At 39.8% G+C, this 72,089-nt stretch overlaps 2 protein-coding genes across 4 annotated transcripts in view; both read right to left on the bottom strand.

The window, feature by feature from the left end:
• Positions 1–16,945, bottom strand: part of kalrna (kalirin RhoGEF kinase a) — a 128,861-nt gene extending 111,916 nt beyond the window's left edge. The window contains exon 1 of one of the 3 annotated variants that reach the window (XM_046403172.1): positions 16,654–16,945. In XM_046403172.1, coding sequence (XP_046259128.1) covers positions 16,654–16,720 — 67 coding nt within the window. In that variant the 5' untranslated portion in view covers positions 16,721–16,945. The remainder of the gene's footprint in view (positions 1–16,653) is intronic. The other 2 variants (XM_046403171.1, XM_046403173.1) reach the window with 2 other exon arrangements.
• Positions 16,946–26,801: 9,856 nt separating this feature from the next.
• On the bottom strand, positions 26,802–66,006 carry LOC124067445 (aryl hydrocarbon receptor-like). Its single transcript, XM_046404779.1, has 11 exons — positions 65,357–66,006; positions 61,504–61,691; positions 43,779–43,888; positions 40,275–40,364; positions 38,376–38,508; positions 37,224–37,357; positions 35,853–36,055; positions 35,540–35,649; positions 34,003–34,144; positions 32,028–33,633; positions 26,802–29,881 (listed from the first exon to the last, which is right to left on the bottom strand). Exons 1-11 carry the CDS (start codon positions 65,395–65,397, stop codon positions 29,732–29,734), a joined length of 2,907 nt encoding a protein of 968 aa, XP_046260735.1. The 5' UTR covers positions 65,398–66,006; the 3' UTR covers positions 26,802–29,731.
• Between the last annotated feature and the right edge of the window lie 6,083 nt (positions 66,007–72,089).

The following is a 72,089-nucleotide window of genomic DNA, read 5'->3' as shown; positions in this document are numbered from 1 at the left end:
TTTTCTATCCAAAGCTTGTCTCAGTAATAGCATTTCAATTCTCTAACAAATTTTGGATGAGCACGCAGGAAACCGTGAGACTCAGTTCTCAGTTCATGGCTGTGAAGCCCGAAAGATCAGATGATAACTGTACTTTGAACTGAGGAATGTTAAGGATTAACGTTTCAACTCCTCTATTAATACACTTCAGTAAGCCTGGTTCTGTTCGTTCAATTAAAGTATGACACAAATGTCCCTGTGTGTGTGTGTGTGTGTGTGTGTGTGCGCGCGCGTGTGTGTGCGTGTGTGTGCGCGTGTGTGCGCGTGTGTGCGCCTACACAGCCTCCTCTGAGGATGAATGAGCTTTAATTAGTATTTGGTTCAAAGAAAGGAAGATAAAAATGAATGCCAGGAGAAAGTAGAAACACAACAAAACAATGGAGGAAGGATAAAGATGTAGAAAAGCAATAAAATAAATGATCACACATAAAACACTTTTAAAAAGTAACACAAGAAAGTGAAGAATAAAAAGAAGAATATTGTGAATTGGTCCCAGCTGCTCCATTCATTCTGTCTGCATGGAAACTATGAAGAGAACTTTGAAAATGAATGAAATTCAGGACTCAAGTTCACTCTAACACACAACTGCAGTGTGTCTCTCCTGCAAAGAGCTACTTGTGGTTGCACTGAAGTGTTTTCCAACCATCTATGACATATACACACACACACACACACATGCACACACAAACTCAGTGACTCAGGCCAAACCACAGCATACTAAATCTTCATTTGCCTGAGGGGTTCAACTTTTTAAGCTTACGTGAAGTTAAACGAAGGACGAGCAGCCAGTAAACTAGCTAGTTGAAAAGCCTCACAGCGAAACAGACATTTAACACAAACAATCAAGAAGCGTGTACACCAACATGTCAATAAATCAATCAACAGGTCTACAGGTCATTTACAGCACGTCATCCCTTAATTTCAAGGTATAAAGTTTCAGATTTTCTGACATAATATTGACCTAGCTATTAGGAATAACTTTCTAATATCAACAGTGCAGATATCAGTGCATGGATATGACTCTTGGATGGGAGTTCTGTGTTCAGAGACTTGCAATCATCCATACTGGTCAAAACCAAATGAGTCACTCCAGACAGCGACATAACAAAAACAATCGAAAGATGAAAATAACCTTCAACAACACTGCACAAAATCTACATTTTTCCTATTCCTCTAGTCACTTCTTTAACTGGAAATGCAACAGTGAAACCTGAATATTGAAAGAGAACGTTTGGCCAGTCTAAAACAATAAGTGAAAGCTTTGGCTGCAAGACATAACCAGAGATGGGATTTTGGTTAGCATAGTTATATGAGGGAATTCAAAAGATGCCTTGACCAGGTACAGGGGCAGGATGGGTAGTCAACTCAGGGCCCACACACATCAAGGTCATGATATCTTCCTGCTTCCATCACGTGACCATAAACCGGAGTGCCATGTACAGTCAGGTGGTCATATAGCTTCGAAAACCCCCTGTCCTCGCACCTTCTTGACGTCAGAATCTGAAGTAGGTATGAAGTAGGTGTAAATCCCACTTACACCTACCTCATGTGACTTGGCTGTGTGGAGGTGGGAAAGGAAGTATTGTTTGAAGTGGTTCTTTTAGATGTTTTGCACAACTATTTCTGTCATGTTTAACCAAAGTACAACCAAAGGAAACACTATGAATGAATTCTGGGAGAGAAAACAAGTGTAGGATTATTCCCATATCTGAATGATTTTACTGTCTCTTTGATTGCTGCATTTTCACTACACCCTCGACTGTGGTTGTTTGGAACATCTAGAAACATTTTTCCCTTCTGACGAGGTCAGACAACACATGGTACAAACTAGTTATTTCCAAACACAAACTGACCCTTTCTTCCTGCAAGAGGAGTCCCATGGCCCTCCTCATGGTTTTCTTTTTTTGTTTTTTTAAACCTGGCATCATATTTTCATTTCAGTTCAATTTTTACCTTGACGTAGATCTCTGTCAGTTTTAGTGCCAGTGGAAAAGCTACAAAGATTTTAATAACCTAATTGTTTCTGCTGCCTCCTCGTCCCTCGGCTCAAGGGAGCAAGAAAAGTTCTCTGAATCTGTCAGCACAGGAACTGATGCTGTGCTTAATAAAACTAGCATTACTGATAAACTGGAAACAGACATAGCAGGATTTTCCCTAATTCCCCTGGAATTGTTAGACATTGGAATGTCTCTGGAATTGTTAGTTATTTGCTGCCTAATTGAGAGTTGGTTGAGAAACTGATTTCATCTCTGGGTGCCTGTATATCATGTGCACCTCTCCCAGTGACCACTGTCAGTGGTTTAGACGACACTTTAGAAGCCATGATTTTGCAGCAAGAGTGATTGTTCAAGATGGGCCATGAATTGAGCTAGACTCCATCTGTCACTAACATGGCTGCGGTACAGCTTATAGTTTTGTAAAATGAACGGAAATACCTGACTGTAGAGTAAAAGGTAAAGCTTTAGCTTCATGAGAGGTTTTCAGACAGCACTATATAGTAAATACAACATTTAATGAAAAGTATAGCAATCGATGCAGTGTCATATGTAGCCTACATACCTATACAAGTAAGCACAAGCACACATGTTAACACCAACAACACACAGGGGGATAAACATATCAAAAGTAAAAATGTTTTAGTGGCACCTCTTCCATAGCCAAAGGTCAGTGTTGGTATTGTGTTACAGCAGATAACCAGCAAACTACACAGAACTAGTCAGACAAGAAATCCCTCATTACTTTAATCCACTGTGATTGCAATTTACCAACAACACGATTTTCTCAGACCTCATCTGTTCTCACTCTGTCACTCTCAGACACATACACACAACTAAACACACTGTAGTTTCCTTCTTTACCGAAGAGCAGCCTATAAAGAGTTTTACTGCTGTGTAGTACAGGAGAACAGGCTAATTAGTGACTGCGGTGAACTAATACACAGCCCTGGTGTTAGCACATGGAGAGAACAGTAAATCAGAACAGAACTAAAACGACAAACCAAAAGCCCACGGACATGGACAGGTTAGAGCTGCAAATATGTAACAACAGGCTGTGCCATAGGCCTCATTATTAAAGTGACTTGAACTCCACTCCACTGAATAATACATGTTGCCTGGCATCATTCTCCGCTACCCCGATGATCTCGTCTTCCAAAAAGTTTGATTTTCTCTCCAAAGGTATTTCAAGTAGGGCGGCACGGTGGTGCAGTGGTTAGCACTGTCGCCTCATAGCAGGTTCGAATCCCGGTCTGGGCCCTTCTATGTGGAGTTTGCATGTTCTTCCTGTGCCTGCGTGGGTTTTCTCCAGGTACTCCGGCTTCCTCCCACAATACCAAAAACATGCACATTAGGTTAATTGGCTACTCTAAATTGCCCCTAGGTGTGAGTGTGAGAGTGTGTGGTTGTCTGTCTTTGTGTGTTGGCCCTGCGATTGACTGGCGACCAGTCCAGGGTGAACCCCGCCTCTCGCCCGTAGTCAGCTGGGATAGGCTGCAGCTCCCCCGCGACCCTGACGGATAAGCAGTATAGAAAATGGATGGATGGATGGATGGTATTTCAAGTACGACTCTTAGAACATTTCAAATAAATGAGGCCCAACGTATTGCTGGTGACCACAGTGATGTTTTCATGTAATTTAGAAATGAACACTAAATATAGACATCATGTGTCATGTGAAAGAAGCAATGTCATATAGTGTATACACTGGACCATAATGATGATAAATGTCAGTAGTGCTATTAAATGGAGTCAAGTTCACGTGAAAGTAACGCAGCTTTTTTTCAGCGTTCTTTGTTCCTTCCTCGACATTGCGGCACAACATATAAATATTTGGTCAAAGTCAATCACATACATACACATTTACACCTGGGATCACTTTTGGATATGGTCTCACGATCAGAGTCACAGGGGAAAGGCAGGGCAGAGAGAGGGGATGGCATGCAGCAGAGGGCCTGGCCTGAGTCTAACTCGGGCTGCTGCAGGAAGAACTCAGCCTTAATACTAAGGAGTGCTAGCTCCAACAATAACTTTACAGACTGAAAGAAAAAAAAATGATGGTACTAATTGTACAAGTACTACTGATTAAATACCCTTCACATTTTAACCTGAGGTGATGTCTTCAGACTGCCTATTTTGTCTGACAAACCTTACACAAGTCAATTAAACAAACCTAAACAAGGATGATTCAATGATTCAAACCATAGATCTGTTATTTGTCATTTTATTTCCATCAACTCATTAAATGAAATAAAAATTGTTTTAACAGTAAAACATAGTGAGCATAAACTCAGCCCCTGTGATATTGTTCTGCTTTAAAGAGAGCAAGACAGAGGAGTCAATAAGAGACGAAGAGAGCTCAATAACATGCTGTACAGCTCTGACTGACTCTCTCTCAGGATTCTTATCTGCTCTCTGACAGCTCAGCCAGCCACAGGGGAGCCATCTTTCTGTTTCACACACACACACACACACACACACACACACACACACACACACACACACACACACACACACCTAAATGAAGGGTGTTGAGTAATTACTCAGGGTCAAGCATACTGGTGATCTCAAAGGAAGCCCTATTAAGTTAATGTATGTGTGTTTGCAAGTGTGTGTGTGTGTGTGTGTGTGTGTGTGTGTGTGTGTTGACAGCCCTACTCAGGCTGTAACTAACCTGGGTAACAGGGAGAAATCTATTCTGACTGAACCATCTAGCCTCTCGAGGGACTCAAGGTGAAACACACGGTCTCTCAATCGTTATTACTGTTGCTTCTTTTCTGTGAAGGTAACTTCCACTAAAACGTTAGGCTTGTTCCAGGCCAGTCAGAGTGGACACCTAAGAGTCACAAGTAAAGCATGCAGGGCTAAAACTCCATAAATAGCAGCCAGAAGGAGATCCCCGCTTTAGGTAGCCTTCTGGTGAACAGGTAAGGCTTCATTTATTTCAATTAAACCAGCAAGATTGCATCAAATGTTGATTACAAAAACTAATGGCTAATAGAATAATAACACTATTAATATAAACCACACTTTCACTATGCAATTATGTCTGCCTCCAGACAAGAAATCTCCCAGGAAAATGCCTGCAAGCCTGACTGGCAATCTAGTCAGGCTGGCAGTCTGGCACCATTTGCTCTCATGTCTCCGAGATGGACTGACCGAATAACTCATGGTTTTGTACTGTGTTTTTGGTAGTTGCTACTCTGAGGCCAAACAGAAGACAATTTGCTTGTCTTTGCAAATGCGACACCAACAATAATACCACTTGGAAACCACACCATACTTCTTCAGGGGGTTTGGAGACATAATTCAAACAGCAAAAATTATTTGGCTACAAACGGCAGATAAAGATGCTTTAGGCTTCTGAGGTCTTTTAAAGCCTGATGTTTGGATGCGTCGCTACCTCTCGTCTTTCGCAGTCGCTACAGGACAAACAGGACAAACAGGACAAAGAGGATGGACTCAGACAGTCTTCTTCTCAGGAACGTCTTGTTGCACCTGTTCAGACAGGACAACTTTTATGATTCTTTTGGTTTTATGGAGTTTAGTCAACTCAGCACATTTGTGGCTTTGCTCTGCCCAAAGCCCATCTGAAAAAATCACCTCAGTGGATGGAACAAAGCTTTTACAGTAACTGATTTTAAAATATCCACCGAGACACACTAGAACAAATGAAATTTGATGCTGAGTGAACTGGAACTGGAACTGGGACTGGAACTGTTCAAGTCAGCAGTGCAGATAGTTAATGTCTACAGCCTTGCAGGGTTATTGCTGGTTTACAATCACAACTTTTCCTTCCCCGTGTCAGTTTTTTGTTTTTTTGTTTTGGAGCTGAGAGTTAGGAGGTGACTTATGTTCTGTAAACACATTTGAAATCATATTACAATCAAACACTTTATTTCCTTTTTGCTTCACAGTCTGACTGTGGCTTTTAACAGCTCTGCACTGCTCTGTCAATCAGGATAAAAGCTTCCTGTCTTTGTGTCTCTCTCTCACACACGCACACACAAACACCTGCCCACAGCAGTTAATAACATCAAGGTCTATTAGCTAGCACCACTAATCAGCTAGTAACATGCACACGAACATACATGTCTGTAAAATGTCTTTGTGATGGATTATAGTCAAAACGGATGCTCATTACACTAACACACACACACAGACACACGCACACCATATGGCTGCAGCTGTCCAAAGACTAGAAAGCTTTTAAGGAGGGAGGAGACAAAAAGAGTAGGAGGACAAGGAGGAGGAGAGGAAATCCTTTCTTTGTATTTATCTATTTAACACTCTCTTTCTCTCTCTCTCTCTCTCTCTCTCTCTCTCTCTCTCTGTCCCTGTTGCTCTTTCTCATTTGTCCCCTGGTGGGTAATAAGGGCTAATCCACTTAAGATGCTTCTCTCTCCCTCTCTCTGTTCTGTTGAGTCTGTCCCCCCAACATATAAACACACACACACACACATATATACACCCTCAATTCTTCACACCCATCTGCTACTGGGCGTGTGAGTGGGAGACAAAGAGATGGAGGGAGGGAATCCCTGCCTCTCTGCTCAGCAGCAGCATCTTATTGTTACACACACACACACACACACATGCACGTGCATGCACACACGCACACTCTTGAATAATAGATGTATAGCTCCTCCCCCCAAGTCTCCTTATCATGACTCAGGGCTGAGGCCTCATTTAAAGGAACAGAACACTTGACCGCTCATTGGCCATAATTCTTCCTGTAAAACTCAAGCAGCTGAAATCTGAAACATACTGTTTGAACTGATGTATCAGTGCCAGTAACACTCACTTGTATTTTCAAAAGACCCCAACCTGCATACCCACAAATCTAAAGTAGCATGATGGGGTGTGTGTGTGTGTGTGTGTGCCAGTTCTCACCCATATCCATTAACTGCCTCTGTTTAGTCCAGACATCTATTCACTGGTCGTGGATGCTGGAACATTTGGCATATTTATATTTATATATTGAAATGCAGAGGGCTAGCAGAGTTCCTGTAACTGACCCATTTTGATTCCATGTCGAACTAACAAGAAGTTGGCTGTAGAGTTCGTTATTTTTGTTTGTTTGTTTGTTTTTGTTTACACTTTACTAGAATGATAATTGGAGACCTTCCTCCAGTACTGACACAATGATGAAGTGTGGAGGTCTGGCATATGAGACAAATTTGCATGTTTCTGTTTCAAGAGACACACAGCGAGGCAGAGAGTTTTCATCTGTTTGTCTAGTGTCACACTACTATAGCAGAATGGGTGGAACCTCCACTTTAGAATTTCCGATTTCTGAAGAGGCAGAAGTACCAACATCTTATCTGTTTAAAGTTCTGCATTTAAATTGTATCTTATCTTAAAATGTATCTTATCTCTTAGTATAATAATATATAATTATTATTATTATCATTATTATTATCCTAATCTATTTATTGAGCATTTCTAAATATGCAAAGTAACATGTAATATAAATGTAGTGGAGTAAAAAGTGCAATGTTTGTCTATGAATTGGAGAGAGAGTTCAGTAAAGTAGCAGAAAATGGAAGTGGACATGGAAAGAACAAGTGCCTCAAAATTGTACTTGTACAATACGTGAGTGCATGTACAAAAATAACCAACTGAAGGTTCGAGCAATAAAGGAAGAATAAACAATAGGTCTTCAGATTGAACTGCACGATAGCAGTGACAGCTGGGTGCTCGGGTCCCACCTCACCTCCATACATCCTAGACCCTAAATTGATAAAACACGGGAGATTCTGGTCTATCGCTGTCTAAATTGGTTTGTTTGTGTCAGCGTGTGACTTCAATGAATGCAAATGAATCCTTTAAAAACCAGCTGGGACACTGCGGGGATCTGGTAGAGCTCTCAGTGGGGCCTGTCATGGACCAGCCAGCCACACCAGGTGGCTGTATCTGCAATATTTTCATGAAGCTCAAACGAGAGACCCAAGAAAGCCTATAGGGATTCTTTGGCTGTTCTAGCTGCATTAACTGTTAACTGACAGATCATACAAGTGTTGGTGGTGGTGGGGATTAACTCCATACCAAAGCTGCTTTACAGAAAAATGACATTAATAACGTGATAGTCCCAAATGGCACTGGTATGTCCCCACTGTGAGAAGCAAGCATGACATGGCCCTTTGACCACATGGAAAATTAGACGTGTGCTGATCTGCCAAAAGAAAAAAAAAAGTTCTGTGTTTCCTGGAAACATTTCATCATATTAAAAACAAGTCGCAAGGTTACTAAAGTAATGTAGCATGTATGTGGAAACCTTAGATGACTAAACAGGGTATTCACAGAGATAAGAGGCACTTTCCTGTAAAAGCACTTTTACTTTCAACAGGCTTTTGCTGTTTTCTAATGATAAATTCCAGATTTTTGCTCATTTTTTATAGATGGGAGTTGGAACATAAGCTCAAGAATGCCATTAGAATGCAGCTTCAATGCTGTTCGTTCCTTTCTGGTGGGCACCAGAAGTGCACTGTTAAAGGGAAACCCTACTGATTTTAGTCTGTTCACAAGGACTCAGTCAGCATTGGTTGAGGCTGAACACTACGAGTTTGAAAATGAAATATTTGGGAGTGTTGGAAAAGTTTGGGAAAATGAATTGCTACCTGTATAACACATCTAGATCTCTGAGTGGCCTCTCGAGTTGCATTGTGGGTAATGCAGACTTCCTCTTTGCTTACAGCAGACGACAGCTTGTTGCAGACTTCGTTACCGGGACATAGAACACCTATGAAGCACAGGGACGTGTCCATCCACATACTCAAGAGTTCCCAATTCACAATGAGTCAGCTGATTGGCCCAGAAGCTGCACAGCTAATGAAGCTAATTAGCTAAGCAACAAATAAAGCCATCTGTCCATCATGAAAATCTATAAATCACAGTTATTTTCTCCACAAAATGTGATACAGTTTCGCCATAGTCAGTTATGTAAGAAAGTTTCTAAACAGTAATTAGTGAGGTATGGCCTCATTAAATTCAGTGCACTCTGTTGCAAAACTCTATCGTATCCATCCTCACATTTGAAAATAAATAGTGCACAGCTATTTTGTCATAGCTGACAAGCTGCTCCAGATGTAAATGCCTTATGCATTCACCGACAACAGCGCACTTATGTACAGTAATGTATTGTCCCTGTAAAAATAAATAAATGAATTAAAGAACATAAATACATACTTGTGGTTGGACTAAGAGACAAGCATTGTTTGCATTAATATAAATTGTATTCCTTTAGTTAGCATTTCTTAGATCCCTACTACAGCAGTGATTGCTGCAAATAGTCAGAATGGCTACAGTCATGTGGTTACGACATATGACATATAACTGCATTTTTTGTGATTCGATTCCAGATGTGGACCTTTGAGAGAATGAGACTAACAAGTAAGATGAATAGATACATTTTCCATTACATGTTTTTAATTCGAAAGCTTTGCCAGTTCTCTTGTGTGCCTTATCCATTTTCACTCTCGTCAAACTCTTATCTTGTAATCACATCTCGAATTCTATTGTGTTATAACTAATACTACTTTCACAGTCTCAAAACCAAAGACTGTTGCCTGCATAACTGTGCCGTGACATTCACACTGAGAGCAGATGTCCAGTGGACTGGCTACACTGAACTGTAGTGAAGTCTGCTAATGTAGCGTAATGAATCGTCATGAATGTATTCATCACAGCACACGATCACATGTATCTGTGTAAGTGCTGGCAATACAAGTGGATTAGTATTAGTCCAAGTGGTGTTACTAACACTGTGATCTCTTTAAGCTGTAATCAAACAGTGTTTAACATTAGTTTTAATGCCTCTGCATAAACTGAACATCCGTTATTGTAATTACTGTTCATCATTTCATTTATTCCCATCACTCGCTTTGAGTCTGAGCGCTTATATTGGCAGAAGTGTTCCATGTGTGTGTGTGTGTGTGTGTGTGTGTATGTGGATATCTGTGTGCACAAAGCACCCAAACGCACACAGGAACACACATACATTTACCACTCCATCCAAAGGTCAACAGTCATTCTTAGAAGACACACACACACACACACACAGATAGTTGTGTTTCCATCTCTTTTGGGGACATTACACAGACTTACATTAATTTCCTGGAGGGATAACCTGCCTAATCCTAACCCTTACCTTAACCTAACCCTAACCTTAAAGCAAGTCTTCAGCAACGCAGGTCCTCACAATGTGACTGTGTAAACAGATTTTTGTCCCCATAAGTACAGGAATACACGTCCACACACAAACATACACACACACACACACACACGCACCCACACACATAATATCCATTATGTCAAGTATAAACTCTTGTGAAACCTTGTAAAGTGAAACCTGTTATTCTTTATTCTTTTTTTCTTTTCAGGGTGAAATAAGGTATTACCGTACCTTAAGGACATTAAACTAAATAGGTCTTAAGAAGGATTCATCAATCTGATCCAGCAGATTGGGAATCATCCAGATGTAAAGATTCACTTTAAATACAGTTTACAGTTGTCATTGTCATTATAAAATTATTTTTTTCCCCTATCATATTATGTTCATTCAGTCATGGAAAGCCAATGACTGCCAATGTGAGAGACAGCACTGATATCAGACTGGGACTCAGAATAGGATATGAACAGGGATGTCTACCATAAGTTTACACACTTCCACGATAAGTAGTAGTACACATGAAGTAGTAGTACCAAACTTAAATATCTCCATGCCTGCTAACATTATTCATGGCTTTCAGTAAATTAGCTCAGAACATGAACTCTTATGACCTGCTCATGCACACAGTGAGCGCTTGCTTCATTCCTCACTGCCGGAAAATGAACAACACAACCTGGGACTCAATCTTGCAACAGTATGAAGAAAAGGAAAAGCATAAAAGATTAATTAATTTAGCTTTTTTAATAGACAACTTGGGTCTTTTTAATTAGATTGTGTAGAGAAGCAGGACTTGGACTCTGTCCTCAGCCTTCAGCCATGATGCCACTCGGTGTGAATTTCATGTTAATCTCCCAGCATGCCCGCGTGAGGAGATGCTGTGCTTCACCTGTTTTGAACACGACAAAGACCACAATGACATCACTGACTTCTGCTTGTTATGTCTGTTATTCTAATGAAATGAGAAAATACTGATTAACGGTTATTCTGGTAGCATAGCAACAGCAGCTATTGACAGACAGCTGGCGTCAGTAGTCTGATAAACACTGTGACACTGCTCTCTGATTGCATGTGTGTAGGTATGAATGCCTGTGTCACTTCCTGTTCCCGTCTGATAATTTAGGATCCTATTTATAAACCGCTGATTAGCATAACATTGAGCAGCCGGGCTGCCTGCACTTTCCTGTGAGTGTGTGTGTATTTGCCTGCGTGTTTCAAGATTCCATTCTGGCACATGTTGCATACTTGTATATGCTTTGAGTCTTTATCTATTCTTTTTGAGATTCATTTAATGGTTTTCCCTATACAAAACTGAAGTAGATAAATATCAGTTTTTAAAAACACACCAGTTGCCTCAGACATACGCAGGGGAAACGAAATCTAAAACTGATTTGACTGCAGCTTTTCAAGCTTATATATAAATGTGGAAATTCTGCTAGCAGTCTGTTAATGATGGGACACACTGACATTAATGACCAATTATAATGTAGTGCTGATCCACGACAGATGAAGCAAAAATTAATGAGTGTTTCATCGTAGTTACAGTTTGGTTTGCTTTACATTATTCTCAACACAGTTAATTTGTAATACTGGAACTGTCAATGGTGATATGACATGTGGGAGCAAAGGTGCTAATAATAATAATTTAAAAAAAACAACAAATGGCATGCTGTGAGCAAGAATGAATTAATACTCCAGTTGATGAGGGTTCAGTGCAGAGCCAGCTTCTCTGCTGAAGCTGACATCACATCTTCAAAAACTGCAGAATAAACTAGCAGGTTAACATATTACTGACTAACAATTATATTTGGTATGTTGTTGTTTTTTATGTAACAGGTGGAAACACAAAATTTGCTGTGGAAAGCAAGTCAAGACATGCAGCTGCACATGATGGAAACAAAATGTTTGCTTTCGCATATTTATCATGCCCTCATTGGTAAACAAAATGAATTTTCATTTAAATGTACCAGAAAGAAAAATCGCAAATGTTTTTAAGAAACAGTTAAGTCGGTACGAAATTCCACTGTGGACATTAATAGGTTTTTAAATGTTTTTCTGAGGAACATTTGTTCCACAAAATCAACATACCACAAATACTGAACACACTCATGCATTCATTCAAGAGAACCTGTCATCCGGTGCTCAGTCTTTTGTATTTATTTATTCAATGTGTGACAAAACTGAACTTGTCAAACTGAAAGAAACAAAAAAAAAAAAACTGTACGCACTGGTGGAAATATGTGTAGTGTATCTAGGCAGGTTTCAGATTTACTTTGTCAGTACAGCTGAAAAAGAAAGCTAGAGAATTATTCTGACCTCATGTCACATTACACTATATGCATTATGTTACATTTTGTCACAAAGGAAGTAAAGAGTAAAACAGCAGAAGTGTAAATATCTCAAATTAGATGAAATACTTGCAGAAGCATCATGCAAGCGATTATAATAAAGTTGTACTGCACAAGCAAGAAAATGGAAGGGAATTTAGTGTGAGACTCATGCGTGTCTTGTGTCACTGCTAAGAAAGCCAAGAAAAAAAAAACAGTGAAGATATTTACTCCCCTTGTGGGAATAAATCAGAAGTGTGGAATATTTTGGATTTCAGAAAAAAGTTGGCACGTTATGAGATCAGGAAACCTGACAAACCTGGCTGAGCATCTGACTAGGCTGTCCACTAGCTTGTTCCTCTTGTTACAGCTGCTGGGTTTCAACAATGTTAGGCTGAAAAACGTGTGGTTACAATTGTTTATGGGTTGTTTTTTTTCCTTTTCTTTTTTAATGGCCAAAAGCAGAAAAAAAAAGTTCTGGCAGCTTCTTCTGTAACTGACTGTGTTAAATGAGCATATGATCGTATCTCATATCAACCCCAGACCCTTTAGCTGAATCAATCAAAATCATAATGTGGCAGAATTTCAGCAAATACATATCTTTGTTGACAGAACTGGTATGATAATCGGTATGGTGTAAATCATATCATGATGACACTGGTCATGATTAATCATAGGAATACTGGCCAATAAAGAAATGGAGAAACGCTCTGGAGCATCTCCAATTAAAACTGTTTGGTGCAGTACTACAATGAACCTTGCTGTCAACACAAAAACACAAGAGCCTTCTGAATATCATATCATGTAGTGACTGTCATTATTAGGATTATTATGGCTGATTCATGTACAAGTTTAAACTGGTTTAATTGTATGCTAACCAACTGAACTGGCATTTGTCAGGTGTAGGTGAAGAGAGCTAGCAGCACGTGGATAGTTAGCAGGAAGCTCGGATTACGAGTTCAGTGCCAGTGTGATCCTTCCCTATAATTTGTCGTGATGTACCAGAGTTGAGAGTCGTACGCACAGAGCTTTGATACAACTCTGACTGATGTCCAAGAGAGGGAACTTTGGTCAGTAACAAGCTGGTCTAGGTTATGCTGTCTAATGTTATGTTACAAGCTACAGCAATTTAGTACAAAGACTTGTTCTGATCCACTATGTTTGCCCTCCTAGAGTTACAGCGATATGCTATTAATACAAATCTACCCATCTGGTATCTATTTCAAATTAAAAGCCGTCTAGTGCAGTGAACTGAGGGCGGGTGTTGGAGCAATTTTGGGGGTGGGGGGGGGGGTGACAAGTTTGTGAGACAGCTCCCAGCAAACGTACAGCAGATGCTGAGTCTTTGCCAACTCAAAGCACAACTTCCAAGGCAAGGGCAAAAAAGTATGACGAGGCACACATCACCCTCGGCTTCACCGGTACAACGGTGGGCAGCAAGGGGAGACCTGTGTGTTGTGTATCTGAAAATATCAGCTTCTGACAGTCTGAAACGCCACTTGGAGACAACATACACGGAGCACAATGACAAGCCAGCTGAGTTCTTCAGAAAGAAACTCATAAACTGTCGTGCACAACACAGTCGCTTTATCCAAGCTGCATCTGTACCTTCAAATGCTCAACTCACTTCATATAAAGTTGCCTACAGAGCAGCTCGGTGTAAAAAGCTCCACACTGTAGTCCAGGAATTAATATTTTCCTCTGCTATCAATATGGTTTCATCTATGACTGATGAAGCAACAGTCAGCAAGTCAAAGGCAATTCCTTTAAATAGCTGCTTCATTGATGAATGAATTACACTGTTTAAAGCAAAATCCAGAAAATTCCCATATGCACCTGAAATGTAGCTACTGACATATTTTCACCAGCTGCACCAGTCTCATTTGATTTATTATTTTCATGTTAAACATTTAGAGGGAGAAAAGTTAAGCTAAAATGCTGTTGTGAAAAATAAAAGCATGATGTGTCACAGCTGTCCTGATTATGGTGCAGCTACACTCTTATTTAATGGCTCAATGGGAGCACCTGCTGAGCTGAGTGCAATGCCAAGTGGCAAAATTCAGTATACGGTCTGTTCTGGTGTTTGAACCCAAGTCAAAGTGTTTACACGAGCCCGGCCCTAAGTTCTAACATATTCAGAAAGCATGGACCACTGATGTGCTCAAAGACAAAACACCACACCTTGGGCCACAGTGTTAGGCTCGACTGTTTCTTCCATCAATTCTCTCTGGGATTCACACTTGACTTCTCACCTACAGCTGTTGCATCTTTGACCAGATTTGAATGAATCAGACTTTTTTTTTCCTGCACATTGTCTCATTGTTTGTACTGATGAGTCAACCAGCAGATTTCCATGTCCATCTCCTGGAAATGCTCCAAGTGACACTCATCTAATATTATGGGAAAAATGAAGAGAACAAAAATCTCACACAGAGCCCTGTTCCTCTATCCAATACACACACCGTGTCTCACACAGTGCGTGTGTGTTTCATTTAATAAACTACCTTGGCAGGATTGTTCGTGATAAAGTTACTAAACTGAATTACACTGACAGAGAGGGAGAGTCAGGGTGTGTCTCCCCTCCAGCACCATTGCATATGCCGTGTGTGTGTGTGTGTGTGTGTGTGTGTGTGTGTGCATGTAGCCTACCTACCTCCTGATAAAATGTATTTCCTTATTGGGGTCATTTTTTCAGTGTTCCTCTCTCTTTTTCTGTCACACTCACTCTTGAATTCAAATGACTCTGTGATAACACTATATCACCACATTTACACTTAAGTCCATTATCAAATTATCCTCATCTGCAGTGTGAGCACCCAACACACACAGACGCAATACAGCCTCCACGGCACACAACGCAACAGAATCTCTTGAGAAACACACCCCGCATACTGCTGATACCATTAGTCATTTAATCCATTAGAAAATTGTTCAAATAAACAAAATAACATTTATAGTATAATTTAGGGCCACAGATTTCAGTTTTCTCAATTGATTATTGCTGCGATTAATCAATTAATCGTTTGGTTTTCAAAATAGCAGAAACTTGTCCATCACCAGTTCCCAAGGTGATGTGTTTTGTTTGAGCAGCTGTCCAGAAGCCAAATGTATTAAATCTATGATATTATATTTGACAAACAAGCAGCGAATTCTCACATTTCAGAGAATATTTGCTGTTTTTGATTGATTATTGGCTTTAACAATTCGATCAGTTGTCAGGGCTGCTGCAGATGAGTTGTCTATGGTTCTTCTGATTTGTTAATCTGATAATTGTCCTATCAACAGCTGTGAAAATACCACCGTCTGCTTCCAGGTTCTATAAAAAGAAGCTCTTTTCTGTATTTCATGTACTGAAAGAGTGATTTTTAAACTACAGCTCAGACAGAAATCAGTCTGAAGCCAGGATTGGCCAGCAGCTTAATCAGTGATGACCAGTGAAAAGACTTGCCAGTTGCAGTCTTGTGTTTGGCCATTATTCTCTGGCAGAGGTGTCAGACACACACTCCTGACATCAGCACACACACACATCACACAGTCTCAATCATTCCATTCTGCACACAACCATTTTATATCAATTTAGTCTTAATGAGCGATCATCTGCTGTTTTTTTTTTCTAAATGCATTAGTGTAACACACACGCACGCGCACACACACACATTGTCTGCCGTATTAAAGCTCTGGCAATTCTGCACAAATCAGTCACGTATCGAACAGAGTGCCTGATGTTCCCGTGAGCTGACGTGATGTGACTCCTCCATGATTCCTCTTTCTTTTGTAGAGACCATCAGCATCAGACACATGAGCTCACAGTATGGCACACACACACACACACAAGCGCGCGCGCACGCACACAAACACAATAGCACATTAAAGCCATGTACAACGTGAAAAAGCGGCACTGAGAGGAACATTTGTCATTATTTCACACTGAACGTGAACGCCTCTCTGCTGGATCTCCATCTGGCCGTGCCTCTGTGATCGCACACAGCACATTTCCAGTGATTTTCTGCTGATGTTCACTTGTTTCGTGTGCTTGTTTAGACGCGTCTTGGTGACATTCGGCGCTGTTGCGATGCCTTTGTGACAGATTTGGCTGATTTGCAGTCGCTCTGCCCGCTCTTCTTACCTGTTTTGTAGAAGGCATCAGTGTCGGGGTCGCTGGGCGCCTCCTCGGCCGCTTCTGCAGGGTTCATACTGGAATCCGGTTCAATACAATCCACCGACAAAGAAAGACAGAAATAAAGCCCTCCGCTCCGGAAAATCCTCTCGTCTTTAGTCCTCACATGTTCTCCGTTTACCTCTCTGTCCCTCCATCTCCCTTCTCTAGGTTTCTTTCTTTCTGTCGCCCTCTCGGTTTGTTTGGTGTTTCAGAGCTGGCTTCGTTTCTCTCTATTGTTCCCCGTCCAACCTCCCTCTCTGCTGCTGTCCGCCAGGGTCTCTCTACCTCCCTCCCTCTCCCCCGTACCTCCCCTCCCTCCCTCTGTCTCTCTCTCTCTCTCTCCCTCTCTGTCTCTCTCAGTTGAATTCATTGACCTTTATTAATCAGACATATTATATGTGTTTTTAAAGCTTTTATAAATTATTGTCAAACAGAAGCAACAAAACATCATCATCGTTATTATTATTATTATTAGTCTGTGAGAGGGTTAATCTCTTAAAAGCATGAATATTGCATTGAGCATTGATTTGAAAATATCTTCTAATCTAAAAAAAGAAAAACAAATGATCTGTTTAACTTGTGTACCATTGAAAAAGCTCTCCAAACAATGCTTGGAACCTGGAAAATGCTCAACCTCCATATTGTAATTGTATTACTGTTACTCAGTCCATAAGACACCAAGTATTCAGTTCATCTGTCCCTCTTAGGACATTAGGACAGGATACCTCCTCTGTTGCTTCTCCATTAAAAGTTGAACAGATCGTTCGGCCCTCAGAAATAAGCAGTCCTGGGGCTATATAAGTATGAATCATCCTCCACATGAAGCAGTTCTCTGCTGATCATAGCTGATGTTCCGCAGAATAAAAAGCAGAAATGCGGGATACATGTTTAAAATTGAAAATAAATCAGTTTATATTCCATGGTATTTGAAGACTCAATCAGTGAAGATGCGAGCACACAGGGCCAACCTGACAGCAAATGGTCACTATATTTTTCTAGTTCCATCCATCCATCCATTTTCTATACAGCTTATCCGTCAGGGTCGCGGGGGAGCTGGAGCCTATCCCAGCTGACTACGGGCGAGAGGCGGGCTACACCCTGGACTGGTCACCAGTCAATCACAGGGCCAACACACAAAGACAGACAACCACACACTCTCACACTCACACCTAGGGGCAATTTAGAGTAGCCAATTGACCTAATGTGCATGTTTTTGGTATTGTGGGAGGAAGCGGGAGAACCCGGGGAAAACCCACGCAGGCACAGGGACAACATGCAAACTCCACCTACCTCCACCCTCTTGCTATGAGGTGACAGTGCTAACCACTGCACCACCGTGCTGATTTTTCTAGTTCAAGAGGTAAATTTGAAAATGTTGAGTGAGCATCTGACAAAAACATTAGAGATAATTTCTCAGGTGTTTTTGTATAAATATCAGCCAAACATCAAGATACTTCATGAATGGTTGTAATATTGCAAAAATGATTTTGTTAGCATGGAGGTGGTACTTCACCAAGAGGCTTTGGAAATGGTTCATCCAACTGTGTTACAAAAGCAGAAACAAAAGCATCTTATTAAACTATCACCATGTTGATACAAGGATTTGGACAATGTATGGCTGTCAGTAATGCAGCTAACACATGCTGAAATTTATGTGTGCTTCTCTAATGTCCAGTAGCCTTTTAGGAAATGAAGTGGAAGCTGTTCATGCCCATTCATTAAAAGCAAAACACTAGTATAGTGTGTCAGTTGAAATCCAGATGTCTTAATCCACATTTTTCTTTGTAGTTTGAATGAAGGCGCGCAGATCTGAGATCAGCCTCTAGCAAGAGCAATGCTGGACCAGTTCAGTTCGATTCAGTTCTCTAATTCAGTTTATAAATTACGTGATGAAGGGTAGTGTTCATTTCACACAATATGCTTACACTGTTTATGGTCCGTGAATTAAATACGCGAAAACAGCTGTCTTACAGGGACAAACTTGTCACCAAAGTCTTCAGTTTTATTGAGCTTGTCAGCATTTTTTAGAAAATTGCTTTGGTTTTACAGAACATTTGCTATTTGATTCAATTCACCACTCTCATTATCCCTTCTTCAGCAGCAGCAGACAGCTGTTTTCAGAAAAAGCTTAAATAAGTAGATTTTATGCTACCTACACAGCACCAATCAAGAGACAAAAAAGAGAAAAGTGAATCCAAAACCAGAGCTAAAAGCAGAATGAATATGGCTAACATTCCTGAGGTGGCTACAAAGAAATTTCAAAGAATGCTATTTTCTTTTCCATCTTTGTTGGAAACAGGCAAAAGTTTGCTAACATTTTTTCCAAATAAATGTTTAAGCCTATATTATGTAAGTCTGTCAGTTTGTTGTACAAATAGAGAATATGGTCATTTTTACAGCAAAACATTGTGTATTTTTTAGGCGCAATGGGAACAACTGTCAGCCTAAAAGGTGTTCTGGTGCCCAGTTCAGTGCCACTGGCTGCCAGCATTCCCTGCTGGGTGCCCCCTTCCATCCCAGGCCTGAACACATAGCCTTTTCTTAAGTGTTGCACTTTTAAAGCAGTTTCTTCACTTTATTTCTTTTTTTTTTCTTTCATTTATTTCTATTTTTAGTTGATTCAAGGGTTTAACATCACAGCTAATAAACAAACTATTCTGCTCTTTTCACTTACTTGATCAATATATGAATTATGGGAAGTTTCCGACATAAAGCCATTGCAGTTTTTCTCCTCCTATTTCAGCTTTCCATTTAAGGACCAGCCATAAGAGGCAGCCTCTCTGTTGGTCATGTTTAACATGCATCTTATATTCCCTTTGACCCTTCTCTCCTCACTGAGCACATCATCTCATCAGCATGGTACCCATGTAGAAGCTGCTCCACTGACTTACTGTGTGCTACTGCCACCTAGTGGACAATATTGCACATAATAACTTAATCATTGTATAATGTTGCTGTCTCATTATATTTTCACAGCCTCAGAGGTCCCCATTAAAGCCCTGCTCAAGTCAGTTTTAGGGGAATGATTTCTGACTTCTTATATGTTTTCTCACTATGATTCTGACATATATACTGACACATAAAAAAACATAATCAGGACAGAAAAATGTAGACTTGCAGTTAAAGAAAACAACTGAATTACAACCAAGTGAGAATTTATATAGGCTATAAGCAGCAAATTTTATAAAGACTGTAATGTGTGATGTATATGCACATGTGTGCCTGCGTGTGTGTGAAAAGTGCATGTTATTTCCTGAAGTCTCTACTATTTGAGCTGTTTTGGTCTGAAAAACAGAAGCTTCAGAAACCTGAAGTAACTAAAGTCTACATACTTAAAGTGTATCAGAACAGCTTCAAATATATTCCAGTCTGTACTGAGAGTGGGACTTGGAATCTCAACAACCACTCATTATATCAATGTAGTTGTTTTATTGTTCCCTGTGGGAATTTAAATATTTACATACTGTCAATAGAATTGGATTTTCGGTTTTTATTTGTAGTAGTGTGTCTGCCTTCAAGTGTTCTTTTTACACTGTAGCATCTGAGGAAAAAGGTCTTGCATATCTCAGGATTTTGCGAGTGTTGTTCAAGGAGGACCAACCACAGCAGAGGCAGAGCTGCTGCTCAGCTGCTCTCAAGGCTCTGGACGAGAGAATCAGGGCCAGAGCTGGGATTTCTGCTCTTGTATGGAGCCTTTTATAAGTGGGTAAGGCTCTGAGTGTACTTGTTTTGTTTTGTTTTTTATAAATTTCAGTATTTTAAAATTGTATTTATCTTCACTTGCATTTCTCAACTTGTCTACAGCTGGGAAAGGGAAAAGATTAATGGACAGTAACTAAAGTCTCCATTGATGAGTTCAGTGAGAGGCTGAACTGAACACCAACACAGACACAGACACACATGCCCTTGGTGCCTGCTGTTTCTAACTTGTTTAGAGCTTATGTACATTAAAGTTTTTTTGCAAGGTGGAAATTCACTTTGCTTTCTGTGTGAACCAAAACTCAATTTGATTTGTATTAAAAGAGAGAAATATTCACACTTTGTATTAAAAGTGTGAACAAACACCCACTTAGATTTGGTTTCATCTTGGATTCAACTGTATTTATACAGTACCTACATACACAAGCTGCCTAATATAGTGTAACATATATTGAGGGATGTAGCTAATACAGTATTAACTATGTTGTAATACAGTAACACAATATTAACCACTTCGCCATGTAGCTGATGGGTATAAAGTTACGATACATCACCATTAGCTAATGACAGCTCCAACGTAAATGTGCTGCGTACTGCTAGGAACAAAAGAACAAACAAAAGGCCTAACTATCTCTGATCGAAAAAAAAGGCTTAAATAAATTAAATACAGCAGGTGGCACCAACCAATAACCCTAGTGTGTATAAACAAAGCCTACTACGTGCTGCACAAATGTATGGGGTACCCCAAACTCACCTAGTTAGCCAAAATCTCCCACCATATACCTTTACTTCAAGACACACCACTCACAGGTTGACAAAACACAGACCAATGTCCAGAGAGAGAGAACGCAGACAGGTGTGCTGGCTTATATATGTCAAGGTCCCTGTATGATGATTGGCTAGATTTAAGCTCCAATGAACCAATCAGCAGGACAGCCTGGCCGCACAGGTGGATCCACTCTCACAGCTGACACCTGTGGAACACAATAGAGAACAAGAGACACACACAAACCTACCTGCATGTAACAATAACCATAATGGATTTAAGCATATTATAGAGGCACTTAAAACAGCAGAGAAGTGGGATTCAATAGCATGTCACAAGAAGACTAATGTTTCCCCCACAATTTATTCATGAGCACACATTAGCCAGTAACATGCCTGCATATTTAAACTGATTATATTGCCTTTAATCAGTCTTGCGATTGTCTTTTGTATTAACAGTGTCTTCCCTTGAAAGTGCATAATCTTTTCAAAGTCTATTATAACAGGGCTTAAATTTAACTTGAACTAATTTTAGCTTTAGCTTTCTAGCTACTGTTTACCCAGCCAATAAATTAGCTAAAAGATGCATTCAAGTACCTGCTGTACTTGCAGTGACCGATGAAGGTGGTTACGTGACTGATTGTTGAGCTGCAGACCATGCATGTCACTGTTCTCTTCTTATTACTGTCAACACCTACATAATCCTTGAATCCAAGTTTTGTTATTTTTGGACTAGGCTCCCTCTGTGATAGCTGCATTTTGCATTTACTGCTACTAGTCTGTCCTTTTAGGTTGCCAGGTTTGCACAAACGTCACCCAATAAAGCTCTCTCTTGCTTGATTTGATGGGCAGCCTGGGACAGTTGGGTCACTGAAGAGCGCTGTGCAACTCTGTGCCTTGCACTGAAAAGATAAGAATATTTTAACTTTAATACGTGTCTAAAAACCTCTAGAAGGAAAACAAAAACAAAAACACAACATGCAGCACAAGAGAGAATCACACGGTGAACTGTACCATACAACAACAAAGGTTTTGTAGGCAATATGTTTCTCACAATGTATCTAGGAGGGATTTGCTACTTAGCCCTATTTTTATATACCAGTATTTGTTTGACATTGTTATTCCGACATTCGCTTTCTCCCAGTTGACATTATTCTGTTCATGTTAATGGTCTTCTTATCAATTTTAAATCAATTTATTTTATAAATATGTCAAAAAGTATGGATATTCTTTATTGAAAAAAAACCCATTGTGTTTAATAAACGCCGGTTCAAAACTTACAATTTGACTTCGGCTTAACTGAAACAATTTCTGTATGTTAACAATGCTGTTAACCTGTAATGTAAAATGTAAAATAAATTAATTTAAAGGATCCCACGCGTTATTATTGTTTGCCATTTTCCCAAAGTTATATGATGTAAATGTCCAAGAATGAGTCAAGACCAGCTCGATCTATTTCAGAGCTGAACTGCATTTTGACTTATGAAGACCACAAAACCATAAATACTGTCACATCACTGGAGAGTGACCCCTTTTGGATACCAGTGGCTTTAAATCACAAATACAGTATTTTACATATTGGGTTTTAATTACAGGTTTACAGCATTCTCAACACAGAGAAATTATAATTTGCTTTTCCACAACTTACAGTGCAAGAAAAATAAAATGACTCACTCAGGTCCCAAAGTGATGCCTTCATTGCATTTGGACCAGAATTTAAGCCCACACAAGCACACTGTGATTGATATCATTTTCCACTGCATGGTACTGTTTGGCTCACTTTGACTTTGCTTGCTTCTGGCTTTTTTTTTTAATAAAGTTAACTGATTTAAATCACACCATTATGATGAACACAGCATTGCTGATTGACTGAAATAGAACTTGTCTAAAAAGGTCACAGTAAGCTTTGACCCAGGGATCTTTAAGCATACAGCATTTGCATTTGGACCATAATTCAAGAAATTCAAGATAATACCACACTGTCATATAACTGGGGAGAGAAATCTCCCTGCTGCATATCAAAATCACAAGTAGAGTTTTGTGCATTCATTTATTTTGCAAAAAGATTTTCATTACATTTCATTGACAGTAAAACAAGTGAAAAGTTAAGTTGTTCTTCTCTAGTTACATTTTAAGTTTTGAACAATTGTCTAGAGGTCTAGAGGAAGACTATTCGCCTTGTTAGTCTTCTTTTAGGACTGGATAACTTAATTCAATTAAATTCAGTTTATTTGAATTGATAACTTAAACATCCATACCTCACCATTTACATCCTCCTGCAGACCTTTCCTTGGGTGTAACACCCAAAGTGAACAACAGAGGGAGTTTCACTCTGCTAGTCTCCTATTGCCCACCAGGAAACAAACAGTTACAAAATGATTACAATATGTAATATAATAAGTGTCTTTCTGTGTGTAAACATACAAAACTGCTCATCTAAAATACTGCATCAGATAGGAATTCTGTTAGTAGATCATGTTAATAGATGGAAAAAGCATGAGTGTTACCAATAAATTGACTGTTGCCTGACCCCTGAGAGTGGTGTGGATCTCTCTCTCTCTCTCTCTCTCTCTCTCTCTCTCTCTCTCTCTCTCTCTCTCTCTCTCTCTTAAACATAAAACTCAAAAATACTACTAAGTACTGTACTGTAAAATAGAGAGTTCTCTGTGAGGCTCTTTGGCAGCTTCTTTTCTCTATTTTTATGTTTATGAAAACCACAGTGTAGCTATGACCAACTCAGAGGAGGTAAGCAGATGTACTGACGTGATGATTCACTTGTCCCAGGCAGCAGCCCCTTCTCCCTCCACTTCAGAGCAACTCTAATTGGCGAATTATTATCCAAATAACTTGGCCTGACAAAGCTCACATCTCCACACTGAACATTTTAACTAGAAGAATATCCCTGAGGCACACTTGGTTCCATTGTTCTTTCTTTTGCTTTGTTAGACTAAAATGAGATGAGATGTAGCTTTGCATAAAACAAGCTTTAGTGCCTCTTAGCCCCACCTCCTCTCCAACCACCACCCAACTTCACCCAGGAAATATGCTGCTGTGCCCTCAGGCGACTCAAAGTGGCATTCGCACTGCCTCTTTCTGACATTTGTCTCTGAGTGTTTGCATTACTGTTATTACTCACCATTACTGGCTTTATCTTGAAAAATAATGATGAGATCAAGTTTCCCAGGGCTGCATGTCAAATATGAATCTAGGGTAGATGATAATAATAGGATTATATGTGCACACTGAGTCTTTTTCTGCCCCCATCCTCATCTGCCCTCTTTCCCTGACATCAGCAAAGAGTGATATTACCATTTATTGTGTGGCTTGATTTTTCAATACTAGTGATGTCATTGGGCCTCAGCATGATCTGCAATTTGCCATGATTATTTCCTCTGTGGCTGAGGATTAGAATAGAACTGCACTCAAAGAAAACAAAACATCAATTCTAGCATCTCTGATGTGACGCTCTGATTTAAGACAGATGATTACAGCAGCAACAGCTGCATTAAGCTTTTCTGCCACAGTTTGAGATTGCAGATTGTAGTAGTCTGACTGCTCAAGAGAAATGACTTCCACATGTGGGTCCTTGCTGCAAATTTCTGGAAGTTAGATATTAAAGTTAGATATGAAAACCCATCATCTGCTGAATATATAGGGTGTACATTCATGTTGAACATGTAATGGAATTTACAGAATCAAACTATGTCAATTAAATTCAATACTTAACAATGCTTTGAATTTTCACCTCCTTTTCACCTCTCTAAGATAAGATGAGATTTTATTGAGGGGAAAATTTGGTTGTTACAGCAGTCAGCAGGACAAGACAGTGTGAAAAGTATGGAAAAGGTATTTAAAAAAAAGTTATATAAAAATAATAATAATAAAAAAATAAAAATAAAGAAATTTAGAAGGTTTGATGCAGGTTTGAAGAAACTGTAACTATTCCTTCTTGCTGGATGTAGTGCTATAAAATTCACTAATGAGGACCACACGGTTAAGCTGAAGCGTCACTTTTCCATCAGCAACGTCTTCACATTTCACAACACCACTGCAGTGCATTCAGGCAATCTTGGTTTAATTTTTATGGTTTCATACAGTAGATCCCATATTGCTCATCTTGCAATGCCAATGATATGAAGAATGGTGTCTGCCTGTGACAAAGTGTGTTACTGGAGTGTAACTGTGTAAAGACCTTATTGTGACTGTTTGTCTTTTCTTGCCTCGTCATATTGCTTCTGCTCCCTTCTGGCTGCCTGCTGATCACAAAGAATTACAGTGAAGTATGTAGGCAGTGTCTGCAATGTCAGGCTGACTTCATCAACAATAGGTACAAGGATGCAAGAGTCTCTGCTTGTTTGAAAGGAAAGCAAGCTGATAATGTAACAGCTTTATCTTAAAAGACAGCTGTAGAGTGGGGTGTTCAGCTGAGATGAACCCTAGTGATTCCTGGAGTGCCTTGTGAGCTGTAAACAGTGTTCTGTTCAGAGCAGTACTTCTGCAACATAGATTTGGAGATCTGATGCCATCAATCAGTGGTGTGGAAAGTATTTAGATCCTTTACTGAGGTGCTTATACTAGTATTAATACCACTCTGTAAAAGTAAGTAAAGTAAAAAGTCTGGTAAAGTCCTGTAAAAATCTAACATTGAAAACATTACCAAAGTGTAATCAGGAAAATGTACATAAGATAAAAATGCAATGAGATTGTTATAGATTATTTATATTAAATGATATATTAGATCTAGATTATTCTGACTCATCCATTAAAAGCTGAATTTTATTGTTGTAGTTGGTCGAGCTTCTAAGTAGCTTTGGTTGCTAGTTTATAATCGAAGCTTTTTGACTATTTAACAATGGCTGTTTTGTCCAAACAACAGTAGAAAAATTATTTAGCTCAAGTATACTTTTTAAATAAAATCAATCAAAACCAGCAAATCTCCCATCTGAGAATCTGCAACTATGAAGACTTTGTGCATGAAAAATGACTTAAATGATTATCAAAATATTTGCCACCCTGACTAACTGTTTTAGTTCTATCTGTATATTTTCCTGTTTTTTGTACAAAAATAATAAGTAAGAAATACAAAAAAAACCCCAAAAAACTTTAGAAGTAGAAATGCAAGGTGATCGCCTGAGCATGCCATGTAATTCTGGGTGGCTCAGACTCATGGATAGTTCATTAATTCCGGATAATGGACACTTCAAAGGGGCCGTGATTTGGAGATAATGACATAACTGGAAAGCTAGATAGTCTTCTTAATAAACATGCTGTTATATTTACTGTTTGTCAGCCGAACACAACATTATTTACTTTGAATCTTGCTAGCGTATCAAGAAAGTTATAGCTTTTGAAAAACCAATTTGGATTGCAAAATACATTAATATAGAAATGAATGGTCTTCCTTTGGCTTTCCTTTGGTAAGTGACCATAGTATAAGTAGATAACGACACCTTAAAAGCCATCGTATGGACACACCGCAGTGAATCAGAATGGAGCATTGACCTACTCCAGGGTATAAAATAAGATAAATGACTGCATTTTCTGTCAGTCTATGATGGAAAAATCAATATTCAGCATCTGTCTTGTACTGTAAGATCTAAGGCAGATTTGTTTTTTTAATAATTATGCAGACTTCTCAGAGCTAATGTGGTAATGATTTATTGACATTAAAATGCTACACATAGCACCTTTACATGTCAGGGGTCAACAGTAAGGAGTCACTGACAAACGCTGGAAACCCCTGCTGTCCAAGTGAGTACAAAACTGCTCAGAGAGAGAGAGAGAGAGAGAATCACATGAGTGGTCAGATTTATATGCTTGCAAGATGTTTGTGTTTTTCACTGTGATTGAAGAAATCCTTTATTTTAAAGGAAGAAAAATAATACATTTGAAACAAGCAGTCAGAGGACACAGGTCAAATCTGCAACATCTACACCTCGTCCTGTTAGCATGTTAAAGTTACTGTGGCTAAACAGAAGACAAAATTAAACTCTCCAACATTATAGCCTATTTCTCAGTAGTATGGCACCATTTTCAGGCTGTCATAGAGTCCAGTGTTTTGTGATGCGAATACTATTTACAGTTTTTTTAAAAAATGAATCAACAAAGGAGTCTGATAAGCTTATGTTTTAAAAATAGTGCTTAAAATGAGTGACTTGACGTAAAACTATGTACACACCTGTATTTGTCAAAGCCTGTTTGCCTTTATATACACATATTTTTTTCACATTGTTAATAAGTCACATCAATCGTTTTTAAATATAGCAAACATGTCTGCTGTAGTAAAAAGAAAGGGAAAGAAACAAGTCAGTTCAAAAGACATGTAACCACATGTGTATCACATTTCAACATAAAACATATAACAATAATATTAATACCAATAGTTATGACATTATTTGAACAATTAAATTGAAATCTCTTTTCAGCATCTCTTTTTGATGAAATAATTCTACTCTGCATCATTTTCCAGTCATTTTTCTATGTACAAGAAACATTCAGAACTGCATCCTTCCAGTAGAGATCTCGTTATGTTGCTCACATTTGGTTTTTCACTGTTTGCCATTCTGTAACTGCTCCAAGATCATGTAGACCTAAAATTACTGACCTGATACATGATCAAGTTTCCTACCATTTACAAGGAAAGATCTCACATTTTGGAGAAATATTTCTGTTTTCTAACTTTGTGTATCCAGCATGTGTTTAATCGTCAATCGTCACTTATTCCAACTTCGAGTGACACAGCAAATTTCCCAAGATGTCAGACTTTTCCTTTAAAAACTTGGCTGTGACCGTACTGTAATGGAGCTGAATGCTGATTCACTGCAGAATGATTTCACTGATTCCCTTGGGAGAGCGAGTGCAACCACTGCTCAGAGGATGACAAAGCATCACATTTTCGTTCGTTTCTACAAGAGAATGCCTTACACATTGAAACAATCAAGAATGCTTACTTGCTGTAGGACATGAATAAATACAGGAAATTAAAACTGACCTATTGACTCGTCTAATCAAGTCAGTTAAACTTTCAACAAAATAAAAGAAAGAACACGCATCCAGAGGTCCAAATTTTTCAAAACAACAACAACAACAACAAAAAAAAAAACAATTCAAGTGGAAGAAGATAAAAATGACTTCAAACAACTGTACACAAGTGTTTGTGCTTGAGAGGACATTAACCCATTGCCTGAAATGTACCTCAAAATATGAATAAAAATGCAAACTGGTCCATTTTGCATCAGCAGCCTCAAAGATAAACAAAAAGACAGGGCCTGTTGGTTTTAACAACCCAGAATCCCTGACTGCAGATCTGCATTAAGTGGGTGCTTGAAATAAAGTGCAGGATATTTCTAGCCATAAATTTCATATTCTATACTTTTTTCCAAACATATATGGATTAATCTCATTGTTGACAAGTCAAACCGTTCAACAAAGAAATAAGTGAAATATTACATTCTTGTAGCATGACGCAAAACTATAAGTGGCGCTGATGTCTTGTCAACTGCAAGTAACAAAAAACCTGTCATCACACGGGTTGCTCTGTTTGTGTGTGTTTTATGGTGCATTCAGATACAAAGTGAATCAGATGCCCTTAAAACCAAATTATAAATAAAGAACTGCATTCGATGCTTGGTCAGATGCCGATATTTCCATTCCTCTCCTTCCTGCTCCTGTGTCTGTACATTCATGAAGCGGAAACGAAACGTACAACAATCCTTGGCTCATCTGCATCTATTTGCCAGTTTTCACTTTTACAATTTAGGGTTGCAAACAACAACCATTTTCAGTAAATGGTTACTTTCTTGATTGATTGTTTCTTAAATAAAATGTCAGACAGTGATGAAATACGCTGGTTACAGTTTCCCATGGCCAAGTGAGATGTCATCAGATGTCTTATTTTGTCCATGTTTTACTTCCATATAAGTGAAAGAAAAGCAGCAAATTCTGATATTTAAGAAGCTGGAACACACTAATGTTTTTCTTTAAAAAATTATCCAAATTATTAAACAATTTTCTGTTGATCAAGTAATCCATTATGGCTCATACTGAGCCTTGACTGGTGAAGCTTTCATCTGTTATTCAACAGTAACAGCCAATATCACCCAGTATATCCAAAAGGTTTTAGGACATCTTCTCTTCCTTGTGTTATCTAGCACACACAATATAACAAAATCCTACATGAAATGTGTTAAGATTTTAAATAATTGGTCTTTTCCTAACCTATATGTATAGAACATCCATTGTTTTGTTGCTTCAGAATCTAATGTCGTATTGTATCTGAATGCAGATTTGTAAAAGTCAGCTTTAAAAATTCAAATTTACCTCCCTGTATTACTTAAACCCAACTGAGCGCTCTTCACTGCATTATTGTAAACAAAGGACTCATATGATAATGTGACCTGAAATACAACACAATGATCCCCCCCCCCCCACCGAAACCAATAAAGAAATATTACAAATTTGAAAAAAAAACAAAACAAAACACATAGGCCTACGTTTGTTCAGCTTTGTGGTGTTATCTTGATGTATAAGGCTGGTCAGTCATTGTGTGTGTCCTGCTGAATGACTTTTATTGGTCATTTGGTCAGAGGTAGAAGCTGGTGGCTGGTGGGTCAGGGAGGCTGGACAAAGTCTCAGGGCCGGGCATCTGGACAGTAGGGGGCGCAGCTCCATTCCTACTGGGAAGGGCACAGGCACCAGGGTAAGCACTGTTCAGGATGCAGCCATTCTCCATCTGCACAAGACAAGAGGACGTCATGACTACAGCTGCAGGAAATATGATGAAATTCAGTAAGATATAAAATCAGTGGAAGCAGTGATCTTCCCTCAGAAAATACAAGCCCTGTTTGATGTGTAGATTTTAACTTCTTAGCATCCAGTTTGGTGTGAATTAAATATTCAGACCCAGAACTCCATGTTTTATGGCTTTATCATTACAAAATATTGGAATGTGCACAATTAAAAATCAAAAAGTATAGGAGCTTAGTGTATTACAAGTTCCTGAGGGATTTGACCCCGGAGTGACCTATCTCACACCCACCATTGATTGTTCCATCATACGAGGTTTATTCTCTGTGCAACAAAAAATGTGTGTCCATTCATCCTCCAAACATTGAGATTCAACACCTGTGTCTTAGCAGTCAAAACCCGTTTGCCCTTCCGGGGTCACATACCACCTGACGGCCTTTATATCGTTTATGAACTGAATGACCACAGCGCCCCCTACGGTACCTACAACAAATACAAATTCACCCTGCTTCCCCATAACATTGCATTTGGCTCCTACAAAAAGTTTTTCAGTATTAGTTCCTCCTGACTCACATGGAGGTCAGTGTGATCTAAGAAATTTTCAAAAGAGACAGAGCTAAATATTTTGATACATGTTGTGTATAATGGTCATGCCCACCCTCTGTTTGCTTTTTCATGTTTTTGTGACATACAATCATCGTCTGATCGTCATCTTAACTATGTAGGAGCAGATAAAATTATTCTAGTCTGACAAGCAATCAGAAACCTCAAAGCCATCATATAAAATGATATGAATCAGAGAAGCTAATGTGACTCTATATGTATCAACACATATTTTTTTACTGGACAAAAATTAAAAATTTGATCATTAGAACTGTAACTGGTAAATCTGTTAAACTTACAGACTCAGCACTAAATCTGAGTATATTATGCTACACTTTCCATCTCCATTCCATTTCCATATAAACATATATAAACTGTTTAATAAACTGGCATTTGTTTGGTACATTTTAATCAGCCTCAGAAGCCTCTTAAAACTGTGAGAAATCTCTCTCACCATTGTTTGCTTATGAAAGATGTCTGAGCCCTAGGTTAAGACCAAGTCTGTAGCCATGGAAACAGTATTGTGGGAGGACTATACCGGGACCAATGGAAACCCATCTCTTGGCCATTCGAAAACACTTAAAGATTCATGAATGTATGGAATGAACTTTTAATTTTCTTGCTAGCTAGCTAGTTCCATAAAATTTGACAAAAACTATCACAATCAACTGTGAAATAGCCTACATAACCCTCATCACATTTCAGTTCCATTGCACCAATATGTTTGACAGTAATGAACTAGAGAGACGGTCTTTGACATTGACTGTACCTGCTCACAGCAGTCAAGCAACAAAACTTATGGAGTGATCTAATTTTTTCTCATACCTTTGTACAGTTTAAATACAGTATGTTACACATTTTATGAGATAAAAATGTTCTGTAAATTTCACAAGTTACCTGCTGTGTATAGGAATCAGTCACCATATGATACTCATACAATACCTTGCACATGATAACACTGAATAATACGCAATACAGTGCAAGACATAGGCAGCATACATCACCAAATCTGTCAAAATTGTTGGCAAGAAATTGTCAAATACCTATTCAGTTCAAGCACCATAGCCATGTTATACAAACTCGAACTTTTATACCATAAACTGGCAAAATACACCTGTGATAAGACACAAAGGAGTTGGTAGTAAAGTATTTACCTGCTAAATCGATGATTCAACTCTCCCTCATACAAAATTAATTAAGTCTCATGGTATTGGTCTAAGTGTATTGCTAATGCATTACAGGAAAGTGTATTACAGTAAACAGTGTGACAGAGTGTACGCGGTATTACCCAAATTTTAAGGATCCTTAAAATGTCTGCTCAATAGAAATTGAGATATTTCTCTGCAGGGGGCACAGTTATAAAGCTTACACTAAGTCAAGTCAATAAAACTGACCTCAAATTGGATAAGGAGGGCTGCAACAAATGAGGTTATCGAATCATGTCGAATTAGTGTGAGATATACTCGAAAGCTGCAAACTGTTTTAGCTAATAATGTTTTGACACCACAACAGTATATCAGCAACCTCACCTTATTAGGACTGGGGTCATGAGGGATCTCAGAGGTCACCATGCCATAGTCCAACTGCCGACAGGGCTTGCCCACTCCCAGGATCTGCTCTAGGGAGGTGTTAGGTGGAGGGCACTGTGACAAGCTGGAGATGACCTGAGCCAAAGGAACTGGGATCTGTTCCTGCTGCTGTTTATGGTTCATCCCCTGGAATGATGAAACTGTGGATTCTGCCCCATGCTGTTGTCCACTCCTTCCAAACACACTTCCAGTAATAGTGTAATCTGCATTGTCAATATCAGGCATGCTATAATCCATGCAAGAATCTAGTGAGGTGTCTGTCAGAGGTTTTTGGCTATTCTCAAGACAGGAGTTGCTGTCGAGACTCTCGCTGAAGCCATAGTCCTGCCACTGAGATTTTCCTGGTGAATGCTCACTGCTGGAGAAGCCACACACTCCATTGAGGTTGGCTGCCTTTTGTTTGGCATGGCACTGCTGTGACAGATGGTTCTCCATCCTGGGTTGCTGCTGCTGCTGAAGGTAGTGTTGCTGATGATGAAGTTTGCCATCTAGTTCTGAGGCCTTGCCATTGAAAATAGTCTGTTGTGTGTTAAAGTGTTCCAGATGTATCCCTGCACTGGCTAGAATGTCTTGGGCTGTCCATTGTCCATTGGTGACAGTTTGACTTTGACCTAGCAGGTCTCCATTAACTATCGTGCTAGCCAAATGGTCACTTTGTTGGCTCCATTCACGAGCCACTTTACTGGTTCGCATGTTGAGGTGCTGTTGCATCTGCTGGGAGAGCTGGACAATGGGAGCCTGCTCCACCAGGGGACGCTTGTGGTGAGGAAAATGCATCTGCACATTAGTGTCAGAGGTGGGATTACTTTCAGCAAGTGACACTGTTGTGGCTGCTGCTGAGGAAGTACTGGGAGGCACCTGTCCTCCATGCTCTGTGGAATCAGCCTTTCCCTCTATGGAATCATAGATATAAGAAAGGATCTCATCATTGGTCAACAGATCTTCCAAGGTGGGAACACGTTCAGGGTCCATCTCAACTCTGATCATCCGCTCATCCAGCAGCAGCAGTTCTAGATCCTCAGCGCTCAGGCCTAGCCCTTCAAGGGCTCCAAACAGCTCGCCGTTTGAACAACCACCCTCTTCTGAATCCGTAACTCCTTGGCCTTCCAGTGAGAGGGAGTCCAGAGTAGCTAGCAGTGGGTCAAAGCTGGTGCTTGTCTGTGCCTGTGTGATTCCCAGACCCAGCAGACCGTTTCTTGGCTCATCCCAGCTTCGGTGCAAGCTGGAGGGTTCAGAGTCGGAGAAGCCCATATGATCTCCAAAGAAGCTGCTATGGAAGGACATTTTGGGCTCCGGGGCAGGCTGGCAAACATACACTGACTCGTCCTGACTCATAAGGGCCCCTAAAAGAGAGCCAGGGTCCAGGCCATCCCTCACCAGCCTGTCAGTTCGGCTTTTCTTTGACTTACTGCCATTTTTCTCGTGGCTTTCATCTCTGAAACCTGCTATGGGATGGTTGGACTGGTAGAGAAGGGCCTCTCCCGTAGCATAGGTAAAGGGTAGATGCATTGAGCGCTTACGCAAGTGTTCTCCTCCCTCCTCATCCCTATAAAGACAGAAAACATAATTATTGTCAGGTGACCCCCCCGTGGCAATTCTCTTAGGATCAAAGTTGCCTGCTCGATTGCTGGCAGAGTTGCAGGTTTGGTTCTTACCCACCTTTTCTGTGACTGAAGGTGTCTTATAACCTGTTCTAACTTGTCCTACATGTAAAAATATGAGTCTGTGTGCCACCATAACTAAAAACTATGCCTGCTTCTCACTTTGGATGAACATATCACATCACATCACTCATATTGAAGCACATGGAAAAATGCGCCCATATATATATTTGCGCCCATATAATCTTTGCATTTTGTCTAAATCTGGCATACTTTGTCGGTTTACAACACAAAATAAATGGAAAGAAACATACAAAAGGGGCCTCTGGGTGGCAATGATGTAGTCTGGTTTGCCGTTCTTGTACACCAGCCTAGCATTGGCTTGGACCCATTTCCAGCGATTCTCCTTGGTGAGCAGCCTGAATACAGTCAGACCACTCTCTCCAGTCTTCATCACTACAAATATAGAATACAAACACAGTCATAAAAAATTAAATGTATCACAAAATTAACAGAAAACTAGTGAAAACCTTGCGGTTTATGTACTGGTGGCTCCAGTAAATGGCATAATTTGTTATTATTTCTATGAAAAGGAAATTCAATAAGCAAGGGCCATGAATATCTGAAGCTTTATACTTTATCCTGAAGCTTTCCCTGAAATCTGGCCAGTAGCTTCTGAGAAACTCAAGCTCAAGGAAGAAATAAAATTTACATGGAGAAAAAAATGCTGCTTTGTTTGTACATTTTTAGTTTATGGTGTCTGGATTTAGCAAAGTGAGAAGTCTGTCCTCATGTTTAGTTCTCTGCTTCAAAGCCAGCACTGCATTGTCATAGATGTATTTTGCTGTCCTTCTGTTTGTCACCTTCACACATTTCTTTTCACTCTTTTTAAATCTTTCTGTTGTCTCTTTGTGTTTGTAAGAAGTTTGTTTAACCTTCTGAGCTTTGTGGCACTTTCCTGGCCGGGGTATATATGTAAGTGGACCAAAGCGTTGACCCAACTGACTGACATCCTCTGGTTATCAGTATTCAGTATTGTGCTTTCACTGCTTTGTATTACAAATTAGTGAGGGTGAAAAAGTTGACTTTTACTTCCTATGCAAGGTCATCCTGCTCTTGAAAAAGCAGCAGTATGCCAGAGCCCACAAATCCAATATTTTCACTTCCATTTGTGCAATGATAAGCACAGAAATTAATTTAGGATTATAACCAAAAAATCTTTCTTCAGCTTAATATGTTATGCGGCTCAATGAAGCAGATCTGTTGGCTGGTAAAGTTCTTGATTTAACTATATCAACCCTTGCACTGCAGTCAAGACAGAGCAGTAACATAGCTGACCTCTGAAGTGTTTGTGTGTTGGTGCTGCTGTATGGATCATCTCTGATACTTTGCATGGATTTGTGGGCCCTGTCCTCTCCTCTGGGAGCTCTACAGCTTTGCTCAATCTGCTCCGTAATCCAGAAGGATTACGTGCAAAAGCTGACTGACCTCTCTGACCAGGTTGGACCAAACCTCCTCAACTTTTTTTTTTGACAGGACTAAATCTAAAATAGCAACAGGTTTCAACATCATAGATGGATGGATTCAAATTACATGCTCATTCATTATAACAGAACAGAACACCACATTAGTGCCACAATTTTTCAGCCACCTTAAAACTGAGAAGAGGAATCTGTTTTTTAAAGGTATCTTTGCATGGGTGAAGAATGGAACCAGAATGTTTAATCAAAGCAAGCATACTAAAGGGAGAGAGCTGCATGGCTGAAGAAATGCACTTGAAGGAAGCAAAGGAGTAAGAGATGCAGAGGAAGCCACAAGCCAGACTCGAAGGCTAACATCAACAGAACTTACTTCTGACATGGTTTTCTGCACAGTACAACATATCTGCCGCATGGATGAACTGATAGCCAGATCCTCGTACCCGCAGTTCAGCCTCTGTGTATCCCAGCACTATCTTCCCCCTGTACATTAAAAAACATGCTTAATTTTCATTGTTCATGGTACACGTCTTACATGAAATCATTACTTCAATCAGCTCAAGTACGAAGCTTTTCCTGCATGAATATTACATGAATTCCTGGTGCATTTGCTTTATTCTCACAAAAATCACGGATTAATTCTAGGATACAAATAAGTGAAAATGAAGAAATTCTACTATCATTACTTTGCATCACAGGCCAAGGGTGTGAAGTCCAGCTTGTGTTTGGTTCTGAAGATCATGTTCTTGGTCCTGATTTCCAGGATGGATGGAGGCTGCAGAGGAGTTGCAATGGCAAAAAGGGCAAGCTGAGGCGGGACCTTTCCTCCATTTTCCTGCCGTTGGTTCTGTCCATGCAGAAATTTCAGTCTTCCCTGTATGTTCAAAGCCTGTAAAGAAAATGGCAACTTTAAATATCTGTATGTCATTTAAATGTTACTATCTGAGAGACTGCACAGTCACTGAGCCACACAGTAGATTCCTTTACTTGCACCCAGTAATCCTATATTAGAAATTATCAGGCATTACTCTGACATGTTTTCATGGCTATCATATATGTATACCTTTGTTTTTGGAAAATGTGCTCTCATCTAGTTCCACTACTGTATTATATTTCTGTGAAGCTCATGGAGTTCAGTGTGATCTAGTTCTCTGCTGTGCAGTTCTCTGTTTCAGTTCTCTGTTTTGAACAGTCACATTTTTTTGTTAACATTTATCTAAAAAATAATGTTTCAGTTGCAGTCCTCACACATGTAATATATCAGTGAGTGAGTGAGTTACACCATTGGTTGTTAGGAGTGTGTGTGTGTGTGTGTGGGGGGGGCTTAATTCTTAGATGCACTGATATGTCGCTGTGGGTGATTCATGATGGATTCAAAAATGTCAAGAATTGATTTTCTAAATTTTAGTTTAAGAAACTGATGTTGACAGAACAAAAAAAGCAGAACCCAGCTTAGAAATTACAGTGATATTGGGAATACTTTCTACACTATTGCCCAGACAGTAAGGCTGACAAAACAGTGCTCAGCAGTAACAAACAAGATTGAATGACTAACACACAACTTAAACCCTCAGTCTGTTTCTGCTCCCGCACAGCGTCTTGCACAGCATTGGCTTTCCCTGGAGCTGGCAGAGCAGCTGAGAGGCTGCCCTCCACTGCTGGACAAATAACTTTAATAATAACAAAGCAGAGCACTCTGTCTCCCCCTCATTTTGTTATCTTTAAACAGGCAGGAGACTGGCTTAAAATCTAGTGTACAGAAGCATTTTGGCTTCTATGAAGTTGAACAGAAGAAACCTGGATAAGAAATACACTGAGGGAAAGTGATGCATGTGGATACACCATCTATAATTTGTCATTAGCACATCATTACTAATCACCCTACTATGTATGTTACACACTAATTAGCTCATTATTTTTCCTTCAACACGCATTCTCCAATATGAAACAGAAAAATAGTTGCAGCTTTACATAATGTACTGCATGTCATACTCACACTCTTCATCTTAAGATATGAGTGAAATGTATTGTTCTTTCAAGTCATGGGTATACCCTACCATAAAACCAGAGGAGTTGTCCAGGAGGCAGCGAAAGCGACAAACAAAGTTCCTTTCCAGGAAGGATGAGTTCTCTGGGGGAAGCTGCTCAGGGTTGTAACTGACCAAAGACGAGCTGCTGTCCGGTTCCATCTCTGTAATTACATCAAAGGCTGATGATAGAGGCTGATGTGTCTTAACTTGACAATTCAGTGCGAAAAGCCCAGTGAACAAACCAACACGCTGAGTTTCATTCCAAGATAGGATCTCACATTATGGAATCTACAGATGATCTGTACTGAACATCTCCACATGAAGGTCTCTTAACTTAAACTAACACAGTGAAACAGTGTTTCCAGATTCCTGGGTTGTGGAAGTGCTTTAATAATGTGACAATTGTAGACATTAAGAGCACATTTTGAGAATAAGCAATGACAAAGTATTCTGTCATTCTCTGTATTTATTCTTGAGCTGGTTTTGGATCAGTCTTTGAAGACTGTAAACAGTTTCTTAATGCAGGTCTTAGCCTAAACACATTGCTCAGAACCAAAGCACACAGACATAAGCATCTTAAAACCCAAATACAGATCTGGGACCACTTCACCTCATAAGCCACGGTGAAGATTACAGGGTCATGTGACATGACCTGAGGACAGTCTTAGAGCTTAATGCCTAAACTGTATGTGTACTTAACTGTCTGATATTGTTATCCAAATGTATGTTCACCCAGACTGTGGGCTGTAACACGTTAACCATTAGTGCAGTTTTGCCGAAACACATTCTGCGTGGGGAGAAACCTGATCGAAGCAATGTACCTTCCAGTTCATGTAGCAAATACTGACATCACCACACCCCCAGGATTTATCATTAGGCTGAAACCTACAAACCTTTTCAACTAATTTCCTCATATTTTCTGCGGAACCCTTAACCTTTACAGATTTAACAGTTCTCTCTGCTTAAAATGATTTCAGACACTGCTAGGAGTCAAACAAAATTGACCCCTCATCTCAACAAACTTCTTGCAACTATGATAAAGTCTTGGTCTGGTGTGCTGTATCTTTTTGGTTTATCTTTCAGACAAGGGTTTTAGAAACCTGTATTCAGTCCCACCAGGATCTCTCAGTTTTGTTGTGGTCTTAATAACAGACTCATTTATTAGTAGAGAGTGATCACCTTGGGGTGAGTCCTGGGTAATGGCAGATGCAGTGGCAGGAGGAGGATTCAAAGCCCAGTGCAAGTTTCTCCTGAGCTCCTGCTGGTCCTCCGTATGGACCAGTTCATACACACTCTGGTGCATGACATCCGTCTGAGAAAAAATAACAAGAGGAAGAACAGTCCAAGATAAGCAGGTTACATGGAAGTGGAGACATACAGGCAAAATAATACACACAAAATATACTAGTATATGGATTTGTATTACAACTTATTGTATACAAAACTCTGACTTATTCCATAGACGACGCCGGTCCTCTTACAGTTTAAACAGTGTGAACAGGACTTCTCTCTGAAACAACTACAAATTTCAAAGGGTTCAAATCTCTGAACAATGTCCATAGGTAGGTCTGCTGTCAAGCATCACCAGCTAGTTGTGTTGGCAAGTCATTGGTTAGGTTTTGGAAAAGAAATCATGGTTTGCATTAAAATAACTTACATTACATACATGGTGTAAGTTAAATATTCAACTTACTTTAACTTAAGTTAACTTAACTTGAGTTAATTTAGACATAAGTTAAAATAAGTTATGGTTGACTTTTGGTTTCACATTGGTCACAAACACTGATCTTTTCTTACTCTTTATACTACACCACCTTACATTTATATATAAAATGACTTGGGAAAAGCTTAACGTCATTAAAAATGAGCTGTGATAACACACAGGATGACTGGAGTAATTCATACACCGCTCAGACGTGATTGTTAGGATGCTTAGCATGGTTGCTAAGAGCTGATGCAGAGTTTGTGGGGAACTCTTTGGTAACTGATACAGTGTAGCTAGGTGGCTGCAGTGGTTGCTCTGGGCGGTTCCTAAGGTGTTGCTGAAGGCATTACCAGATTTGTCGTTCAATGTACTATGTTTTGGAGTTTCCAATGAGTTGCTTGATTGCTACTAGGGTCTTTGGGATGTTGCATGGTATAAAAATGTTGGTTGGTTGCTTCGAAAGTGTCACTAACTACTTAAGGGTGCTAATCCAATGTGTTTTTGCAGTCACAGAGATAGGGATATTATGCACAGTAATTCCAGGAACAGCTGCAGCATTAGTAGCTGTAGTCACATATAGGCCCATCCGTGTTTGTAGCTTGAGCATTCTGCATGAGAAAACAGTCCTTGTACTTCGTACTTCTCATAAACATTGTGTTCAAAAGTAAATTTCCCTTTTGGATGCCTCTCCAAAGGCCTAGCACAGGTGTACTCAGCTGCCAAGAAAGAGCGTGCTGCTGAGCTGAGCTGTGAGGCAGGGATGTGTTGCTCACTGGAGCCCACTACTGTGCCTGTTGGTTTGTAAAAAGGCCAAGCTATAAATAGGTCAGTTCTTTTTGCTGTTGTTAGAGCCTATGACTCTGCACCATGCAGGGAGAAGACCAATGGATCAAACAAGCCCCCTGAGCCGCTCCCTGCAGATGCTGCACGCAAGCCATCCATCCAGAGATGTCTATCGTTTACTAAAATACCCCAAAAGAGTGTATAGATGTTATGACAGATGTACAGCTATAAGTTTTCCCTTCTCTGTCTCTACCTATGCACCTTATAAAATCAGTTTACACAGTCACATTGTGAGGACATGCCTTGTTTTGGGGGACAAAATGCGAGTCCCCACAATGTAAATCATTAAATATCAGGGTGAAGACTTGCTTTAAGGTTAGGTTTGTAAGAGTAGGGTTAGGTTAAGGTAAGTGTTAGGATTAGGCAGGTAATGTTTATTGTTATGGTTACGTGGTGGTTAAGCCTCCAGGAAATGAATGAAAGTCTGTGTAATGTACCCAGAAGTGATGGAAACACAACTCTCTCTCTGTGTGTGTGTGTGTGTGTAGACATAGGACGTATAGGAAATGTATTGGTAGTAACTATAATACCTGGTGGAAGCCCAGGTAGTCCTGGATGGTGTGAGAGGAGTAGAAGATGGTCCCGCTGGCAGTGATAACCAAGACAAAACCATTGAGAGCCTGTAGGTCAAACGCAAGCACACAGACAGTTAGCAGAGACATTGTCTCTTGCAAATGATTTAGCACAGTTATCTCTGATGTGTGGTTCACATGTACCGCTGTTGCCACTGTTGCATGCAGCGTGCAGAAAATTGGGACATGCTACTTTGTCACAGCGTTACACCTTAAACTTTATCCCTCTTGTTCATACATTCACATTGGGCACAAACTCCGAGGGGTCATATATGTTTTTCAGAAGTTGTCAGCCCCAGTCAGTTATTTGTGCATAAACAGAAATGTAATGGAAATTAAATTTAACAGAAGTCAACTTTTCAGATAATTAACACTTTTTGAAGGTTTTATTTCTGTCTAGCGCATGTGTCCTGTTCAGCGGTCTAAACTGTTGCAGAGCAGACGTCATTTTCCTGTCATCAAAACAACTACGTCAGCATGAGGAGTGACATTTTTAGGATTTGGGTAAGAATATCAGGATAAGCTATCAAGAGGCAGAGTTGGGTGGGTCATCCTGAAAAAATGGAATCAAGACAAATATAAACGCACTTATCCTGTTTATTAGGTAAACCAAGCTAAAAGCAATGCAGTCTCATACAACAGACCTGCTAAGTCAAGTGCTGATTTAATTATTTATTTTTTTAAACTTTGGATGATGCAGTTTGTGGTGCTGTTGAACTGTATTGTGTTTCACTGACTGCTGTTTCTCTGACATTATCCATCTCACTTATATTCCTGAGGGTAGAGCAAATGACAGGGACACATGGCTATAGAATGCAATACTATGGGGCAGCTTTTTGCTTGTTTGCTTAACAGTGTTTCTAAAATGATTATTATTATTTTATTTATTTATATTCATAAATATGGATCTCAAGCAACAAATATGAGGCATAGGGAAATACATATATAACATTAAAACTGTCAGCTCTTTTATTTAATAAGCATTTTATGGATAGAAATTATTTAATTTTTTCTATTTCTGTCAAAGAAAAAAAATTCAAAGATTTCTCCATTTGTTAGTCGCAGCTGCAGTTGTTGTTGAATGTGGATGTTCAGATACGCAATAGATGGTAGCTGATGGCATCACCACAGTGAAACATTTGTTTATATCGCAGAGGAAGGAGGGAAAGGAAGACATGATAAAGAAATAAAGGAAAGGAAAGGAAAGCGAGGAAGCATGTTAAGTGAAATGGAGCACACGCATTGTTTCTCTTCAGAGGGGAGCAGCTGGTCCAACATTTCCACCTCACTAACCGGCACACGTGCCCTCCCCTGGTACGGGAACATTTTGTAAACAAACACACATACACACACAAAGCATTCGTAAAAGCACAGTCATCTCTTTCCTAAATCATCCTGCATGCTGCAGCGATGACTAATGCTGGAGATGTTATTGGTCTTGATAATACACCAGTGATTCACCACAATTATCTGCCACACTTCCTCTGGAGTAAACATAAACACCCTAACGTCAAGGTTGACTCTTCCACATGAACAGCCGCCAAACAGACGCTGGACTCCCTGTCATGATAGGAAGTTTTCAGTTTTTCTTTCGGAATAATTTCACCTCTTATGCAATTCCCCACAAAGTTTGTTAACATTTGGGAAAACTGCACAATGCTGTGTTGCCGCAGGAACCCAATGTGATGCGTAAGGCTGTGCAACAGAAATGAGGCCACATCTTTTAATACCAGGCAGTCTACTCATGTGTACTCATTAACCTCCAAGCTGCGAATGATTTGATTTGGTCATGAGCAAAAGCTTACAAATTCAGCATTACAATAGAAACAAAGAGTAAATAAAGAGGCCAGTCTGAGCAGAGCAGCTTGTTGTCAGTTCTTGTCAAGCGACCAATTCTACTTGTATTTATTTTCCACAATTACTAAGAAGTAAAAGGACAATTAAGACATTCAGCCATGTTTTCTCCATTTTCTGAGACTGAATAATTGATAGGCTCACAGCTCGTCTATAATTCACCACTGTCTGATGTGAAGAACAGCAAAGAAAGCAGCTCAGACTTCAGAAATAAACCTCACATTCCTCAGCCTGTGAACCACTCTTTCGTCTGTCTCCACTCTCATCCCAACCAGGAGGAAGAGGAGGAGACGGAGGATGAAGAAGCCCCCCATGGAACACTCACCCTCCTGTTTCTCCAAATGAGCTTTCATTTTTCATCACTAACAAGCTGGGGAAATGTAGGCTTATCATAATAATGAAACCTCCCCGGTAGGGTCGGAGTACGGCGGGCAGGCTGTTTCCTCTCTCCTGGAATGCCAGTGTGATACACATTGGGAGGAACTGGACTGGAAAATCAATGACCGCAGCAGATCCCAAAAAGATCTGGCAGCCAGCGAACTCGCTCTACACTCAATCACACATACAACACAGAGGGCACCAAACCGCCATGAACTGCTTCACTGGAATGGAAAACAGGTCTGTCGATTGCCTTTTCTTAAAAAAAATAAACTGTGGCCTGAAATTCCAAAGATTTTTCAAACAGAATTTTACAAACATTGTCACAACAATGTTTAGAAATGAAGCTATAGCCAGCAGCTGTTTACCTTAGTTTAGCATAAAGGTTGGAAAATTACAACAAGCCCTTCCTCGAGTCCTGTCATCATTTGTTACTTTTAGATAAAGGCAACAAAATATGTAGCTAGCTTTATTGCCTTTCTTACAGTTTTTATTGCTAAACTAAGCTAAGCTAACCAATTGTTGTATGTAGTTGCTGCAGTTCAATGCTTAACAATATGAAAATATGAGAATGGTGCTGATCTCAGCAAGAAAGCGAAGGTTTGCCCGAATCGTTGAACTATTTCATTGAACAGTTCCTCGAATGTCCTCCTATAGGATGACAGTGATGACCATTTTTTAACATTTGATCTTAATATGATGGTCTTTACATCACAAATTCCCCTTCATATATCACATTTCCTTTCACAAGAATTCATATTTAGGCTAAACTTCTTCTGGCAAGAGTTAGAACAATTTAGCTTATATTAAGATTGCAGGTTTTGGCCAACAGTTGAGCAGCAGACTCTCTTGATTAAAAATTGGATGTTTCATAAGGGCATAGCAGAGTGGGCTAGTCGTATTGAGTGGTAAGCTGCCCTGAGCCTCTGTCACTGGTCTAAATAGACTTTGGGCACATGTCAGAAAGAAAGAAAAAAAACAGAAAACATGAGAGCACTCCAGACGCATAAATTAATTCGGTGCAGTTGCCCATCACAGTCACTGTCCCTCACAACATATCGAACATATTGACCATGGTGGTTTCACTGTTTGGAAACTGAAGCGTTTGAGTTAGCACCAAACAATCTCACACATTGAACCTGAAATCAATTAAAAGTTTGATAAAAAAATATTGTGGATAGAAATAGTCACAAACACAGAAACAACAAAAGAGACAGATTTAATACTGACCTGCAACAAAAGATCACCTTCAGGAATCTTGGTGTCCACCACTCTTGGTGTTTTGCGGTCATCATCATTCACACCGGCTGGAGTTACTCCGTTCTGACTGTTCAGGGTGACTGCAGAGAGGGACAGAGGGAGGGGGTGGTGAAGGTGGGAGACGCAGACAGGTTTTTAGTACTGCGATAATGTTTGCAAAGCACTGCTGTGACTGCCAGACCGTCTTATGTTTATCACACTGAGGATGCTGCATGTGCGCCTGATCTCAGCTCATTAAACATTCATTACATCCAATCTGAAAGTCTAATTCAACCAAATCCAGACCTTTTATTTGGTCTAAGTTACTTACATCATGCTTCTATGAAATCAGCACATCAGTGACACATTTCTTCTTGTTGTTGTTTCAGTCTTCTGAGAAGCTTTTCTAAATTTGCTATAACGTCTGTTCTGTTTATACTAACAGATTTAAATCTGACATCCTCAACACAACAACATCCCATAATATTTTCTTTTTAAGCTGCATAAGGAATGTTAATTTGAAACTATTCTGATAATCAGTTATTCATTTATCATTTTTAGCCGTAAATACAGATTATAACCTAGTTTCTGGTTCTTCATCTTACCTGATTATAATCTGAAAATTTTAATTTGGTTGAATAACACGAGTCATTTAAAGATATTTCAAGAAATTGTGACACATTTTTAGCCCATACAATCGATAAATTGAGAGAATAATGAGCAGATTATTATATCATCTCTAAAAAGAAAGCACCTCTCTTATCCCTAATTTCTTGTTTGGAAGTCAAAAAAGCATGAAACAATAGATATTCATAAATATTTATATCTGTCTATAAATACAGATATATATCTACAATTAGTTTGTATGTCTGCTAGTGGAAGATGACTTCCCTGAGAAGTGAGCCCAAACACTGACAGCATCGCTGCAGGATAATATGCATTTCTACAAACGTATCTGTTCTTGCATAGTGCATGTTGCATATAAAACATGACCTATTCTTTTATTAATAATGTCTTATGAAGAATTATGTATTTTTTCACCTTCATCAAATGTCCAGTTTGAGGCAAAGCAATGGCTTCAAATTACTAGCAAGTCAATGTCAACAAATCACAAAAATCACAAAACACTTAACAAATCAGATTAAGACTTCAGGACAGAAAAATGCAGTTTTTCTATTAAAGAAATTATTATTTTGCAAATCTGGCCCCAACACTTATCCAAGTGTGTTTGTGTTCAGAGGTATCATGACCTTGTTGGAGAAAAGCTTTCCATTTTTGCCACAGACGCACACCTGTCACATCTGAGTGAGATGAGGAGACAACTCCAGGCATCACTTCACTGCTTGTTCAGCTCAACCTCCCACCTCTCCTCTCCATATACAGTGTCACCTTTACCCCTGCTCCTCCCCCAGTCCTCTCTGCCTCCTTGTCCCTGAATCCCAGTTGCTCATTGGCTGGTGGCCCCAGCTGTTCTCATCCTAATGGGATTGTCCCATTTCCCGGCATGACATCATAACTTTTTTCCTTCCATCCATCCAGTTCAAAGCTCAAGGAGGGGCTTAGCAGGGTGGTGGCTTCATTAATTGAAGGGGTGGGGAGGGTGTCACCGCTCATGTAGGAAAATGCTCGGGTGAACTTGCATATTACATACATAACATTAAAATGTCTCAAAACAACTAGTCTTTGTGATACTTTTTGTTGAGTTGTGGATTTACATTATTCCAAATGTTTCCATTTTGTTTATTACTTTATTCTATATAACACTGCGTTTCATTTGGTTGCCTGTTGCTATAACGTCCAAGAGAGTCAGAGAGTCAGCAAACACAACCAAACGTAACGCATTATGAGTCGCATTAGATAGATTCTTATCATCAGTGGTGGTTGTTAAACAATGAAGACAACAACTCACATGATCGCACACTACTTCACTATGTCATCAAACTGACTTTTGCTATCACTGTTTTGGTTGAATGACCCCCTAGTGACATAAACTGTGTGTTTAAGCTTTGACTTTGTGGCATCTAGCAGTGTGGTTGCAACCAACTGAACACCTCTTGATTCACCCTCTAAGACTCTCTCTGTGGAAGAGGACCTGCTCCGTCTGAAGATATAAAAGGCTCAGTGTATGGTAAGGAAAACACAACAACTCTTCGTTTAAGGTGACTATGCTCTAATGGAAACATAATTATATACGTTATATCCAATTTCTAGGCGGCACGGTGGTGTAGTGGTTAGCACTGTCGTTTCATAGCAAGAGGGTTCCAGGTTCTGCTGTATTTCTCCAGCATCATAAACCTTTTGCGGTTATGTTTAGGAACATGGCAGCACTTGTTTAAGCTTAGGAAAGATCATGGACTATTCACAAAAAGTGACTTAAGATCCAATATGTTTATTAATGTCTGATCACAACCAAGATATTCTCCTGATCCCAACTCAAAGCGCTGAAACTAACCACACATGACTCAAAATGGCTGTTGTACTCCCGCCATGCATCCTGACGACCTTTTCACAACTCTGGTGCAGCTCACAAATGTAGCCTTTCTGTGAGTTGATGTGTGTTGGTCAGACTAAAGTTCAGCAATTTGTCTGAAACTATCAACAGCCAACAATAGATTATCACTTGATTCATGATAATAAAACAAATGATTAGTAGCAGTTAATACGTGCTATGAAAATCATTTGTTATTTCTATAACGTGAGAAGAAGAGCTGCAGTGATGTCATGAGAAAGAGAGCAGTGGTCAAGCACATTAATCTCTGACCCCTTGCGGGAGCAGCGTGCTGTGACCCGTGATGACCTCTGGCCCTGAAGGTGATGTATAACATGACTGGGTGACTGAGTTCTGGGTCAGATCTTTTGTTGTCTGCAAAGGGGGTTAATCAAGGGTCCATCTGAGGGGTGGGGCTGTGTCAGGAGTGTCAGAGCACGCACTGGATAGCATATGGGCTTTGTGTGGGCAGTCCGACATGGCTGGTACCTTCACGCGAGACAGGGCTTTGTTTGGACACCCCTGACCTTATTCCCATACAGACAACTTGGAATGACTTTTAAAGGCTGCTGCTAAGAACAATGTGTGACATAATCCAAGATACTGTTGTTGCAGTGGCTCCCAGACAGTTGATATACTCTCAGCATCATCCCTCCAGTCTCCCTTTGTTCGCTGTCTCTCTCCGTGCTCAGCTATCACATATTAATAAGATAACTAGTGCTGAAATTCAATTAATGTATTGGTCAATCAACAAAATTTTTTTATTATTAATAAGCATTTATCCTCTACTATTTTGATAGTTTTTTTTTATGTCACTTATAAAGAAAAAAAAGCCCATAATTTGCTGGTGAAGCTTCTTGAATGTGAGGATTTGTTGCTTCTCTAACTGTGATATTATTGGGGTTTGCACAACTTATCAGATAAAACGGGTAATCTGAATGTAACCTGGACTCTGGGAAAATCTGTTGTGCCTTTTTCACTACAATACAGCCTGACTGTAAACAAAAAATCAACAATAAATAATTTATTTGTAAAAAAATCCTTGGAAAAGCATTTTTAATCACTCCTTGGTTTCATATTCTAACTAATTTCTTCCACAGTTTGCTGTTTAATTAGTGTATTTTTGTGCATGCATTCATTAATGTCAGCTCAATAATGCAGAATGTATTAATTTTCTTTATACAGTATATCACCTACCAAAAGTGAATTGCCGACATGTAATGTGTAATTTCAATTCAATTCAGTTTATATATATATATATATATAGCGCCAAATCACAGCAACAGTTGTCTCATGACACTTTCCAATTAGAGCAGGTCAAGACCCTACTCTTCAATTTGACTTTTGGAAAACCTCCATAAACTGATATGGGATATACTAATATGAAAGAGGACAAACAAAACAAAGATGAGCAACAATGGCTAAATTAAAAGTCTCATGGGGAGTGGTCACTGGTGGTTACGCTGCCGTTAGGTCACATCTGTATGGAAGCCTAGAGATGTCACAGGGAAGTATTTTTTAATGTTTTATTTACTTGTGGTCATCAGATAATCTCATCTGAAAGCAATTTTCTTGATCTCAAAATCCCAAAATTATTATTGTGTGATCATGACATAACAATCTTTATTCAACAGTCACTCAAACTACATTGCAGGAACGTCATGAGAGTTTGGTTGCAGCTGCAGAGATAATAACCGAAGGTCAGTCTCTGGCAGTGATGTGTGCTGATTTTACATCATTACCCCAAAAGAGTCTCACATGTATTTGTCCAATTATCATAAAATACATTTCGGTTAATTTCAAGATCGATCTGTTTCTTCTATTAAAGCATTTCAGCCTAAAAATGAGCACTACCTTTTGTAGGATCTGTGTGTGTGTGTTGTATCAACACTGTGTTTGTTCTTTGTTAGGTTACACATCAGAAACCACGGGTACGCCACAGCATCAGCAGCATAATCTAGCTAGAAAAAGTGGGCCAACACAAAGCCTCTTGAACGGCCAGAGGAGGACAAAGAGCAGATCTTGTTTTCAAGCTTCAGTGGGCACAAATGTACATCATAAAAAATTTACATTCTCGCTGCCTTCACATACATGAGGCATAATAGTGCTCCAGCAACCACCCAGAGGCATTTCCAATGAACTGAAGAGAACAGCTTGGCTTTCCCAAACATGCTTGTCTTTGCATAAATGACATCCAAAGTTACCAGACAACAAACAATATAGACCAAAACACAGAACTGACCTAATAGAGAAAGACATTTTTCTGTGCATTGAAATAGACTCAAAGGTCACGTTTTGGTTTTGGGAGCAAACATTTCTTTTTTACAGCTCTTCACTCTTCACTTCATTAAACTTTAAAATGCAATGATTTTGTTGTTAGAAAACATTCTCTTATTTACACATCCAGCAGTTACAGACATTACCATTCATTCATTTGGAACCATATTTATGGCCAACATCCACTTTTAGCTCTTTTTTTTGTCTCTTTCCACTCTTGAGGGAAATGTGTGGCTCTTTAGCCGCTAAATGCTCCTCTGTGTTCACCAGCGAGCCTCTAAGTTCCTTGCTGTCTTTTCAAATCCATTATTTGATCTACATATTTTATAATCATGGCTCTGTCTCTAAAGCAGTCTTCAGATAGAACTTTTAGAATTTAAATATGTTCAGCTTTCAAGATGTAACTAAGAAAACTGTTACTAGGCAGTTGGTAACCAACATGAACACCTTGTTGACCTCCTGTAAATGCTGAAAGTTTTCTTCATCATGCTAAAGAATAAAAAAAGAGTGATTAAATTCTTGTTTTCACATGTTCAAGAACTCTCTCTCAAGAACTGAAAAATGACAGGAGCTGTCTTCTTTCAATTCTTAGAAAAATTAGAAACAAGAGAAAGCATCATAATGAACCCAATCCGCTGGCTGAAATTTCTCTTGTTCTAACAAAAAGTCTTGTGGTGTTGCAGTTATTTCAATATATCCTTTCAAAATTTCAGAAAAATTTAAATCACTCATTTGGTAATACTATGGAATGTGCACCAGACTGATGGAAATGATGACTTGGACAGTCAGCCTGATACTGGAGATGGTGTGAGTCTTCCTCTCAGCGGGCCCCATGTCGGCCCTGAGCTAACGTAGTTGCTTCAGTATTTGATAGATCAAACCTGACAAACAAGCAGTGACCCTGAAAATCAGACAGTTTGTCATACTTCAGCTGCTTTTGGAGGCATTTTCCACTGCATGTTGTTGTCTCTGTCTCTGAACAGAGTGCCCACACGGAAAGGAAATATGTGAAGATATATCGAAACATATGCAGAAGATATGTTGCATGTATGCCATATTTAGGGTCATATATGTGCATGTATGTGGACATATAGGAAACATATGTGTCATATGCCACAGTCAGGTGCATATATGTCATACATAATGCCTTATATATAGCTCATGTATGTCTGACTTTTTGCAATATATGCCATACATAATGCCTATAATCTCACTTTATTTGCAAATGATGCAATGTGCATATATGTTCAAACAAAATGTATTTATGATTGTACTTATTTTAATTCAATGCAGACTGAGGTTTGCAGAAAAAAATTCAATGTATAACACAATAGCTGTTGATCGTTTTATTGCATGCAGCAATTTCTAAAGTGGCCTCAACAACCTGATCCATACTGTGGCGACAGGCAAACTGCCGACTCATAAAGCTGAACCGAGACACCCGGCTTAGAAGGCTATAGGGCTCCAAAGTGTGACGTAGCGGAGTGGGAAAACCGCAATGCATTGTGGGCTTTGCGGGCAACTGAAAGGTGTGTTTAAGCCAGCTGCACGCGTGACGCTGCTCTTGTGTTCTGTTGTTTTGTTTAAACAAGTTAAAACATGGTGCAAACGTGCTGTGTTGTTAACTGCCACAATCGTTCACATGATCGCTTCAGTAAAAAAAAAAAAACAAAACAAAACGATGGGGTGAGATTTTTCTCATTTCCAACACGGAAGCAAAGCCAAGGACGTCGGCTGATCCTGGTGTCTCCACGCAGCTGGCCACTGTTTACATTCAGAAAAGTTTTTCCTCTTTGTTGCTAGGATTTTGCTACATCACAGCCTAACAACATGAGTTCATTACAGTAAGTGGACTTTTTATGCAGCCTAAGATCTAGTTTCAGATTTAAAGGTACAATTACTACATTTTTGGAGCTTTCAACTACATCTCATATCTGTAACAGGAAGTGGAATAAGATTAAATAATCAAACAACCTAATGCCTGTATCTTACTCAGTCCCCTGAAAATGGAAACTTAGTCTTGCAGCTTATCAGACTGGATGGATAGATGGACATGATGCAACAGCAGAGCGGTGCAGTTGTTGCATCATGCTGTTTACACCTTTTACACTATACAGTCCCACATGGAAAGAAAATATATGAACATATATGTTTTATATAACCATATATGCACACACACATTTGCATGTATATGTATAGCATATATGTACATATATGTGTGCATATATGTACATATAGTTGAAAGGCATATATGTAGGGGGCCAATTTCAAACATGTGCACATATGTAACAAAATATATTGGCATAGATAAAAAACATATATGTTCATACATTTTCTTTCCGTGTGGGTGATGTAGCTGGCACCAAGAGGTTTTTTTCTAAAGTGAATTTCCAATTATTATCGTCAAAGTGCTCAAGCCAAGGTTTAAGTAAAGTAAAATTTTGACTCAAGACAAATTCAAGTTCAAGTCAAATGGCATCCTCAGGTCTGCTGTTTGAAGTGTCAGAAGGTACATGATGGGCCATAAGAATGTTCTTAAGAGGACTAACACGATTACAAGATCACCTATAACTGATGTCTCCTATCTGATGTACTATTCATTATTTAACCTCCTCATGCTGCAGTCTCATTCAAATTAATGTGATTAATTTATATTAACATTGTTGAATCAGTGTTAAAGGAAGGTGGAAGTAAAGAATGATCGGAATTTTAACATTTTACTCACTAAAAATCTGCTGCCCCTGCAACTTAACAATAATTAGAGTAAAGTAGGTTGAAGTTAGCTTTACAGGGTAATCCCAGTATTTTAACACCTGGACACTATGATTTCATATTTTGGTGTGTAAATGACTTGTATGTACAAAAGGTTTTGGAATTGGCTCAGCAGCTCAGCTTACAACTCCAGGAACTTTAATGTGTTTGATTTTGCCACCAACTTTATGAAAAGGGTTCCTAAATCCTTTATGTTTAACCACAAACAGTGGCTTTCGCCAAATCCACCAGACTTGGTTTACATAGTCTTTTTATCGTTATTAAACACACCTCATTCAATCTTGGCAGAAGCAAAATGAAATCCTGAAAAACTAAAATTACTGCCTTGACAGGTGTATGCTTCCATGCTCCAGTCAAGTTGCACATTACACATAACACAAACTCATATAACACATGTAACTGTCACATATTGCAACCACAAGAACCTGAATCTCAATATCGTCAAAAACCAATGAGCTTGAGGTGGACTACAGGACTTCAAATGGATGTTGCTGCAAAGAAGCTACAAGTTATAAAATGTGGCTACTAATCATCATCATTTAATTCTACAAGTCATTTGTGTAAGTTGTGGGAATATTTTGGCACTACAGAGGGCTTCCCCCTCTGATGTCGGCCCTACCTCTCTCCCCTCTCCTGATATTTTAACACCAGTTGTGGTGAATTAAACTGTGGTTTGAACAGTGGGAAAGCAAACATGATGATTTTTGTGAGATGTTTTAGCATCTCAAAGCTAACCACTCTGGTGTCAAAGTCCTGGACTTTGTAAGCCAACCATCCACACCCAAACTTTGCCAGTGAACATAATATTGGCAGCTATTTTTCTTTGAGAAAGGTTTCACAACCTTATAGACCTGTCAAAGCTAGTGAAGGACACTTGTAAACACTTTCAGAAGACAAATCTCTCTGTCCTGGGACTGTAAACCGGAGGCTAGCTTGGCTCTGGACCCAGCCTGCATCATGGAGCCTCCAGCATAAAGCTTACTGACACCACTCCACAGAGAACCAGACCTGGGCTGGGTATGCTGGGGCTTATCTCACAGATGGCTTTACTTTGCCAGCGGGTGAAACGCAAAAAACCTTTAGCTCACTGCAAATATTTATCAAATATTTGACCACTCTAGATTTGTCCCACTGTGCAATTTACAACAGGATTAGCAGGGATGTTCTGTGCTTGTGGTGCTTCAATTTACTGCCCCAACTCTACATGCCAACCTGGCATCTTTCCAGAGTGTTGTTGCAGGCAGCCTTGATAACCAAATAAAATAAAAAAAAAAGCACACCTGTCACTGCCAAAAGAGACTTAACAAAGTCTTTGCAACCAATAACAGGAGAGATTTGGGATAAAACATTACTTAACAGCTTAAGAACTGCTGTGAACACCACCAACATCTTTTGTCAGTCGTTACTGAGTTATTTCTACATTGTTTTACAGTGTTAGCAGTAGTGGTGGTGGTATGAATTATCCCTATTAAGAAATTAATTAGCTTATGAAATTGAAGAAAATAATAAAACATTTAAGCCATTCATCCATTTAAGTGACTGGGCAGTGCATACGTATTTAGAATGTATTTCTTTGGTTGACACATGTATTGCATGTCGCTGCTGTAAGGTCACATGGGACAACAATAGCAGGAGTCTGAATCATGAAACAGTGCTATATTTGGACAGCATTAACCCAGTGTATTACGCATGTGGTGGGGGGTGGGGTGATTATCGGGCCCCAGTGACAGAGACCCGCAGTGTTGGACATCCTCAGCCACTGTGTTATTGCTGGAGTACACGCCCCAGCCACATGGCCCATACCGGTGACATTGAGGAGGGATGTGGTGGCGCTGCAGTTTATTTTGGATCCATGCCAGGACTGATTCAGACCACAGGCAGTGAGCTAAATAAAGAATTAGTTTTACTTTCCTGGCTGAGGAGGCATCTACCAAACACAACCCACTTCATTTCTTCTACATAGGATATTTACATGCAGTCTCTTTTTCTGGTTATGTGTCATATCCTGCTTTTAATACATGCTTCCATGTTCCAAACAGCTGTCAACAATTGGATCCTGCTTCCTTTCAGTAAGGTTCATTTGACATTCTGAAAATGCATTAACAGATCTATCAAAGGAGATTTCCTTTACTAAAATACAACTCTTAATCTGAATGGACAAACATCTGATAGCATTTTAAGAAAATATGAAATGGCTCCAGAACTGTCCACCAAAGCCAGTCTCTGAATCAGTCTGAGATGAAAAAATGCCATGCAGAATCATGCTTCATTTTAGACATGCAGTGCAGTTTTAAAAGGTGTAATCTTAGTCACCGTTGTGTGTCTGACACAGCTAAAGAGAACATTAAATTGCACAAAAATATGCATTTGAGTTGTTGCTGTGGGAAGTAAGCTACAAAATAAACTTGACATTCAAGTGGCTTTGTCACATACTGAAAATTAGATAATAAAGTACAATATTGGGATGGCCTGGGATCTGACTACAGGCAAGCCCTTATGATGGAAGCTACAGGACATACCATTTTTCCAGGAGGATCTAGGATCTACACTGTGTTCTTGCTTTTTAATTTTTATACACTGCTATACATTATCATCTTTTGGAATGAGAATACTATTGGCTAATAAAAAGTTATAGCAAACTAATGAAAAAATAATTTGACCTACATTGGGACTCGTTTTAATGAGCTTCTTTTAGCACATCACACTGTCACCAGGAAGTCTGTGCATCCTTCTTTCTGCTCAGCTCAGGTGTTAATCTGTACAGTAACATGTTAGTGGCTAATCAGGAAGTGCAGATCAGGATGTTGATACCGTAGCTGCAGAGACAGCATTCTCTAGGCACATCACTGGTGACTTCCAGCATGTGCATGAAGGTGTGTGTGTGTTCCCTTTTTGCAATTTTGTGTTGTGTAAATCAGTCAATCAGTCAGTGTAACCTGCAATTATCTTTTTTAGGTGAAATTATGCTTCAACTTGCTTTATGCAGTACACTGGAAAACTGCTTTTGCTTTTTCAGGGCTGCCATGTTTGAATAAAATGTTACAGTTCTTTGGAGCCGTATGCCAATATTGTTTTTCAAATTGAAAACTAATGAAAAACATCAAAAACATTCCATTGTTCTGTAGTAAATGCAGTAAAAGCACTCTATGTCACCATGCGCAAAGACAGAACAAAACCAAAGCATTCAGCCTTTGGAAGTTAGCAAGCAACACTCATGCACAGCATCGATTAGATTTCTACATCTCCTCACTGTGCAGGACCTGGACCAGGAAACTGAATGTGTATGTCAGCATGTAGACATGCAGCCACACACAGCACAGTGCATGCATACAGGATGTGTGTGAGTGTGTTTGTGTGTTAATTATTCTACCAGAGTGTGAATGGCAGTGAGTAAATATAGAACGTTTCAACTCCTTCACCCCCCAAACACTGCAGTAAATGAACACGCGATGAAAACATACCACCCCCACATCCACTAGCATACACATGGATGCACGCAACACACACACAGAGGCTGAACATGAACACGCGGCCACTAATGCAGGGGGGAAAGCACGCACCCTGTGCTGCTTTCGTGTCTCCCGAGGTTTCTAGATCACATGGTTGCATATTTGCTTATGAGAGGCGATCCACAGAGGTGGGAGGAGGAGGAGGTGAGGAGTGATAGGATTTGGGCGGGGTAGGGTGGGGAGGGGTCACTACTGATTACCGGGTTTTCCCTTTGGTGGCCTGCATTCCTCACTGTGCCGTATCGTGATCAGCGGGGCTGGGGGATGGGAATAAGCTATGTAGGGGAAGGACGGAGGGAAGGACGGGCGGATGGAGGGAGGCAGGGTGGTCATGAAGGGACGGCCAACCGCTGATCATGTTGCCCACATAGCTCTGCCTTTCATCTGCGTGCAGATAGATGACCTACAGGAAGGAGGGGGAGGGGAAGTGGTACTCACAAATCATCGCCCCTATTCAGAGCAAAACACTGATGGTTTTCATGATATGTCACAAGACTTTCACGACTTACATAACCAATCCTGGAGCGGTGACGACAAGCAGTAGGCTGTAGAAACATTGTCTGACTCCAGCTCTGGAGTATTTCCAGCTGTTTGCCAGCTCTATGCGTGTCATGTCATGACAGCAATGTACAGACATTAATTTCATTAAAAACGGAGTTATTTGGCCTCATTTTCTTACAGGCATGCAACAGCTTGTTATGCACACACAACACTGAATTAATTTCAATTTGTTGCATTATTTGTCAATACATTTAAATGAAGTGACATTTTGAAGGACGGTAAGAGATGCAGGGGGCTGTTTTAGTGTCACTTCTATTAAATTAGTCTACTGTCAGTGTACACAGCGGCTTTATGTGTGCAACAAAGCTACATTCTAGTGCTTTACATAATTCATTTTCTATATCCATGTCCTGATCCAGCGGGAGTTGCATAATGTGTGCGCTGTGCAGGTCCACGCTTGCCATCTCTCTATTAATGGAAGTCATTTTGAGCTTTTGCTTTTATAATAGATATAATGGACTACCATATGGATACTTGTGAAAAATTAATTTGTCCTTATACAAGTTGAATACAAGCTGAAAGGCCGAGTGAAAAAAGGTGAAAAATTTCTAGAGTTTAGGTAAAGACTGAATTATAGTACTTTGCATTTTACTGCTTTCTGGTTTAGCTAAATTGTTAAATTGTTGTCTGAGCACCTGCACTCTGTGCAATGAGAAAAAATATTAGAGAAATGGTTGAATGCAGACAGGTGTAAACACAACGGTTACTTCATAACGGTCATATGTCAAAAAGGTTACGGCATCGCTGATGCAGAGCTGAGAGCTGAACCCCGATGCAGAGTCAAAAATGGGCGGGCAGGCAGGCGAGGCAGAGGTCCAAACAATAGTCTTAATCTATTTAAGCAAAACTCAAAAAAGCACACACTTACTGTGGCATGGGATCAATGGAAAAAACTGAGACAAAATTCATGGCAAGGCATGGCAAAGCAAGACATGAAACCAAAATCATTCCTGGCACGAAACCAAAAGACAATATAACACACTGACAAAAGGTGACTGGGAAGACAAGGACTAAATAGGTAAGACAATGAGACACAGGTGACACACATTAGGAGGGAGAAAGCAATCAGGATAAACAAAAGCAAAGCTACAAGACACAGAGACACACAGGGGAAGAGACGCTTTCAAAATAAAACAGGACATGACAAAAACCTTGAACATAATACATGGGAAACAAGACACACATGGAACATGACACATGGACTCAAAAACAAAAAGACAGAACCAGGACGTGACATCATATGGTGAACATGTTTGCCAAATGTTGCAGATTTACACGTCCAACATCAAGACACTGTCCAACATTCATTCTTGTTTTAGATAAATTTTGGTCTCCACCATCAGGAGAAAGACAGAAACATCTGGCTCTTTAGCTTGTGAGATGCTCCAGCCAGTAACTAAGTTATTCTGTCTGTCATTGTTGGTATTGTGCAGGAAGTGTGCAGTGAGTTTACAGTGATCCCAAAAAAAGAGAAACTGCAGTGACTTATGAGCAATGAGCTAACATATGCTAAAAACAATCAGTGTCAGGTGACCATTTTCTGTGGGTTTATCACTACTAGTGACTAATTTCTTATTACATATTATTCACCTGAAAATATTGAACTGTGCTGAACTGTGTCCTTGAAGAGCAAACACTAGATAAATTAAAACATTATAACCCTATTAAAATGTAAAGGGCACAACTACAACCCAGGTATTTTCTTTGAATTGAATCAATATGCTTTTCTCTTTTTAAGCATCATACTGAACTTGTTTGCGACTGAGTGTTATTTCCAACAATACACAACCAAACCAGAGTAAAGTGAGTCCCTCTGCAGTCACTGGGATTATGTCTCCTAATCTCCATCTATATTTACAAACGAGTGTATGTGAAAGAGCTGCAGGTCACTTTAACAACAGGCATGTTGCAATGATAATATCACTGGATTAATCATAATTTCATATCCTGTGCACTACAGGTTTAAACTGCAGTTTTATCTGAAGATCTGAACACAATAATGGCCATCTGACATGCACAGTACTGGTTATGCAACAGCAGTCACATGATGGCAGGTTTGCTTCTTGCAGCCAGCCTCTGAAATGCAGGCAACCTTTCCAGACGAACAGGAGAAGAACCATAAGGGATCAGGTGTAAATGTGGAGGGGTGGTTTAAGTGTTGGGGAGGCGGGGCAGAGAAGACAATCAAGCTGTGCGGCTGCATGTGGGCAATGGTGGCTCTTCCAAGAAACCAAGGAAAGCACTTATTGGCTTAGTTATGTCATCCAAGATCTTGTCAGGGTTTTCTCCACCATAATCACCAAACTATTTCCCCACAGGACTGATCCTTGCCATGAAGAATGACCACTGCGCATCTGCTGGAACTAACAACTGAAACAAAATGTTTATTGCTGTCATACATACTATAAAGCATGCGTTGAGGTAACATTGAATGCTAAGTCATATGTACTGAATTTTGCTGCCCATTTCTTTTACTTTCCCTTTTAGTCTGAAAAAAAGAAAGCCACTTGAGAAATTGGAAGGAACGTTTAGGAAATACACAAATTTGAGAAAAATGAACCTCGTCAATATCAATAAATGAGCAGGAGCGATCATAAAGTATTCCTAAACAGAGCATGAATTTATGTTAATCTGGCCATCAGTTTTCAAGTTAATTCATGGAACAAAACAATGGTCAAAGAAAAATTCCAACCTCAAGGTGGCGCTAGAAAGAAGTTCAAGTTATCTTCCAAATAACTGAGGAATACCTGGCTCCTCGTCCACTGTGGTCTGACCTGTGTAACTACAAATCTTGGGTGGGGTTAAACAATGATTCTGATTAGATGCTAGCTGTGAGCATTGAGCGGCACCAGTAGTTGGTGTGTAGAGAACAATGCGAATATGGAGAACAAACAAAGTTTAAACTAAACGAAACATTGCATTTTTGTTGCATGTTTAGTCTTTGGCTTATGTAAAGCTGAATAATGGAAATAATGTACATTTTTAACGTGCTTACTTCACACAGTAGTTTGCTTTAGTGCTAGCTATTCATAGGCTAATGTTACTACAACTAATAATAGTCACAGCTTTTAGCTGATCTTTATTTCAATCAGATTTGTCTCATTGCATTGCTTAAGACAACAGATTAAAGTAACTGTTCATGGTAAAGTTTGTGAATTCTAGTAACCCATTAACAGCTAACACACCTACTAGCTAATTTTGAAGTAAGATGGTTATAAATATAATGTTAGGGTTATACACTAAATGTGTAATTTGACCACAACAGAAGATTCTAAGAGAAATAAAGCCTTTTTTGTTCTACATACGTGTGATGGACAGCTCCCCTCGTGACATTGTTCGCCAACTAATGTATCCCAGTGGGTCCTTTTTCATTTTGTGGACTATGTTGTCTAACCTAACAGTGCATCCGCAGGTAGGAGGTACTAGAGAATTTGGTCCACCACCACCAGACTTTCCAATACTTTCTTTCCCCAAACCATCAGACTTCTAAACTCCCAGGGACAGGACTGATACAGTCATACACATACACAAACATACACATGCACTCCCAACAAACACACATGCACACCCAAAATTTGCACACCTTTGCATTATGTCTTACTGTATTGCACTGTCTTGTGCTTGATAGTGTATATACTGTGGATATCTGTCCATATTTTTTTTATATTTATATTCTTTATTTTTATTTTATTCTGCTCATGTGTAGTCTTGTGTGTAGCACCATGTAGCACCCTGAAGGAACACTGTTTCATTGCTCTGCGTACTGCACATACATAGCTCTAATGAAAAATAAAGCTCCTTGAATCCTTGAAGCGTGTCATTGATTCTCCACACCAAAAGATTTGTGACAAGGCTAGCACTGCTGGAAACTCCGCATGTGGCCTTTCAATGCAGAACTGTTACAAAAGTTAGAAAACCATTAGTAATCACACTTCCATTGCCTTACAACCCCAGGCTACGGCACTTACAGGACACAAAATGATTCACAGGCATATTTCCATTTTTAACTCGCCAACTACTACAGTACAATTGTCACGCATGGAGCATAAATGATCCAAAAGGCAGACACCAGCTGTGAAGATGGCTCTTTTGGCTAAGAGCTACCTCACACCCAGAGAGGGGTGATCCCAGTGTTATCGGTTTTAAGAGAGTTAACGCCCCTCTCTTTAGACTGGCTGAGAGGGACGAGCCCATTGTAGCTCCTGACAATAACAAAGATGGCAGCTGGGCTGGATAATACTGTCAGGCAGATTAACCTCGCTCTGCCTGGGCTTTGTTCAACGTATTCAATTACACACACAGTCATGATCATGTGAGTGTTTGAACACAGCAAACAGTAAACCTTTCTGTAATGTCTTTTTCCAAAGAGATATACAATATCGAGGAAGAAAAACTCTCTACAGCACAATGCAACCGTAATGCATTTTAATATTTTATGCAGGTGACATCCAAACATATCCAAACAGATCAGCAATAGCAGAGCGTTGAAGCGATGGCGGCGTGTACAAGAGCTAAGTCATTGCTCCGCAGACCAATCATGTTCCCATGCGTCTGACAAGCAGGATTTTCTCTGATTATAAACAACACTTTATGTTTGTCCACAGTGGGAGTCCAGAGCAATGGATCCTCAGATCTCTCTGTAGAGCTGCTTCCTTAGTGTAAGAGCCCTGAGCTCGTTAATTACTTAGAGACTGTCCAGGAAGTAGGCTAATGCAGTTAGACAAGAGGGTTTGTCCATAGGCTACACTTTGACCTATTGATACTGAAGTCCAATATCGATAATTCACTGTGACAGGACTAAAAGCCAGTGAAAGCTTCCATATGTTGTTGAATGGGAACAATAAACACAACTTCTATTGATAGCTATGAAGCAGCAATAATAGAAATTTCTCAGGAGGAAAAACGTCATCAGACGCCAGTGTGTTGCTTCTTCAGGGTATCAAAAGCCTCTGCATATACACAACGTCACACCGCATCGCGCAGTATACACACAATAAAAATTTGAAATGCATTTTCTGCATCTGCCTGAAACACAGTCATATCACCGGTGCTGTCCGTCTCACCCCAAACAGCCATCTCCAAAAGCCACTGCCTTAAACAAACACCGCTCTGCCTCCATTTCATAAATTCTTTAAAATCCAGGGTTTCTCTCAATTATTCATGCATCAAGAGCATCTGACGGCCGCATTGCAGCATTCTCTTTTAAAGATCAAAGCTTAAAATAACAATGCTTTCGCTCGCCACAGTAGAGACGACTGTACACATCTATCTATCAGCATGCAACTCTTTCCGATGCTTTGCCGCACAGTTTTAATGGACACCAAGCAAACCTCCACTCCCTAATCCTCGAATAAGTGATGTCACACAGATAACATGGGTCTCCATGAAATATTGAGAGCATTTCCCTTGGATGAAATCATCTGCCCAAGGCTGTGGCTGGTTGCTCTCCTCTTGTTGTGGGGAAACACATCCAGCACAAATACAAAGCAAGCAACTTGGCTGGTGTGACATTCCAGTGATGGTTTGAGGGAGCAAAGCAAAAACATTTAGGGAGAGCCACATTCAGTGTGATTTTGAATGATGTTTTCTTACTTTTGGCACAGAACCGGTAAGTTCTGCTTGAACTTCGGCTCAGGAACGGACTTTAAAAAGGTGAATTCGAATACTGTGACCAACAAAGAACTGCTTCTCTCATTTCAACTGCTGTCAACTATAAGCTGCACTCATTTTTATCAAGATGTGAAGAGAACAACGGTTGGCTGATGAAACATGTATATTTGTGCTAAACTAGGTCACATATCTTGCCAAGCTGTCTCTGTGCTGGACACACTGCTCATAAATTCAATGTTTCTCATTTCCATAGCAAACAACATGACTTCCCACTGAGTGATTGCAACAGGTTTATGTGATAGACATGACGAGTGATTTCACATAAATGTTCTCACAGTATGCAAAAGAGTCCACCTAATGTCAAACAAACTATATTGCATGGTATTAAATATGATAACTGGGCAGTGTTTTCGGTTTGAGCGTGACCTTTTGAGAGCCATTCCTGCCATATGCCAAACAGAAATAGTTTAATTCATGTTTTCTTAACTAGTATATTTACCAGAGAAGAAATTCTTGGCCCGCAGGTAGCTGACGCTCAGGCGGAGGATGGAGAGTTTGTCCAGAGTGGCGGTGACCTCCTCGGGGAAAGGCAGCAGGCTGGCCAGTCGCTCCAGCTCCCCGTTCAACCTGTCTCGATGCCGTTTGGATGGGTTGGACTTGGCCCCTTCAGCTGGTGGCTGCTTTACCCTGACCAACATTCCAAATGGAGAAAATGGTCACAACTCAATTCATCAGTTTTCATTCAGAGCCCCTCCTCAACCCCAGCAAACAAGCTGAAAATCTCTCACTCTCTCCTTTTTTTTTTGTTTTTTCCCAAAGTTGTAATCCTTGAGCTGACATTTTGAGGGATGCAGTAACAGATTTTGATGTCCAGACACCAAATGTGGGATTAAAGTATTACATTCAAACACATCCACTTTACCACCTTTTAGAATTTTAACAACAGCTTTTGGCAATGCTATACCGGATTTCAACTTAATATAAAAAATGTTTTACAGTGGTAAAAGCATATTGATCTTAGCAAGTGTTCAAAATTATTTGTTTATTATTTTCTACCTATTTCTTTACATGAACATTCTTTTCCTTATGCACAGTATGCATGTTTAATAGAGTATTTCATTATAAAGCAAAAAATGTTTTGTAATATTTCCCTCAAAAACATATTAATGAATACATTCTAAATATTGTGAATAACATGATAATATTACTTCTTAATATTAAGCTGAAATAAGGTTTTATTGATATATCTGTTAACAAAATAGTGTGAACATAAAGATTATACATATGTAGAGAGAGAGAGAGTCAGCTTAGCCAAATTGATCAGGCATGTGTTGTTTCTGCTGCTGCATATCCTACTGATTATTTAATGTGTTGCAAAATGCAGGAATAACTAAAAAAAAAAAACTAATAAAGGCACAATTATGAAGTTAGAGCAGAAGCAGCAGTCCTGAAAAGATGATTTTATGTAGTAAAATCAGTTCGCTCTGTTCCCACTGCAGAGTTTTGATGGATATTCTCTCGTGATTATTTCATATGTGATGAAAATAATAATGACGTATCAAATTACCACTGGACAATAACAAATAACGACTTGTGATAAACACACTTTATTTATTCCACGCACATAAACAATATAAATGTAAGAGTAGGAAGAAAACATATTGACATATTTGCGATATGTGATTTGTGTAACGGAACAAAGTGTGTTTCAGTTTAAATTTTGTTTTTTTGTTTGTTTGTTTGTTTGTTTTTGGCCTAAATTTTTAAAAAAATCCCTGGAGAAAAATGTGGAGAGTGAAGCACATTCTCAAGTTGATCTGATGATGGCTGGGAGATGAAGTGTGCATTCTGGAATGATGTTAATAATGTGCTCACAGTGGTCACATCTCTGCAGGCCAACACAAGAACTGCCGGCAGAGAATGGAAAGAAATAAGCTCGATCTGCACAGATTGTGACTTTTATTTTTCTCTCTTGGCCATTTACTCAGGTTTTCTTAACCCATCAATTATCATTATTGTTGTTTGATGTGTACTATTTATTCCTGTGGTTTTCTTGCAGTATTTGCATATCCAGTTTCATTCAGTATTTTCACAGGTTAGTTCTTAAGCTACTTTGCCCTTCATTTGTTTACAAGTTACCAATCATCGTGCATTCATCTACAACAATGAGATGTTCTGTTGGCAGCACAGTCCATAAGCCATCTCAACATGAATTTTATGCTTTTAAGATATAACAAAAAAAACCCTATTTCTGCAGCAGGTTTAAATGTGCTATTCTGTGTACGTCTTAAGCAGCTTGACCTCCTCAGGCCTCTAAGAAGTATTTAAACGAGGAGAGGAACCACATAGTCACATCGCGTCTAATGTTCATCATGTGAACGTCTGACCAATCAGATAGAGGCTGATACATGAGCCATACATTCACACCACTTGGCCAATCAGATGAAGCTCCAGTGAACCCTCAGTTAGCCACACTTTAACTGGTGTCAATTCGCAGGCTTTCCTCATGTTGTGCAAGTCAAGTCAGACCTTTTTTTAAGGGGTTAGAAAGGCTATGTGTGTGTGTGTGTGTGTGTGTGTGATAATAAAATCAGGGTTGGTTGATTAGGATATGATTGTTGTATTTTTCATGCTTTTAAGGATAAATAAATACAACTATGCTTTACAGTGATATGAAAGCACAACATGAGCAAGAACTGAAAAAGTGTAACCAAACAAGAAATAAATCGATCATCAGAAGGATCAGTGATCAATAAATGTGCTTGTGTCGTGAGGAACAACTCAACAAGACATCTGAGGCGCTAAACTTCAGCATCTCTGCCGCCAAACGTGTCTCACCCACAGTTTCAGCCTGTCCTGAATCTGCATCATCACAAAGGAGGATTATGGGGATTTTTTCATGAGTCCTGAGTCTCCTTTTTAGAAAATACCATCCTTCAAAGTTCTCCCAGATTAAAGCATTTTCAGTGGAGCAGTATCACCGCAGGCAAAACTTTATTTAACGGATTTCATTCCAGGTGGAAGCGCAGAGCATGAGCCACAGCCACAGGGTTCATGAGGATAGTGCAAAGACTAAAGATCACACACACAAGCAGATGCCAGTAAAATAAATAAATCAACAATTATAGTCCAAAAGCAAGTTTAAAAAAAAAAACAAAAAAGACAAACAACCGGCCAGTGTTATTAATAAGGTGTGGATTGGAACGAGAGAATGAAATAAGAAAAATAAAGTAGTAACTGAGAGCACCGAGGAGCTTCTCATCAGGCAGCAGCGTGTGTGTGTGTGTGTGTGTGTGTGTGTGTGAGCCATGAGTCTTACTGTGCGCGCTCTGAAGCTTTGCCAAAGTCACTCACATGTGATCACATCACAGAACAAAGACGACGCATTCATTGTCTGTCTGCATCTTCCTTACATGTTGCATGTTTGACACTGTTTATTATTGTTGTTATCATTGTCGTCACTGGCAGGGTCTCGGCGTCGGTTTGACGCATCCTGACTGTGATGTCACACCGTAACAGTTTGTGCAGAGCTCAGACTTTGGAACAGGCTGACATCAGATTATTCATCTTTAATTTGGATCGTCATGTTTAAATCATGTTTAAACTGAAAGCACACGTTTGGGCAGGTCACAAAGCCGTAACACAGATCGATTAAATAAAAACGGAATTATAGACATATTTCATATTAACCTAAAAAAATCCATTATTTTTTAAAAGAAACGACAAAACACTAAATATTCTAAACTAATCAAAACGACTTGTCTAGAACTAAAAAATAAAATGTCCCAACAACCTCTGAAGGGCGTTTTGACAGCAAAATGGCGCGACACCTTAACATCACTTACATTTTTAAAAGGAAAAGAAAAAGAAAAAAAAAGGTTACATTTCCGTTTTCGTTTACTTGGCCTACGGAATTATATCCCAAACGGTTGTATAAAAGCAAAGAGAGCACTGGAGGTTAGAATCAGGCCGCAGCTGCAGGCCTGCAGTAATCCGCAGGCATGAACGCAACCCTGCATTTTACATTTTCCGTTTTCCAGCGCGCTTCTGACGCCTTTTCACCCTGAAGGCTTCACAACCTCAGCGACTCTCCTGCAAGGCAGCCTGAACACAAACACACAGCACCTCGCAGGAGCAGTGAAATGAATTAGTGTGAAGAAGAAAACCAAACGTTGAAATAAAATCGATTGAGAAACTGGTTCCTGAAATGTTCCATAGAGCATCAGTGCATTTATAAACCGACATCATATTTCATACAAGCTCGGCTTTACCTTTTAACACCAGGCTAATTTCCGGGGGAACAGCACCGGAATTGCCAATTTTAAAAAAAAACAACAATTAATGCAACTTACGCCCTCTGGACTGGTTTTCTCCTCTTGCGTCCTGCATACATGACGGCTCTCCTTATATAAGCCTCTGATGAATCCCTCAGAAATACACAGAGCCGGTTTCTCCGCTCATGTAAGCCACCAACAATATTCTGCTGTAATCCTCCGGATCAAGGCCGTAAACACATTCGGAAAAATCTGGAAAAACTATTTTTAAAAAAAAGGAACAAGAAAAAAAGGGGGGAGGGGGGGTGACACTAAACGAAATAAGTTACACGACGTTTTTTTTATGGGTCGCTCCACTTCTGAGTTAAAACCAAAATCTGACAGAAGAAGAAGAAGAAAAAAAAGAAAAACAAGTGACGCAGCAGAATCCGATCCGCTGAAAAGGAGGACAAATCAGAAAAATAACAACACAGCCGATGTCCCATCAGCCTTACGGACAGATGAACTTGTTCCAAGTAGGCGATGTTGACTTCTCATCTTCATGAAGAAAAGAAAAAAGGTGAAATACTCAGAGATGAGACGAGGTCTTCCAAATCCTCTTCATCTTTTCTCCACTTTAGGAACACAAAAGGAGAACTTCAGCTAAAACGCAATAAAAGCTTCAAGCATTTACATTTTATAATCTACATCGGCGGTGCACTCCAATTAGCGCCGGACACGAGCTGCGCGGGAGGGGGGCAGCGCGCGCGCGCATTCCACCGGCGGGCACGCCCGACACAGATTTTTGAACGGCGCGCGCTCAAGAAGCTTCTGATAAATTAAGAGAGGCACGCGCGGGCACGTGAGAGAGTCTCCTGGAAACACCGACCTAGCGCGTCCATGGCGGCGCGTTCCCCAGGGAGTCCCGCGGACCAATCAGAGTCCAGATGAGAGATGGAGGTTTATGTTGAGCCTGCAGTGGCCCGCGCTGAATGTGGGTCAGGGGTTAGACTTTTAAATAATGTAAGTGAATTCATTTCAACATCCAAAAGAAGTCTCTGTAGGTGTTCACCTGCAGTGATGGGACTGTGGGACATTTTGTGTCCCACAGCTGGAGACAAGAAGAACCTGCAGTGAGTGAGCTACACGAGACAGACAACATTACATGTAGCAGAGTTATTAAACGTATTATTGAAAGCAACTATCATTCATTTTTGTGATAGTGTGGAGTATCTACGTGGACACAATGTGACACTATGTATCCAAGGCAGTCACCCCCACCTACTCAACTACACCACCCACCCCCAAATGAAAGATTTAACTTCAAAAATGCTATTCTGCAACAAGGAACCACAAACTGCAAGATGAAATAATAATTAGCAAATGTAATCATCATCACAAACACACCTGGACGACTGGTTCTAGTACTGTTGTACTGCAGCTGTACGTATGGTTTTTCCAGTTGCAGCCGGTCAGATCTTTGCATAGGGAGTTAGCGTTCAGGATACCAGATTCCTGTCATGGGTTTCAGGAAGTGTTAAACAAGACAATATCATGCATGCAACTGTCAGGTATTTGGTCTCTATAATTATGTATTTTCACAGTCTTATATGCTAACAGTTTTATAACAAACTGCAGAATATCCCTTTCTTTATTATATTATATATTAACTTTTGACTTCATATAAAGTCAAACCTGGATGTATAAAAGATATTTTTTTCTCGATTTAAAAATAAAAGCACTGTTTGATACAAGCTGGATGGATGCACTCGTGTTGCAGACATATTTCAGTCAGTACTCAGAATGTGTTGTAGCCACCGCTATCAAACCAAGACATTCCTGTCAGCGTGGAGACGGCACTGCAACAGTATCTGAACCTTCATGAGTGTTTTCAGACGCTTATGAAGACTCTATAAGATGAACTTCTCACTGTGGAGATCTCCCAAGAACCCCCCCTGCCACCAAGGGCCTTCTTTCTGTTTGCACTCACAAGAAGAACTCTGAGGTGACATAAGTAGGCCGACAGTTGGTATAGTAATGACACTTCTGCCCGACGACAACAATCTGAAGAACATTTGTCTGAGTTTTGTTCCATTTTTGGAGACAATCAGCCGTTGTTAGCGTGGCTCACATTTCACATGTGTTTTTACAAATGATAGTGCTGCACTGGCTCACGTGTGAAAACAGTTTGAAAATGAAGCTAAAAACAGTTTCTCAAACCCGAGTTAATATGAACTCGGGGGGGGGGGGTGTATGTAAAGGTTCCTCCAATCCAAATATGCTTGGAAATAATACTGACAGAAAACATAACTCAGAATGAAGGGATGATTTGGGCAGACTTGGATGGATGAGTATTTCTAAAATCCTGGTTGCAGTGTTGCAGCTGAACATTATGAGCCTGCGCACGCGTTTGTGGAAACGGAGATGCAAAGGTTTAACATAATTACGTTTTGACAGCTGACATTAAAGATACATATAGAGGTTCAGTCATGGAAATGCATACATTGAGTCACATGACCACATGAGACCCCTTAGGGTCATGAAGACCCCCCATAGTGCATGTAGAAAAAAAATAGGTCAACATACTGATAGGTTGTATTGTGGTTGATTCCATTGTATATTTACCTTTTCATTTGCAGTGAATGAGCATTTTCATTATGATACATGTTTTACAGTCCAATCTGTGAATTTGTAAATTTTCTCAGAGGATTAACAGTACACTCCATGGCCCTCTTTCATCCTCTCAACAGCAACTTTGTACATAATATAATATAATAATATCTAGTGTCATGTAACTGAGTATATTTGCTCAGGTAAGGTACATAAGAATTATTCTGAGGTTCTTGTATTTAAGTATTTCCATTTATGTTTTTATACTTAAATATTTACTAAGCTTTTTAAATATTTTTGTACTACTTTTTACTCCACTACATTGGTCAATTACCAGTTACTTTGCAGATTCAAATGAACTATACAAAGTATAAATCAGCTATGCTATTGCAATGTAAACATACATTTTTGACATACAGGACATGCAGGTCTAATATCCAGAAGATTCTGCCTGTTGTGTGTGATTAGCACATTAAAGTAAAAAAAAAAAAAGAAAAGAAAATAGCAGTACAAACAGAAGAAAAGGCATAAAGGACAAAGGGAATGGAAAGCTGTACTGTACACAACTTGCACTCAGGGCAGTTGTATGATTGCAGAGATTCTGTGAACATTAAAATGTCTGAATAACTTTGGCTTATGTGTCCCATAGACATTGGTTTGCCATTTGCATTATCAAGTGTCAAGTTGAATATATTGGAACATTCAGAAAATTCAGAAAAAGTTGTAATTATAAATTAGATGCTAACATGGACACAGTGTGAGAAGTCCAGGCTTCTAAGGAAAAACCTGAACAGAGTTAAAAAGCAGATGAGTAATAATTTCCAACAGTTTTGAGAAAAATGATGTTGCTGCCAAAGGTGAGAAAAGACTTAAAATGAAATTTGTCTCCATTGATATTTTCAATTTCAATAAGTGATTAAGTGGTTCAGTCATATCTGGGTATGTAGTCATGTGATCATTAATGGCAACCCCACATGTACAGGTGTAACAATGACATTTCCAATCATATCAATAATATCAGCAGGACCTTATGAAACCTTATGACAATGTCACCCAGTAGGCCGTTATCGTTCTTTGTTATAATACAACAGCTGTTTGCCTTACAAACATCATCACTGAAGATTACGTCACAACCACATTCGCCCAGTTGCTTGCATGCTTTTCCCTTTTTATTCTTTTAAAAAGGAGACACTCAAAGTCATTGGGCAAACAGTCATATTTGACCTTGAACTGTGAGGTGACCAGCCCGTTTGTTTCTTTTTCTCCTATATACAGTATATGGAAAAAAAATGGAGGCACTTGCCCTTTATGCCTCCAGGAGCTGGGGGTTGGGGACAAGAAAGGTTTTGTGTTTGTTTAGACCCTTTGCGTCCCCACGGGACCGACGCCACCACAGCTGTAAATGTGTTTTTCATGCTCTGAGCCCAGCAGAGTGGGGAAGAGAGAGAGAGCTGTGGTCTTCTTAGTCCGTCTGCAAGTCAAGGTCGTCCTGTCGGCCTGCAGGGCAGATGCTCGCTCAGCACAGAAGTCCATTCGAACTGGAAGGGACTCACCAAGCTTGTTGGTGTGGGGTTACTACAGTACTTCTTCCATGTTGTATGGACAGAAAACGCCTATCCTTGTCGAACCTCACAAGATATCTTCTACATGCTGTTAAAAACACATTGAAACGCCTGTTAAATCTTAACAAATGATGCTCTTGGCTGCCTGATTGTTATCCTGCCTCTGCTGTTTCCTCATCGCTCAATTGATAGAATTTTCTCAGTTCCTCTTTTCCTCAACTCCCATTTTACTGAGCCCTCTGTTAATTTATGACCTCACTACAGCCATAGTGTGTGTGTGTGTGTGTGTGTGTGTGTGTGTGTGTGTGTGTGTGTGTGTGTGCGAGGGCACTCTGAGCTACATCACTGACTGATTGAAGAACTAACAGGCCTGAGCCCACAACCACATTTTTCTTAACTGCTGGCTAGTGTTTGATGTTTGTCCAATAGTGTGCAATGGGTTTATTTTTATTTCATTTTATTTATTCATTTTGCAAAAGAAAAAAAAACAGTCACTGCTGGAAATAAGGAAGTAGATAAATGTGCTGAGATGATGATAGAGACTGTGCTGTAAAACCAAAGCAATAGACAAAACTGATGATTGTTAATATTAAATAAAGATAAAGACAGAGCATGTGGCTTTGAAAGCGATCATTCAAACTGTGGCTTGGGGCCCATTTCTGAAAAGAGAAAGGACTTATTTTACTGCTTTAAAAAAATACAAACTAATAATTCTAGGAAGTTGACAGTAAGAATATTGTGACCTTCTCACTTGACAGTACATGAAGATTCATGTGCACATGCTTTTCTCTTTTCTTCCAAATGAAACAGTTGCTGATGTACTGCATCCGTATAGAATTTAAATGTGTGTGTGTGTGTGTGTGTGTGTGTTTGTTTGTTTTTTGTTTTAGTTCTTAAAACCACATTATCCTTGAATTTTTGTCACACCTGCAGTTTTGGACTGAAACTCATCCAACAGCAAGAAGTCCAGCTTGGTGTCTGTCTGGCAGCCTTTTATTTTGTGAAGTTATTGTCTTCTTCGGCCTCTCGTTCAGTCACTCTTTTTCTCTTCCTCTGTCAACTTCCTCTTCATCTCTTTGCCTCTCTGTCTGTAGAGGCTGCTGAGTCCAGTTGCGTTGCTTGCTGACCCAGCTCCGGTTTCTGACACCCATTCTGGTGAAACCATTTTCCTCCAAGCCCACACAAAATCTCAGACTGCCTGCTGGGAGCCTCGGCACAAAGGTGGATGGATAGCAGCAGGTGGACTTGTGGGTAGCCCATTACCAAGACGCATGGGACTTTCCATTTCAGATGTGGCATACAATCAATGATCAATGCCTTTCAGACTATAACTCCAGTCACATGCTTATTTGAACATGTGTATCAGATCAATCATCAAGGGGAGATCTGGTCACTGACAGAAGACCAGACGCTGTGGGCATTGGCCTGCTTGAGGGCCACACACCTCCAAGGTAGATCTCTGTGGAAAATCGCCTCTCATGGAGGTGCTGCCTCCAGGGAAGGATGCACCCTCAGGTGGTGCAGATGATTTGGAAATGATACGATGGAAACCCAAGTACCCAAGTCTGGTCGCCTGAGAGGGCGCGGTTCATCATCCTCTGTGGTTTTACTCTGAGGAGATAAGTGCCTGGCTTTGGATAGGTCTTGTGGAGTCTATGCATTCGCTCTCTTCGCCGCTGTTAAGTCCCATGCTTCCAGTACCACCCAGGGTAAAGTATGCCTTCGATGGAAGGCAAACAAGTCTGGAATGACAGTGTGGCCAAATATTTATTTCACCGAAGAAGGCTTTAGCCCCCGACCATATTAATCAGACCATAGAGCTGGAGGCATACCATCCTCCCCCATCCAGACTGAAGCTGAAGAGGAGGGTAAATTGACTCTAAGGGCATTCAAAGCAGCTCTTTGTGTATTACACTGAAAAGAATAAGGGACATGCACTGCCTAAACAGTTGCTCTTCCCCTGGGTTCCCGAGACAAGGAAACAGGTTTATCAAGAAAGCGGTAAACCTGCACCCTCAGATGTTATCTGTCATTGTCTCAGAGGTGTGGCCACATCCTGGGCAACAGTGAGAGGGGACTTCACTACCTGTCCTGGATCCACACTGACTTTGGGCGTCAATTCCTCCAGAGCTCTCTGCCCCCGGACTTCTATGGCTCTCAGGAAAATCTTGTGTTAACTCAGATAGATAGATAGATAGATAGATAGACTGATAACTCTGTGGGTGTATATGGACATGCATGCTAATTGTAGACTAATGCATAAATACTTTGTAAGAAAGCAAGTCCTGAACATCCTCCCTGGTAGTGATGAAGTTGCCACAGTTATACTGCCTGCCTCACCACCTCCTCCACATCCTGATCAAAGTATCACCAAAAGACAGAGCCCCACAAGTGCTAATCCCAAAAGTTACCCAGTTTTTCTGGTTTCAGTGGCAGCTGAAAATAAAGTTGTACGCAGAGTGGCTGCAATATTGTCAGATACTAATTTCTCCCATAAGGCACACCACATAAAGTAGTTTATTGAAATGAAATAAAAACTCAACCTTGTTTTAATTAGTTTTATATATGTTAGGTGGGAAGGAGTTGTTTTTGACAGGCACTTAATGATATAAGTTACTAGTAGAGGGTTAGCCCAGATGAAAAATTTCATCCTGAGCCTC

The sequence above is a fragment of the Scatophagus argus genome, chromosome 11 (genome assembly GCF_020382885.2).
Source record: "Scatophagus argus isolate fScaArg1 chromosome 11, fScaArg1.pri, whole genome shotgun sequence".
NCBI lineage: Eukaryota > Metazoa > Chordata > Actinopteri > Scatophagidae > Scatophagus > Scatophagus argus.
The sequence above is the reverse complement of the archived record's forward strand: the minus strand, read 5'-3'. Positions and strand labels throughout refer to the sequence as shown.

Coding starts and splice junctions, on each gene's coding strand:
- LOC124067445 (XM_046404779.1), bottom strand. CDS start 65,397: ATGTATGCAGGACGCAAGAGGAGAAAACCAGTCCAGAGGGC. Junction 38,509..40,274: donor ACTACCTGGGCTTCCACCAG/GTATTATAGTTA, acceptor ATTTTTTCTCAG/ACGGATGTCATGCACCAGAG. Junction 33,634..34,002: donor GCCACCCAGAGGCCCCTTTT/GTATGTTTCTTT, acceptor CTGTCTTTATAG/GGATGAGGAGGGAGGAGAAC.